The following is a 72,089-nucleotide window of genomic DNA, read 5'->3' as shown; positions in this document are numbered from 1 at the left end:
GACCAATCCCTAGGAGTCTTCATGTAACAATTCTCATGTATCTAATTGTAGGGACAACCCAGATATATCACCTGACTACCCTTCGACCACTAACATTGTTCTCTATACGTGTGCTATACTAACCCTACCACTCGAGCAACCAATTAAGAGTGGCGATAGGTTTTTTGTTAACTTTCTAAAGTGACGCAGGTAGCGCGTCATAATACAGTAAAAAGGGCCTGCGAGCCCTACGATTGTGTGTGTCAGGACGGACGCGTACGCTCCTTGACCCATCCCTGCCGTTTTTGTCTAATAAACAGCAGAGTCACCTTGCTTCTTGCGTGTGTCTCATACTCTATCTCATCTGGGATATACGGGAGGAGTTGGGGCCTCCCTGCCCGGAGGTCTGCGGACGGCCCGGCCGACCCCGGCAGAATTTCCCCCCGACAAGTTGGAGGCACTGCTGGGATCTGTTTAAGATCGACTTTTTATTTTTACTTTTTCCAGGCACTCCCGTTGCGAGGAGGCCCGGCGGCGCGGCCCCCTCTGCCGTTGCCCCCTTCTGAGGACTACAGGACCATCGCGGAGCTGCGAGAAGACCGGACAGCGCAATCCGGATATTGGCCCTCGGGAGCCGGTTGAGAAGTATCCCGCCCGCGGTTGGCGAGTGTCCAGACGTGGTCCAGACGAGGGGAGGTGGCGAGCCGCTTGGAGGGGTGCACGCAGTCGAGCGGCCCTGCATCGAGAGAACTTGGTGAGCATGACACGCACAACAAGCAATGCGAAATTGTGAGGGAGGGGGGCGGAAGTAAATAAGGGAGGAGGGAGGTGTTGTACAGGTGCGCGAAGGGTTAACAACTTAGTGTTGCCAATGGAATGAATGGTAGCGAAACGAGTGCGAGAGCAGTCGGCTACGTCACGCGAAAGAGGGGGGCGGAGCACGAAAACATCACGTGCGGCCGCTCGTAGACACTGATTGGCCTAAATCGCGGCTACGTGTAAGGGTGGGGGTGTGTTTCCTACGATTTGGCATTTATTGATCAATGAGTAGATGAGGATCCCTATTGTTCGAGCAAGAAACTCGATAGGTAGATGACGTTTCCCTGTAGGCGGTAGCTAGTTGCCTAGTTGCCTAAATACGGAAGATAATTGGCTGGTTAAGGCCTCCTGTTGAGGGGCGTATCACACGCGAGGCGACGCATCGTGCGCAGTCCGATTATATTATTGATTTGATTACCTTGTTCCAGGAGTGACAGGAAGACAGCTGTAGGGGTAACGGGGGTAGATTACAAGTGTATTTTGAACTTAAAAAAAACATATGAAGAACGTACCAGTAGCTCGAAGAGATCGGTGACGTCACCAGTAGGGCTTTAATAGGATATTGCGAGCACAAGGAACCTTGGTTTTGAGAGTAGTGGGGAAGAGAAATATGATAAGGGAGCGGACACGGAGATAAACGGTAAACGAGTGGATTGGGGGAAAGGAGACGGAGAAAGGGGCGTGGCTGAGCACGGAGAACGCCGGCCACGGCGAGTGTAAAAGGAGGAGGAGAACGTGGATACAGGACGACTGTATAAAAGCATCATAAGGGGTACGCAGCCGCAGGGGGCTGCGTGCGCTTCGGCCGCAGGGGGCCGTATGATCATTGTATAAAGAAAGAAAGACAGAAGGGAATATACAAATGTAAAACCCCATATATATATATATATATATTTTTTTTTTATATATTATTGCACAATTTGTCAAAGGAGTGTCGTAAGTCCCCAAACTTACGGGGCCAGGTAAACAATATAAGGTTGTATATTGTAAACGGCGAGTGAGATAAACTGCTACCAGATAGGGGAAGGGTAGCAAGGGGGGGCGCTAGTATGTCATACGGGACAGGGTTGGGAGGGTGGGGGAACACCCTCACTACCCCACTACAACACATATGTACCACACTGCCACCCCATAGGGAGAAACTAATTAAGTACAGCATAGAATGGACCCAGGGGACGGATAACAAAATGCTAACACCATGGCCGCCTAATGGTAGTTTCGATCCATATGCCCAACATTCACTGCTAAACCATCTGCACAATACATACAAGGGGAAGAAGTTGGCAAACCATGTGGAGGTGTTTAACTTATGGAGGATGTTCCAGGGGTCCCGACCAGGACCAAATGGAATGTTCACTATGGGGGAAACACCGGAAGAAAAAGAGACTAAGAAGGAAGGAGAGGATGGGAAAAAGGGGAGTGAAAGCACAAAGAATACGGGGTACGGAGGAGAGGGAGGAGAAAAGGTTGATAAGTCAGATGACATAAAAAAGGAACCAAGCAACGAGATACCCATAACACCGGGAGTGAAAACAGAGGGAGGAGGGTTGTACCCTTTAAGAGAACTAGGAGAAATAGAAGGAGGACAGTTAAGGGCGGCTGAAGGATACTCGAACCCGGCATACAGCCCTCCACCATATGTGGCTCATAGGAAGATGACAGTGGGGGAGGGGAGGATTGGAGAAGAGCAGACTGTAGAGATAGGAAATGATGAGTGGGTAGCTGCACAGATATTATTAAAATTACGAGGTTCACTAACTGGAGAAGAGAGGGAGGTAGTAAAGAGGACAGACGAGGATGATGCAAGAGAGAGTGAAATGAGGGGGGAGGAGCTAGTACGGCAAAAGGAAGAGATTTTGGAGGAAAGACTAGCAAAGCTAAGGGATGAGCAGAATGAATTGATCAAACAGCTTGAGAGGGAGGAAAGAGAGAGAGTGAGGAAAAAGAAAGAAGGTAAGAACGAATTGGAAAAATTAAGGGAACGAAATGAGGAGCAGAGGAGAGAAGCTGAAAGGGTAAAAGCAGCAGCAGAAAGGGTATCAAGAGTAGTGCTGAGAGAGAAGAAGAGGGAAGAAGAAGAAAAAGAAAAAGAAATGGCAATATGGAGGAGGAGGGTAATATCAGAGACAGCTAAGAAATATGAAGAGGGGAAGGTAATAGAGAGTATAGTAGAAAGAGAAAGGGTGAAATGGGAAAGGAAGAAAGAGGATGAAAGAATATTGGAACAAATGAGCAATGAAGTGATGGAGGAATTGAAAAGGAAAAGGGAGGAAAAAAGTAGGGAGATGGAGGAGAGAAGTGAAGGGGGAAGAGAAGAGAGGAGTAGGGAGAGTGAAAAATGGGGGGATGTATATAGAAGTAGAGAAGTAGCGACAACATCAGCACTAGGGGGAGCAGTTGGTAACGAAGAAAAAGGAGAAATAGACCTAATAGACTTACAAACAGTAACAATAAAAGGGAAAAAGACAGAGTGGGGGATGCCATTTATGAATGATTTTTGTAGTGAGGAGGAAGAAGGAGTGGAGAGGGGAGGAAGAAAAAGTGAAAGGGAAAGCTTAGATAAGCTATACCTCACTCGAACAAACATAGACTCGCCATGGATCAGTAGGAGAAAGGAGGAGCTGGAGAGAAGTGAGGAGGGAGAGCAAGGACTAGTGGAAAGACGAACCCATGAAACCACACCATCTCCATCTCCATCACGCCCTCCCCCATCGCACCCTACAAGCTCAACCACCTCACGCTCGCTGCGCAGAATAAAGCTTGCGCCCTTCATGGACGAACTGACACCCTATGCATGTCGGCTTAGAGACCTCCCTAGTCGCAGGCAGGACAGACGAATAAACATGCCCACATTAGATACAGGAAATGACGAAAGGAGGGGAAAGGATGGAGAAGAAGGAGTTAGGAGCAGGGGTAATAAGGACGAAATTGAAGAGGTAAAAGAAACGGAAGAAGAGGAGGGGTGTGAGGACTCGACACTATGGAACGTAAAGGGTGACACAAGACACAACTTAATGCCACTGTTGGAGAGAGGAGGGGTTAGACCACAGTACGTCCCTTGGAAGCATACGGATAAAGAAAATATAAAATGTAGGCTTCCATCACTAAGTGGAGGTGCGGGTAAGTGGATATATGAAATGGAAAAACACACCGCAGGACAGAAACTAGCAGTAGGAGATGTAAAGGGCCTGTTAATATCAATATTAGGGGATAGAGCGGATGACATTTGGAAGGGAGCGGGATTCCATGGGGTAACAATAACAAACACATCGCATGATGGGGCACCATTTGCAAACTGCAGACATGCGCTATGGCAGGCACTGAGAGTACAGTACCCAGACACATCAGACATAGGAGCAATTACTTCCCGTAAGATGCGTGAGAATGAGGATCCTGTTGATTATATCCAGGATATCCAAGAGAAGTGGTGCATGGAAACTAGAGAACAATGGGATAAAACACCAGCAATATTTTATCATATACTAGTACAAGGGCTCCCAGAATGAGTTCAGAAACAACTAAAGAAAGTAGTGGGAATGGAAGCAAAACCATGGCCAGAAATACAACTGACTATAGTACATCACTGCAGGACATGGCAAGGAAAAATGAAACAAAAGGAAGAGGACAGGAAAACAGAAGAGGCTAAACTAGTACAGAAAAAACTTACTAAATACACAATGGAAGGGGCACTAATAACTACGCCCACACCAATGGCCCAAAGCCCCACACAAGTAGTGGCTGCACAAGATCCCGCCCAAATAGCACCTTCACAGAATATAACACAACAAGTGCCGTCACTGCAATTACACGCACCAAACATGGGAGGAGGGTACCCAATGCAAGGAGCTGGGTATTATAGTTATAACAGGGGGAGAGGAGGATTTATGAGAGGGAGAGGATACGGATATAACACCCAACAGCAGGTGGGAGGACTGAGAAATTCCTACCCCACAGGACAACCAGTATATCAGGACAACACAGGGAGCTTCCCATGGCAAAGCAGGGAACCACCCGTGTGTTGGAGTTGTGGATTATTAGGACACATGTCACGCACGTGTAGGCTCAGGCCAGGAACACCAGCATGGAATGAACAGGTACAACCTAGGACCTCACAAGAACAGCAGGGCATGCAACAACAGCAGACGTTGCAACAAGGAAGTGAACCACAACAACAAATAACACCACAACAGCCACAAACATATTCACTGCCACAACAACAAGTAGCGATAACACAACAACCCCAAACGCAACAAACGCAATTGGGTAGGGTGACGGTCTTGGGACACAACCCTTACACAGGGAATGGCCAATCATTGTACCCCCAATAGGACAGCCCACAGATGGCCTTGGTGTGTCCCATCCTGTCAGTAACACCTAATAGTGCGGAGGAGCCACGCATAGAGGTAACGATAGGTGACAAAAAATTATCATTCCTTGTTGATACCGGGGCAACCCGGTCTTGCATAAGGGAAGGTAAATTTAAGATGTCAGGCGAAGCCATGAACACCCAAGGATTCTCTGGGGCTAAAGGGTTGGTTCCCTTTACTGATAACGTTCCCTTATCTATTGGAGATTATGATCTGTCAGTTCCACTTTTGTATTATAGTGCTTCACCAGTAAATATACTGGGGAGGGACATAATGAACAGGTTGAATATGACGATTTCCTTTACAGAGGATGGCATAATTTGCTCTACTCCAGGGATTAACATGCTCACAGCACGACAGATTATGCAAGCATACTGTGGACAGACAGCGATTAGGGCGGAGCCAGTAGATGGCGAGCTATTCCAGTATGGTACAGACATGGCATTTGCATGGATGCCAGGGATAGAAGGGAAAATATGGAGAAGGCCGGCAGCCTATCTGTTCCGACCAGAAACACCTGTTAATGAACCAGAAGGAAAGGTGATTGTAATGGACATTGAGAGCATTATTGCAACAGCTGATTATATTGCTGTGCACGCCCAAGATAAAGAAGGGAGAGCATGGAGGGCAGTGATAGCACTAGCAGAAGGATGTAGGCTGACCCAGGTGTCAGATGAGGAGCTGTTCTCAGAAGAAAAGGAGGAAGATGAAATGGTGTTCATGATGAGTGTAGAAATATGGCTAAGAGTGGCTCACAAACAAGTAGCACAGAAAATTGCAATGGCACTTGAGGCACCCGCATGCACCCCAGTCCCCTTCTTTAAGGAGGATATGTCAAAGGTGCCCAAATCATTGTGGACTATTAGCCCTTATGACGTGGGATGCATAAAAAGTATAGGGGGAGTAAGGATAAAATTGAAAAAAGGTGCCATACTACCAAGAGTAAAACAGTACCCACTATCAAAAGAGGCAGATGAGGGCATATATGAAACCATAACGGCCCTTATAAACAATGGCATATTGGTCCCCTCAGAATCACCATGTAACAGGGCTGTGTACCCAGTGCGCAAGGCTAAAGGGGGGTCTTGGCGCTTCATACAGGACCTCAGGCCCTTGAACAACATAGTAGAAGCAGAGTATCCAGTAACAGCAAACCCGGCCACAATATTGTGTGGCATTCCAGCGGAAGCATCACGATTTACAGTGATCGACCTTAAAAATGCGTTTTTCTCAATACCATTACACCCAGACTCACAAGATTTGACAAGCTTCACTTACCGAAATACAAAGTGGAAACATACCAGATTGCCACAGGGATATTGCGAATCACCCTCAATTTTCAATAGAGTAATACAGATGGATTTGGGTAACGTTGAAGTGGAAAGCACAGTGTTACAATATGTGGATGACATAATAATTTGCAGTACAAACGAATGTAAATGCAGAGAGGACTCCTTAAAGATGTTGACGATATTGGCTGAAAAAGGGTACAAGGTAGACATGGAAAAGATACAATACTGTCAGGAACAGGTACTTTACATTGGCCAACTGATATCCCAACATGGAAGAAAGATTGTACCACAAAGAGCACAGGCCATTTCAAGCACTCCAATGCCACAGACTGTGAGAGAACTGCAGCAATTCCTGGGGCTGTGCAACTACTGTAGAGCATGGGTATTTGATTACAGTTCATATATAGGACCCCTGCTTGAGGGTTTGAGGGAAGCTAATAAAGGGGAGAAAAGGTTGGGGTGGACTATGGAGATGAGGGAGGCCTTTGATGAATTGAAAGATGCGATATCAACTGCTCCAGTACTGGCATCCCCAGACTATGAGCGACGATTTTTTATATTTTCACATTGCGACTCAGCAGTGATGAAAGCAGTATTGGCCCAAAAAACGAGCATGGGCTATAAACCAGTAGCATTTTACAGCGGTCACTTAGACCCTGTAATGTTAGGTCACTTCCCTTGCGAACAAGGTCTCGCTGCAGCTGCTTTTGCAGTTGAAAAAGCATCAGCAATAACCATGGGGTGTCCAACTACACTGTTTGTGGAACATGCACTATTTGCAATATTGAATAAACCTAAGTCCACCCTAACCACGCAGAGGGCATCAGGTTATGAGATCATTTTGTCTAGAGCTGAACTAGCAATTGTTAGATGTAGCACGGTTAACCCTGCAAGGTTCCTAGCAGAAGTAATTGAGGAGGGAGATTATGCCCATGACTGTACCCAAATAACTGAAATATACTCATGTACTAGAAAAGTTGAAGAAAACGCACTAGAGGGAGGTGAGCTTTTGTTTATTGATGGGTCATCAACTATCGATCAAGGAGATGGGATACGGAGGACTGGGGCAGCAGTGGTAAAAATGATGGAGGCGCCGGTGTGTGTGGCTATGAAATGTGTACAATTACCACAGCATTACTCTGCTCAAGCCGCGGAACTGGTTGCACTAATATTGGCATTGAAGGAAAGTTTTGACAAACGAGTAACCATATACTCCGACAGTGCATATGTTACATCCACTGTCCACTCAGGGCTAGCAAAATGGAGAAGAAGAGGGTTTAGGAGAGCTGACGGCACTCCAGTGCAACATGCCCTCTTATTGGCTGAACTAATTGAAGTAAAAAAAGACCTCCAAGAACTAGCCCTAGTAAAATGCACCGCACACACCAATGGTGAAGACCACGTCTCAAAAGGGAATGCAGCAGCAGACGCACATGCGAAATATGCTGCATACTTTGGTGAGATATGGAACCCCACAGACTCACAGAGAGGGAGAGGGAGGGGAATGGCTAAGGAGATGTTGATAAGAGAAGGGTACACCCATCTCCCAGCCACGCAGATTATGGAGCTACAAGCGGCTGCACCAATGGCCGAAAAAGAAATATGGGTAAAAAGAGGATGTACAATGTCACCAACCGACGCACTATGGCGCCAGGGTGGCACTGGAAAAGTTGTGATACCATTGGCACTTTTAAACACCGCCCTGAGCCAATTACATCACCCAGCCCATACAGGCAAGGAAATAATTGCAGCACGAATTAGAGAAGATTGGTTCTGCCCCGAGTTAAATTCTCATGTGTCGAATTTTATCAGAAATTGTCTCACATGTCAACAGTTTACGGCCGGTCATACCCTAAAGGTGATAAGAGGTACTATACCCCGGCCAGAGGGACCTTTTCGGCACCTTCATATTGACTATGTTGATATGATCAACATATGTCAAGGTAATAGGTATATGATTGTAGTAGTATGCCCATTCTCTAGGTGGATTGAAGCAGGACCCTGTTCACACCCAGATGCATTTAGAGCAGCCAAATTCCTAGTAAGGGAGGTCTTCCCCAGGTGGGGAGTGTGCGAGGTGTTAAGGTCAGACAATGGCCCGCATTTCGCAAACGAAATGTTCCAGCATATCACATCCTTGCTGAGCATAAAACACAAATTCGCATGTGCATACCACCCACAGGCTAACGGTGTATGTGAATGCCTGAACGGCCTATTAAAGGAGGCAATTGCAAAAATACAACAAACAACAAAGAAAAGTTGGTTGTATTGCCTTCCATTAGCCCTATTTGAATTAAGAAATAGGCCAGGGTCCGACCACCACCTCACCCCCCACGAGGTGGTTACCGGACGTCAGATGCGTCTTCCCCTAACGCCAACATCAAGGGCATTCACTGATCACGAAAGTGCAGCGAGTGTATTAGGTGATGAAATGTATCAATATGTGTCTTCTTTGATTACTAGTGTTGTGTTTGTGTCTCAACAGCTCGAGCGCACACGGGGCGGGTCCACCAGCAATAAAGAAGAAGGCGCCAATACAGAATTGGAAAAGGAGAACTTGTGCAAACTTGCCAAAGGTGACCACGTGCTACTTCGCAATTTCAATAGGAGGTGGAACGATAAGAGATTTACTGGCCCCCATCTGGTAGAGGACGTATCAACAAGAGCAGTAAAACTAAAGGACAAGCGTGCCTGGAACCACCTACATGATGTAAAGATCTACAAACTGCAGACCCGCCCCAGCGCCAACGACAGGTCCATTGGAAGAACAGCAATAACATCCCCAACAGCGGAAGGAAGTTCTACCACAGACAACAACCCAATTGTTCCCTTACCGTGTCACTACCCAGCTTCCCCGGAGACAATAACTGACGAAGAAAGGGGTGATCCCCATACTGCCCACCCCATGGTCACACGCTCAAAGAGTAAAAATACTCCCGCCAACTGAGCCCAAACCTCCCGCCCATTGACCCCCAAGTATAGTAATAACTGAACTGAAGAAAATTGCCTGCACAAATACACATGTAAACATGTGAATGTTCTCTTTTTCTCTTCTCTCGCACATACAGGAACTGCGTATTATTGTATTGTTAAGAAAATAGCTAACTAACAAGTTCACTGCCCAGGCGTAGATGGTACTCCCAGACGATAACTACCCAGAAGAATTGTCACACCAATTTGTATACGAAATAAAAAGGCCAACGTACCTAAAAAGGAGAAGGGTACGTGTCTACTACACAGCATTCCTCTTGGCCATAGAATATTCCATGCCCCACCTCCGCCCATACTTGCCGGTCCTAAGAGATAGATCACTTAGAGTAGCGTGGGAACAGCTCTTCGCCTGGGCACTGAATGACTATTTGATAGGGAGAGCTTAACGGAAACCAACAACTAACATTTAATAACAAGCATTTTGAGAATTTTTAGGCGGGCAACTTTAACGTCGCAAGAATACGCTGCCAGGACTGCAGCAAGGTAAGAGCAAAATGCCGGTGAGATTAGCATATGTAATAAAAATAATAGGGATTTTGATGATCACCGGGTTCTTGGCTGCCTCTGTATGGCAGTACAGCTATGCTATTAATTTTATTGCTGCACCCAAACCTAATACACCCCCGTCCCCTGCTGCAACAGGTGTTACGTCAGGTGATAATAGTAACATTGCACCCAAGCAAAATAGAGGTAAACGCAGCACATACTCAGACAATAAAGGTATTGATAATTATATAAAAGATTCAGCACACGTCTCGAACAACATATGGTACCAACACATGACCCGCATTGGTAAGCAGACAACTGAGGACAGTTGCTACATTTGCTCATTAATACCATACGCCATGAGTGCGTCACGAACATTTGTTGCCACAGAAATAGATGAAAAGACAGCACAGTGCATAATATACTTGGCCCTGTTCCAAACCAAAGGAAGATTTCAAGGAACAGTGGTACATATGACATGGAAGACACAAGACTCATACCCATATGAAAACAACTTCCTCAAGACCTATTTGAGTTACCACAAGAGCAGTTTACATGCTGAAGCATTCAGATACATAACAAGCGGTCCTGCAAAAGGAGAGACAAAGAAAGTAACACTGCAGTATCTACCATGTGATTGGTACGCCACTGAAGTTCCGGGTAAACAAGGATGTTGGGAGAGGCCGCTGATGACGATAACAGGGAAGGTGTACCTGGATAACAGCTGGGAGATAGGAGTGATTGGCAGCAACATGGTAACAAAAGAAACTATCTCAACTATCGAGGCACACAACCACCGATGTTGGACGACGTGGATCAAGTATGTACCAATGCTCACGTGGGTAGAAACGGATGAAGACCCAATACCAATACTACCACTGACTGCGCCCAAGGTATGCTACCAGCATAAAGGAGAGGTGGACGTAGGATATAACACCAACTGTGCTAATGTGATGGAGTTACCTGAGGGGGGAGCAGGAACAGCAGTAATAATGGACCATTATTGGGCCTGTGGAGAAAAGGCATACCATACACTGCCTCCCCTGTGGAATGGTGTGTGCACAATGGTGCACGTCAATGTACCATCACTAGTGGTACCCAAGAAGCATGTCAATGTGGCGAACTTTCCCAGAATGGATGAAGGGGACAAGAGGAAAAAGAGATCTGCACCACGTCAGGAGGAGCAAGGGAACAGGACCAACAGCAATGATACGGTCCTAAATAGAAGGAAAAGACAAGGAGAACCACTGACAGGAAATTACCTGTGGGGAAGGTCGGAAACGGCACTAACTTCAATACCGCCAGAAAACAGACTATTCAGCAGAGCAGCAATGTTCTTCTCCTCAATAATACACCCGGGACTGCAGGCTTACGCAAACGCAAAATGGCTCCAGATAACTAGATGGGAACTAATGATGACCATCAATTCTACAGTAAATGGATTTAACGCAATAAAAGAGGAGCTACGAGCTATAAGGATGGTAGCACTGCAGAACAGATATGTATTGGACCTTCTCACAGCAATGGAAGGAGGAGTTTGTGCAAAGATAGGACAATCATGCTGCACGTTCATACCTGCTAACGATGCTGACAATGGTACTCTGACAGAAGCAGTCTCACAATTGGCCCAGATGCACTCCAAAATGATGGATGAAAGTAACGGTGTAAACAAGGATAAGAGCTGGTTTTCACTATTATGGTCATGGATGCCATCTGGCTGTCAGATGGACTGAAAATAATAGTGGGTTGTACTATTTTGGCTGGAGCTACGCTGATCATAATTAGATTTTGGAAGGCCCGGAAGGCACGTACCACTGACGAGTTGCTAGAAATGGTGGGAATGCACCCCTTGATGCCAGCAGATGACGGCCAACATACAGGTGTAATAATACAGGAGAGGGAGAAGTTGCGCAACCAAATCATCACCAACCATCTAGACCCGCCATCAGTGAAGATCGAGAACCCAAGAAACCCCAGGAGCTACATAGGGAAATGGGTATACTGTACTCCTGGAGGGACTTGTGAATATATGTATTGGTCATTTGAAGATCATGTAAACCACTATGGACATCTAGGAGGAATAACCAAGATATGGCGAGTTAGAGGAGATAACGAGAAGGATATGTTTGTGGTCGACAAGTCGACCAGAGGGGGGACTGAAGTGGGAGAATGGAAGACCAGGCTCCCGTCCTTCACCTCTCGCGCTTGGCCTAAAGGGTCACGACCCAGACACCCGCCACGAGAAGAGTTTGTCCATTTACCAGACGACCAGATACCCTGGTACAGGAACATACGGATGTGTCCATCTGCCTGCCCAGCAGCCCGCACTGGCCATGCCGACACCTGCGGCACGGACCAACTAGACTAAAATCTACACATCGTTAGAGATGCCATGACGACCTAGACAACGGTAAGCACACCTGTGCAAATATACACACTGGACATTCCCGCACCAATCTACACGAAGAATATACTCAGTGCTATGACGTAGGCGACAGGCATACTCACGGACGTGCATCTTTATTATTTTTACATAGGCTTTCAGAATGCAGAAACGCAAGATGCGTCATGAACTCATCTACAAGGCTTGCTCACGCTTCTCTTAAAACCAGTTACCACCATGAGAAATATGATGAAGACACGATACTGGTCATGAAACTATATGGTACTGTAACCCAAAGCACCTGTGCACCAGACGGACCCACTTATACACCAGGCCTAAGTAGGCCTCAAACAAGAGCTCCCGTGGACATTAACAAAACAAGAGTCAGGTTGCTGATCCTGCAGAATGAGCCCGGCGAAGCAACCAGCCAAGGTCGCAATGTTGCAAACCCACATTCCAAGAACAAACCATCAAGGGCACGATGTTGCAACCTCGCACTCCGCGCACCAACGTTAAGGTCACACCTGCAAATTAAACCAGACACACAGTGGAAAAGCAATATTAATTGTGCAGAATTCTGCCTCAAACACGGTCCCACCTCACGTGACCAAGCCGAAGCCTGACGAGATGCCAAGCCCAGGAGAGAAGAGGCGTCTGGATCTCTCGTTACGAGACATAGGCAGATACACTTGAAAGGCTCAATGGACATCTGCGACAGTGGGAGCGGTCAGCCTTCCAGCTATGAATAAATCCTCACATTGTCTGCACGTACCCATAGTGAAACATTGTTGCAAATTGCAGGTACACCGAGAGCTGGGAACAGCGTTGGTCCAAGGCTGGGAAGCTCACGGGTGCACCAATCAGAACATGGGGCTCTTATCACTGACGCCAGTAATATTGACCAATCCCTAGGAGTCTTCATGTAACAATTCTCATGTATCTAATTGTAGGGACAACCCAGATATATCACCTGACTACCCTTCGACCACTAACATTGTTCTCTATACGTGTGCTATACTAACCCTACCACTAGAGCAACCAATTAAGAGTGGCGATAGGTTTTTTGTTAACTTTCTAAAGTGACGCAGGTAGCGCGTCATAATACAGTAAAAAGGGCCTGCGAGCCCTACGATTGTGTGTGTCAGGACGGACGCGTACGCTCCTTGACCCATCCCTGCCGTTTTTGTCTAATAAACAGCAGAGTCACCTTGCTTCTTGCGTGTGTCTCATACTCTATCTCATCTGGGATATACGGGAGGAGTTAGGGCCTCCCTGCCCGGAGGTCTTGCGGACGGCCCGGCCGACCCCGGCAGAATTTCCCCCCGACATAGGTGATGAAGAAGATATAACAGACATGCTGATGACAATGGTCCAAGTTAATACATGGGGTAGACATATGGAGGGGTGAAGATTGATTTAATTCACTGGTTCAAAATGACGCTGAATTTGAAAGGGAGACATGCTGAAGGACGGGTATATGTATTAAAGAAGGGTGCATCTTCTCTTTTAAATTGGACACATCAAAGTCTTGTGAAGGTATGTCTGGCTCCAAACACCGTTGAAGCAGTATTTGCAATTGAAGATGTGGAACAGCACAAGAGCGTAATTCAATATGAGGCATTCAAAGAAGGGATTGGATGCCTAAAGGGGTTCACGCATCACATTTTATTGAAGGATGGATGCAAACCTGTTGCACACAAAACTACGCACCATACTGCTATCCTTGAGAAGGTAAGTAAAAGATTAACTAAAAAAGATTGAGATTCAATGTATTAAAGAAAGCATTGATACCTCGGAATGGGTGTCACCCATGGTGGTAGTGCGGGAACGTTAAGGTAAAATCTGAGTATGTGTGGATCTCTGTCAACTAAACAAATGTATCATACCTGAAAGACATCCTCTTCCCAATATTCAAGAGTTAATTTCTACAGTGGGCCTGCTAAATATTTTTCAACGCTTGACCTCATCTCAGCATACCATCAAAGTGAATTGCACAAAGAGTCTCGTCATCTTAAAGCATTTATCACACCAGAGGGATTATTTCAATATCGCAGGACGCCATTTGGCCTCAGTTCAGCCTCCTCAGTGTTTCAGAAAGTTATGTACAAAATATTTGATGGAGAATAAGGTGTGATCTTTTTCCAGGTTGATGTCTTGATCTATGCCAATGACAAAGAAGAGCATGATAGAAGATTAGAGAAAGTAAAAAAAACTGTGTAAAGTGGGAATGACGCTCAGCAAGGAAAAGTCAAACATTAACAGGAAAGAAATTGAGTATTTGGGTCTCATGATCTCCAAGGATAGTATTTCACCAAAGAAGGAACTAGTTAACGCAATAGAGCAAATCGCCACGCCCAATTGTAAAGATCAAGTGAGAACATTGGAATGGCTGAATATTAATCTAAATTCATTAAGGGATTTGCCTATCACACAAACTACGTTAGGAGTTTATTAAGATCCATTGTGCAATTTTCATGGAATGTGAACTGTGAGGAAGAGTTTCAATATATTAAACAAGCTTTGACGATGGGACCAGCATTGCACAATTATAGGAGGAGACAACAGATTGTAATTTCCACAGATGCCAGAAATGTAGGATTAGGTGCTGTACTCTCGCAAATCAAGGACAAGAAGGAGTATGTGATAGCATTTGCATCAGGCCTATTGAAGGGGCCAGAGAAAGCCTACACAACCATTGAAAAAGAAGTTCTGGCAGTGAAAAGGGCTACTTACAAGTTCAGGAGTTTCATATGAGGCACCAAATTTGAGCTACACACTGACCACAAACCGTTGGTCAAGATTTTTTCAACTAAAGGATTAGACAAGGCATCGGGAAGAATAAGAAAGTGGGTGTCCAGATTGCAAGAGTTTGACTTCCAAATGCCATATATTCCAGGATTAAGGAATTACTGCCTGTCACGTATGACTAACAGTGTGGAAAAGGAAAATGATGATGAGGAGGTAGAGGCAATTTGTGAAGTGAGGGAATCTGCGATATCCAAACAGGAATGGCAAAATGTAATGGTCGAAGATGGCAAAATACAAATCATAATTAGAGGTTTGATGGAAGGACAATAAAGGCACAGCGATAGAAGCTGGTGTTGAAGGCTTGTGGAACTTAAGAGCCAAACTAAACTTCTGTGAGACATTCTCATGAGGGAGGACTAACTTGTACCTCCAGACAGGTTGAAGGAGAAAATAATACATCTTGGTCATGAGAGCCATCAAGGGATTGTGAAGAAAAAGCATATTATAAGGAACAGTTAGTGGTGTCTGGCGTGCGATGCACAGATAGAGAATAAAGTACAGGACTGTATCCTTTGCGCTAATAGTGATAAGGCGTGTGTGAATGAGAGGTGTCCCATGGCTTTAATCAATATACCAGAAAGACTGTGGGAGAAATTGGTGATTGATGTGCTTGGACCCGTGTGGAGTGATGGTGGTCATGCATACTGCATAGTGGTTGTGGATGTTTTGACATCATGGGCGGAGGTGAGATGATAACTCATATCACAGCAAAAAGTATTACTGAGTTTTTCAAAGAATTGTGTGAGTATGAGGGCTACCCGGGTGTAGTTATCACTGATAATGGTTCACAATTTAAATCAAAAGCAATGGAAATGTGTTTTGAGAAGCGAGCCATTGTACATAAGACAAGTGCCATATATCATCCACAAACTAATGGAATTGTGGAGAGATTTAATAGAATTATTAATAACGAAGCCAACAGGGGAATGAGGAGGAAGAGTAAGGCCCTTTTGTGTGGCTGGAGAGCGGGGCTTGCACTATCCCATGCAATTTATATAGTCATTAACTAACATAAGTATAAACACACTTACTGCCTCTGGGTCACATACTTCAGAAGCCTAGAATTGTTCATCATTCAAATCACTCTATACATCGTGGTTGTGAATGGGTGACATCTGTATCAGTGTCTAAGAATCCCACTACTGGCACCGCGTGTCACAGATGGCTCAAGAACCACTCCTAATTACAGAGGTGATTCAAGGGTTTTTATTGAAAATGTTGTATGGACAATGGCCACCCCTTTCCCTCTTATTTAGTGCCACACCTCTTCCTAACACAGGTGTCCCTGCCCGGGGCTAGTAGATACAGAAGATTGACCCCTATGAAAGACCAAAGAAATATCGAGGCTTAATACCACAAAATGAAATACGCCAATCACAGGTCGAAAGATACAAGTATCTTTATTTCTGTACAGAATTCAAAGCAAAACAGATAGCTATCTGGCTCCCAACACCTCACAGTGTGTACCAGCAGACACATTGAGGGGTGAGAGTGCTGGACATCTTAATGCAAGCTGTTTTATACATTTTCCAATCATTGTCCAACCCCTCTCCAAACTAATAATTTACATGCTAACAGAGTGAACAGAGTATCGTTGCTTCCTGAAGGAAGTGATGAAGCAGAAGCAAGATTGCTCAATGGTGAAGAAAGATCCAAAGAAGAATTTGAAGGCAAAGCAGCAGTCTCCCCAGGCCCCACAGGCTCAGGAAGGATTTCCGTAGGCAAAACAGGCTTGTGGTGAGCATCAAAGTGAACAATTTCCTTCTCTTCTCCTTTGTTGTGGGGCAGAAGAAAAGGTTTCTTCTTGATGTGCGTTGTGTGGATCCAGTGTCGTTTCCCTTCCACTCGTACAGTGGTCTGTGTGGCCAAGAGGACTTGGTACTGTTCTCCAGCGAGGTGCGAGACAGGAGGCTCTTTCAAATGATTTAACGAGCATCCAGTTGCCAGATCGGAGTCGATGACTTGGACCCTCGTATTTTACTGGGAGGGCTTCTCGCACCTGTTGATAAATCAAATACAAGTTTTGAGTTAACTGGTTACAGTACTCAGAAAGGAGCAAATGCTCTACATCTTTTAGCCGCTTGGGTTTAGGTACATTGCAAATATTGGCTGGTCTCCCCATGATTATCTCATAGGGAGAAAGCCCTGTCCTAGACTGTGCGGTCGTCCGCATGGACAATAGAGCTATCGGTAAGGCATCTGGCCATTTCAAATTGCTATTCACACAGATCTTCGCCATCTTATTCTTTAACATACCGTTATGACATTCCACAAGTCCGGCACTCTGAGCGTGTCTGGCTGAATGGAACCGTTTATCGATCTGCAATCCCACGCATACTTGCAGGATAACAGCAGCGATAAAATGTGGACCATTGTCCGACCAAATGACTCTCAGCAAACCAAACCTAGGAAAATATTCCTTCAGCATGATTTTCACCGTTGTCATTGCTGTGACATCTTTTAAAGGAAAAGGTTCGACCCATTTACTGAAAGCGCAAATAACTACTAGAACATACTTATAATTCTGACAACGCTCCATTTCAATAAAATCAAAGTGTATAACCTCAAAAGGCATAGAGAGGGGACCAAAAATACCCTTCGGTGTCGATGTATCCTTCCCAACATTATGCTGTAAGCATACCATGCAATTTTGAAGAAAACACTCAGCAGTTTTTGAGATATTTACAAAACCCAGAAAGGTTCTAAGAATTTACAAATCTTTTTAGCACATATGTGAGTTGGACATATGGAGCCATCGTAACCATTGCGGTGACATAAGCATCGTGCAGCATCAATTTTTGTTTTTCTTTATCTACCCAACAACCTTCATCGTCTAAATTTGCTGAACCCTCAGCCCACTGTTTAAGTTCGTCTGGAGTGGCATCAGCCTGAATGTCTTTTATACAACCAATTCCTACATCTATTACACAAGTGTTGGGGACTTCTTTTGTTATATACATTTTGGAACGCAAATCGGTGGCAGTCTGTTTGGCTATTCTGTCAGCAAAAGAGTTTCCTTTCCGCACAACATCTGTTACTTTCTGGTGTGCTGCGCACTTCATTATTGCTAACTGTGTAGGAAGCGCAAGTGCTGAAAGTAGCCAAACTATCAGGATACCACGTTGTATCTTAGTTCCATGCGACGTCAAGAAACCTCTCTCTGCCCATAATCGACTGAAGTTGTGAACCAACCCAAAGGCGTACTGAGTGTAAATATATTCACACTAAGCCCTACAGAAAGTTCACAAGCTCGAGTCAATGCAATCATCTCTTCGGCCTGCTCAGAGTTATGCAGAATTCTTTTGGTTTCCACAATAGTGCTTAATGTAGTGATTGTGTAAGCAGCAGTGTATGTACCACCTGGAAGTTTGAAGCAGGAGCCATTGCAAAACAGCTCCCCTTGTGGATCTTTTAATGGTGTATCATTTAGATCAGTTCTGCCCTTAGTCTCTTGTACTGTGGTATGGAGGCAGTCATGTGACATCTCGTCACTGCAAGCAATTTCCTGCAGAAGAGGCAATAGTTTGGCCGGATTTAATGAGCAACATCTCTTAATTTGGATATGCGGTGCAAATAGAATCAGCTCGTATCTTGTTAATCATGCTGATGTGAGATGTTATGTTTGCCTTCGGTTTAATAGAATGTCTACAGAGTGAGGTACCATCATGGTTAAGGAGTGACCCAGAAGCATACCCTCACTTTGTTTTACCGATGCAGCGGCAGCAGCAACAACTCTCAAACATCTTGGCAAAGTGCATGCAACAGGGTCAAGCGTGGAGGAAAAATAACCGCACAGTCTATTCTTTCCTCCATGCTCCTACATTAACACAGCCAAAATGCATCCATCACATTAATGCACTTACAAAATAAAGGCCTTGTCGTAATTTGGTGTGCCCAAAACTGGTGCTGAACACAATGCAGCCTTGAGCAAGCAGATCAAAAGCTTTCTGGCAATCCATGTTCCACGGTAAAGGCAAAGAAATATCCTTCTTTGTCAATGCCAACATTGGTTTTATCATTAATGAAAAGTTAGGGCTCCACTGTCTACAGTATGAAGCCATGCCTATCAAGGCTTTGACTTCTTTCTGTGTATTTGGGACAGACATGCTAGAGAAGCTTTGTATCCATTCAGGTGGTAGTCTTTTCCCCTCCATTGACAGGGGATAGCCTAAATAGGCGACCTCCTGTAGACAATATTGAAACTTTTTTAATGAAGCCTTATGTCCATGTTCTGCTAGATGGATAAGCAGCAACACGATGCCTTCTTTGCAAGCAACTTCAGAATCTGCAGCTAAAAGAAGATCATCAACATACTGCAACCACGTGCAAGTGGAAGGCAACTCAAGTGTATCAAGCTGTTCCTTCAAAGCTCTACTACAAATGCTTGAACTTTCAGTGTACCCTTATGGCACATGAGTAAATGTAAACAAGAGTGCCCCTAGAGTGAACGCAAACAAATATCTACTTTCAGCATGTACAGGAATACTAAAGAAAGCATTATTTAGATCCAACACACTGAAATAAGTAGCTGAAGCTGGAATAATTGTCAATATATTAGTCACATCAAGCACAATCAGAAATTGTGGAGCAACAATCTTATTGATGGTGCTTAAATCAATAATAAAACGGAAAGAAATTGCGCTATCCCCTTTCTTATACACAGGTAGAATCGGACTATTAGACAAACTTCCTGCAATTTCCTCGATCACTCCTCGATGTACAAAATCAGAAACTATACTCTTTAAAGCTTTTTCACCGTCAACTGAAATCTTATACTGCGGAATACGTGGTAGTTTAACACCTGGTTTCAACACATTTTTAACAGGCTCAATGTGTAAAACACCAACGTCATTATCATCAACCGCCCATAAACATGCCGGAACCTTATCCAATTCAGTCGGTAAAAGCCTAGTCAAAAATTGTGAAACAGAAGTTCGTTGAGGTGAAATCGTTAAATGCACTCCATCCGGAGAACAGTAAATTACAGCATTCATTTCTTTCAACAGATTCAAACCCAACACATGTTCACCACAATTTGTCATCAAAAGGAATGGGCATGAATCGGTGAATGGCCCCAGTGAAATCAGTACCAGCTGAGAAACCGGACTAACCACTGGCGTACCAGAGAACCCTACAGAAATGTTGTTCTGCCCTGACAGTGGAATATCTGGAACCCGTGAATGATCAACGGAACACTTCTGTGCTCGTGTATCTATCAAAAAATAGATGCTTCTTATTCCCACCTTCATCTCAATGTAGGGCCCTGTCTGATCGACGGGAATAGGTACTGGTTCCAGACTCTGCTTCGGGCTGTCCTAATGGAACAGTACATCATCAAATGCAAGATCCTCCGAAAAATAAACAGTTGAAGGATTATCAAAAATGTGCCCATTATTAACACTATGCTGCTGACTATCCTGTGAAAACGACTGTTGATTCTGAGCGGACTGACTTCTACCAGGACCCCCTATCCCGGGACGGCCTCTGGATCGTGTGCCCATGATACCATACGTGTTATTCGATCGCTGTTGAAGGATCGGGCATTGTGCTCACCAATGACCTTCTTGTCTGCAATAAGCACATTGGTTTATGTGTACAGGGCCCATTTGCGCATTACTTTGTGGGGCAAATTGACATATAAACTGTGTATTCCCACCTCTGGTTCCTCTTACTATTTGTTGCAACAATACTTTTGTCTTCAAGTCTCCCTCCTTCTTTTCTATCTTTTCTTTTTCAGTGTTAACCCTATTCTCATAATACTGAGCCATGTGAAATACTTCAGACTACCATTTAGCTTGCCAGGTACTTTCGGAAGTCATCATTTTTGATTGGATATCAGGCAACAATCCACACACAAATTTGTCTACAACCAGAATTTTCCCTGACTCATTACTTAAGTCCTGACCACTGAAATCTGAAAACACTTGTTCAAACTGATTAAAAAAATTGGTAGTGCCTTCAGATTTCCCCTGGATACAAGCTGAAAGCTTGTCCCAAACTATTCTCTCTGGAACCAAAGTTTTCAATTTAGTTACTATTCTGTCTGGCAGTGTCAATATCACCTGAGGCAGTTTCTCACCAGCATTCCTTTCTCCATCTATCCATACCAAGTTAACCCATGTGTCACCTAGTCCTGCCTAATCATCTACAGTTCTAATCTGTTTCCATCAATTAGCAGAAGTAGACAATTCTAAATGTTTATTAAGCAACAAAGCTAAATCAAGTGACACGTAGCCAAAGCAGTATCGGGCAAAAATGCTCTCTTATAAATGACCATCAAATCTGCAGGACAACAAACCTTTTTCTTCATAAACTCATCCTGTAGGTACTCTACCATTACCTGTAACACTTTCCTTTGCATTGCCGGAGCATAATGACTAAATGTGTCATATACTTCAATGGGAGAAATTGAAACATCCGAAATCCATCTAAGCGCGTCTCTTGTGCAAATACGCATCTCTTCACTCATTGGTTTACATGAAGGAAGAAATTGTTTCTGCACATATGATGCTTCCACTCCATTACCATCTGTTTCATCATTCTGTATCAGATGTAACTCCCTCTTAAACTCAAATACCCTCTCAACATGCTCATGTATGTTCTCCACAGTGCTCTTTTAGTGAGCTAGGACATTCAAATCCCTCAACCCCTGTGGGACATTCATGTCTGTCAAATCACTCTGAATATCAGCCAAATGCATTCCCATCCCTTCTATTAAAATATTTTGTTCGGGAATACTTTCTTGGTCAGATATCGCAGTTAAGACAGTTAATTTTTCAACTTCTTCTATATATTTCTTAGCCCATGCATACAATTCTCTTTTCCTAGCTTTAGATACTGTACCACCAGTCACTATTCTTGAATCAGCACTCGCCCGTTCAATCGCTACAAGTGGAACAGAACCACTTGGAAAACAAAGTTCAGACAAATCTTGTACAATAGGCAGTGAAGACACTACCGCTGGAGGTAAAGACAGAATTAAGGGAAAAGTAACTGTTGATAAGGGCGAGGATGCAGAAGGGGAAATAACAACAGGAAGAGGAGCAACAACAGGAGGAAAAAACAACGGGAGGAGGTGCAACGGCAGGAAGAGGTAACACAACAGGCAGAGTCACATAAGGAGGTGGTGCAGTGGCAACAGTCCTACGCTGATTCGCTGATTCAATAGCTTATTGATCAGTTCATCTCAGGTATGAAAATACTGAGATGGATATATTTGCTGTACTCCAAGTTGAAAAGCCCTATCCATACTTCTAATAGATTCCGACTGTTTCTGTTGACCCTACAATAATGCTTTTTCAGTGTTAGACATATGTCGATATGCATGTTTCTCTTTACTCTTAAGTTGCTGCATAGCTTCCTTTCTCCAATCCTTAATTACATCAAATGCTGCAGGCCTAGCCTTTTTCTTCAATAATATAGACTCTAAATATTCTATACAGGCAATTTCCAAACTACCATGAACTGACCACTGAAATTCGGAAGCATGTCTAGTTTGTCTGTGCCAAATATTGTTAAATACAATACTATTGATGCTGTACTTACAGTACATTAAACAAGCTGATGAGCCAACAGGTGGCTCCGGTTGACCTCATCCCAAAAATTGTCTGTCTCTGTGGAATAAACCCCTGAAATAGGCAGACAATTTCCCAGGCATGTCAGATTACTGGCGTTACCTGGCGTTGTTTGTTCTTGGGAGTGCAAAGCTGAAACCAATATCAGTATTCTTAGGAATCTGGGCACGACTCACCTGATTTCAAAGACTAAGGAGGTCCAATCGGATTACAAAGGATCCTTGTGGTTGGCGATTTTGACAAAGAGCCCGCCTCGATATGGGGACCCTCGTCAACATGCTCTCTTGAACCGTGTGCTCACTGTTCAGGGATCGGATCGTGCAGTACTGTTGAGGTGTCACGTCTCATACAAAGGGGCCCCCCTTTTCTCACTCTCCGATCCCGGTCCGATAGCTGCGTCGTCTTTTCAGTGAGGAGATATCAATCTTGAGGGTCCCTGTTTGGGCGCCATTTGAAAGACCAAAGAAATATTGAGGCTTAGTACCACAAAATGAAATATGCCAATCACGGGTCGAAAGATACAAGTATCTTTATTTCTGTACATAATTCAAAACAAAACAGATAGCTATCTGGCTCCCAACACCTTGCAGTGTGTACCAGCCAACACAGTGAGGGGTGAGAGTCCTGGACATCTTAATGCCAGCTGTTTTATAGATTTTCCAATGATTGTCCAGCCCCTTTCCATACCAATAATCTACATGCTAGCATTCGTGCCCAGTTCACATGACAAATATGACAATATTATTTAACTGATTAAACAAATTTGCCTGTCCATGAAGAAATAATTGCAGCATTGGGTCTCCGACTCATAGTAAGCCTAGTTTCAAGAAAGAACACAATATATCACAACCAAAGCACATGGTTTGAGTTTGCTGTACATTGTCTCGTTGTTTATATGAGGATGGGGCGTGTGAGTGCAGACAACACTTTGATTGCAGTTCATACGAGTCACAAAGTTTCTTTGCACAGAACAGACAGTCTGCTCTTGGTCAGCCGAAATGTTGACATAACTCAAAGGTCGTTCGGCTCGACTGTAGTTGAAAACACAGTCCACCATTTTAGGACACAAAGCAAGAATTAAAATCAAAATGGCAGATGGTTCTTAAAATGGCGGCGAAGTTAATCAGAAATCGGAGCATTTCAAACGCGGTTTTCTGTGCAACGCGAATTGGCTTAAGCCAATATTCATAACAAGGCGGTATTCTACGAATACAGTTTAACACCTAGCATCTAGTTCTACTTTAAGCTATGGTTGAGGATCAAAAGGCCAAATGCTTACCTTACTAAATTCTCATAGGAACTTCCTAAGTCTCCCTACACTATCCAGTCGTTGGTGCTCTAATGGGAATTGGGATGGTACCTTGGAAGTACCCTATTTGACTCAGGCCCCCTTTTCTACTCTTTCTTCTTCTTCAATCCACTTCACTCCTCCCACCAATCATTTGTCCCTTCAAGGTTTTCATTTCTCCTAGGTCTTGCCTCAACTCATTGATGTTACTCCTCATTCCACTACTCTAATACTCTTCTCTTCCACTCTATTACTCCATCTTTCACACTACTACACCCTCCTCCACAGTACTGCTCTTTCTTGTTCATAACTCCACCCTCCTCCACTCTACTACACACCTTTCCACACTACTACTCCCTCCCCCACACTACTACTTCTCAAACACCCTTCTTTCACCCAACAGCATCCACTTCGCAATCACTCCTTACACTAATCTTTCTATAAACTCACCACGCAAACACACACATCGGCACCACAGTACCACTTTCACTCTCTGGCCAAATACCTTTCCTACTCCACAAATCACCTCCACAGTCCACTAATCCTTCCTCCCTTCTGCTGCTCTTTTGGCCATCCTCCACCATTGACCTCACCTGAATTACCCACACTTCCTGCTTTCGGTTTCCTGATTATATTCCCATTTCTTTACCATGATTGGGTGTGTTTATCTGGCCAATCTAGGCCTATGTTCTCACCTGGGTTGTGTATGTAAAATGGCAAGTCGTAAGTCGTGGGCTAAGCCCCGCCCACATTTTCTTTGTGCGCTTGCTGTGTAACACAGATGGTGGCCAAGAAAGGCAATTTTGTATTCCGGGACTCTGTTCTGAGTCGTCCCAATGTCAGTTTGTTGGGCACTGGTGGGTATTGTTTATGATTTGGTTCCTGGTGGTGTAGAGCACCTCTGGGTTGATGTGTGGGCTTGTCAGTGTTGTTCTCACACTCCACAAGGTCCTCTGGCCCTCTGTGTACCAAAGCAGCTTCTTTGTGGGTCTTTCTCTCTCCCTGGCAAGGAGCACTATAGTCTCTGGTGGCAGATTCACTGGGTTTCTCTTTCTCTCTCTTCCACTGAGCAATGATGTTTATGTTGGTGGTTTTTGCTGTGCGGTTCTCTCTTTCTATGTTTCCGAGCATCCCAGTGTCTAGTGGTGGCTTTGTTGTGCCTCTCTGTCCCTCACTCTCTCTCTCTCTCTATAGGCAATCACTGCAGCGGTCTGGCGACCGTTCGGATCTCTTATATGTTCCTCCAGATCAATGGATTTCCGTGCCTTTTGCTTGTGATGCTGTAGCTTTGAAAGTAAGACACAAACTCTGGCAAGTATCTGGAATTGGAGGAAAGGCTGGAGATGACAGTGGTCTGCATAGAAGCATGCAGGCCCACGGGAGGGCAGAAATTGGAGCCCTGTTCACTGACACCACCACTTCAGGGATAGGACTAGCTCTGGATTTCTCCCACCCCCAGCTGAGACAAGGGCACATTACTGGCCTTTTCACAATACATATAGGGGAAATTTTATTTAACATTTAACAATATGTACATATATATATATTCACTACAAAAACATTGTTAAAGGGATGGTATGGTTAAGTTGCTACTACAAACCTATCACCTTTACTGAAAACACTACGCTAAAGCAACGTTCTGGTTACAGTGCCCTACTAAAAACCTATGAAATTCACTAAAAAAAAACGTTGTTAAAGGGATGTTATGGTTAAGTTGCTACTAAACACCTATCATCTTTACTGACAAAACTATGCTAAAGGAACATTCTTGTTACAGTGCCCTACTCAAACCTATGAAATTCACTGACAAAAAACATTGTTAAAGGGATATTATGGTTAAGTTGCGCTACTAAAAACCTATGCCTTTAAATGGAAAAACGTTGCTACATCCGACGTTATGGTTACAGGTAAAACCGAAAAACCCCACAAATTTGCAAGTTATGGTAAGCTAAGCAACCATTTCTCACGCACTCATTGTGCACTGTACGGACTAACACCCATGACACCAAAGATGACATCACAAATGTCATTGATGACATGACTAATGACATCACATGTCTGGCTCCCTCTTTTTTTGTTCACTGACATATGTAAAGCATTTGCTTTTCTTCACTGACAGTCAGGAACTAAAAATTCAAAAGGTCCTATATGTGTAGACCTTGCCCTTCTCATATGTTCTTACACTACTTCCCTTAGGGTTGAGTCACATCATAAGATACATATACATAGGGGAAGAAGGAAGCCTGAAACTAAGCAATCGTGTCTGTGCCTGAAGATAAGCAGTTAGGGTATGAACACTTTCTGGGGGTACTGCCACCTTTTTGCTTACTTTACTTTGTCTATGTATGCTCATATGTGTATACTTTGTGGTTTCTTTATGTTTGGTGTATAGTAGTACAAGTATGTAGCAAGAGAGGCATTCTAAGCTACTAATTACATGTCTCACAGTACACAAAACTCTGAAACGAAAGCATTAATTTTACTATCCAACATCAGAAGATTCTGATTATTGCACCTGCATGATGCATGCTGTAGACAATGGCTACATTTCTACATGAGTGGGGTCATGTACTAGAAAGAACTCTGTAATCAAAGTGACAAAAATAAACATTATTTCAGTGAAGAACTATCTGAAGCCAAGAAGTCGCTAAAAAAGGACATTCGGCGGTTGAAGAAACTAGCAGATGGAAATGCACATGAACAAATTGCGAAGAGACGATCACGTTATTGAAACTGGCTAAAATCATTTAACTGCATTCGTGACCAAGATCAATCAGAACAAATGCTGCGTGTAATAATACAAAAAGATAGCAAAAACATATGGGAACTAATTAACAACGTCCTTTTAAAACAGACGTTTGCATTATCCAATGGTGTGTCTGCATCCTGTTGGGTAAAACACTACACGTCTGTATTTACATCTTTGGACGCTGTGGAAACTGGACCAACGCTGTCGGAAAGCCGCATCTGGCATACAACTGAATCTGTAGAAGATATAGAAATTGCTATTAGAAAGCTCAAGAATTCAAGGGCGGCGGGCCCGGACGGCATATCAAACCTAATGCTAAAAGCTAATAGCAAACAATGGGCAACTTTCATCAAAGCACTATTTGATCGAATAGCAGCAACACAAACTCTTCCGGCCTCATGGACTTCAGCAGTAATTGTTCCAGTGTTCAAAAAAGGCAACCGCGAAGATCCGGCAAACTACCGCCCTATCGCGTTGCTCGATACTATGGGCAAAATATTTGCCACATTTTTACAAAAAAAACTTGCAAGTTGGGCTGACGAAGCAAATCTGATCGATGAAAGGCAAACTGGCTTCACAAAAGGAGTGGGAGTGGAATTAAACCTACTGCTTCTCAATCTGGTAAAGCTGGACGCCCTGATCCGCAAGAAAAGGTTGTTTCTTGCATTTGTTGACCTCAAACAGGCCTTCGACACCATTAACCGACAACTGTTATGGTCAAAACTCAAGGCCTGGGGTTGCCCACCACAACTACTGTCGCCCTTATTGGCACTTCATTCGAATACTACCATCCGTGTGTGCACGAATGCAGAGGGAGACTTAACAGACGAAATTGTAACAACAAAAGGTGTGAAACAGGGCTGCCCGTTAGCCGCATTACTATTCAAATTGTTCATCTCAGATCTTCCAGCAGCTTTGTCCGTCACAAGGTCGTTTCCACCAAAGGCGAATGGCAAACAGCTCAGCTGGTTATTCTATGCCGACGACATAGTCTTACTTGATTCCACCGAAATTGGCCTTCAAAGACTTCTGACATCCTTACAAGTTTACGTAACTCAAAATCATCTGGCAATAAATGCTATGAAATCAAAAGTTATTGTCTTCGGCCAAAATACGCAGGCCAAGAAGCCAGTCTTCACCTGGAAAGTTAATAATGAAGCGCTAGAAAAAACCGCTGCAATTCGTTACCTTGGAGTATTGTTCAACACCTCTATCAGAGAACAGAGTTGGACCCTTGATGTTCTATCCCCAATGAAGATTCTCGTTCAACAAGGATCAAAACTGCATGCTAAGTATGGAAAATTTACTCTGCATCCATTAATAATCTTTTACATGCAAAAGGTATCTCCGTCAGTAACATTTGGAAGCGAGGTAGGATGGAACATAAAAGCGGAATTTTGGACTCAAATCGAGGGGTTCTTTTGGCGAAAAGTTTTGAAATTACCCCGATATCTCTCAATGGTTGCAATTAGATATGAACTAGGCCTTGAGTCGCTATATAATCTAGTGGTCTGGAAGTCGCTTTCAGCGCTTCGAAAAATGCATCTATCAGCACCAGAAAAAGCATATGAGATCTTATCTGAACAGTCTAACGATCCATCAGCAGGCCTACTAAACAAATGGGAAGCAAAACTGAAGTCAATCCTACTCGACGCTAACATCAACATAGAATTGTTGTTGTCGACTCCGCAGATAGCGAAAAAAAAATGTCATCAATGGAATTGGATAACAAACATGAACAAACGAAATGCTCTTACTTCATCATTAGATCTGGGAGTCTCATCAAAGGGGCTCGGAGATCTGCCAAGATACCTTGAGAAATTTCCCTCTAGACACCACAGAAATCAATTTCTAAGCTTACGTCTAAATCTCTATAAAACTCGTGAGGTGCTGATGCAAAGGAAAGATCTGTCTACACCGAGTAATATCTGCCGGTTCTGTACGAAAGATGTGAAAACGAGCAAACATTTGATAATGGGGTGCCCAGCAATCGCTGCCCAACGCTCCTTGCATTTGGAACGTTTTGCACCCAAGAACAGAAATATGCAGGACTGGTGGAGTTACTTAATTTCAGGGACAAACACCCAACTAACCTGTGCTACCATTAATTTTATGGATTCGATTCTTCCTAACCTTGATGCGTTATAAGTCATTAAAAGCAGGGAATTAGTATATTCCCGTGTGTTTGTCTGTCTACACCCCTCCGCTCGTTTTTATCACCTTACTTTGAACCTGTCACTTCATTTGTAAGGATTGCATTATGTAAACATTGGAAAGAATGACAAAAAAGTTTTTTTTTTTTTTTACAAAACTAATGTCAATAAAATAAAAAAAATAAAAAAAGAAAGAACTCTGTAATACAATGGTGTTTATAGCAATGAATTTGTTAGTAAACTATTTATCTCATGATAGTTCTTCCAATGATATCTGATAGTTTTCTGCCAACATTACAATGACAATCCCTTGTGGCGGGTGTTTATGAAAACTATATACACATGTGATGTCATCAGTCATGTCATCAATGACATTTGTGATGTCATGGGTGTTAGTCCGTGCAGTGCACAGTGGGTGCGCAAGTAATGATTGCTTAGCTTACCATAACTTGCGAAGTTGTGGGGTTTTTCGGTTTAACCTCTAACCATAACGTCCCTGTAGCAACGTTTTTCCATCAAAATACATAGGTTTTTAGTAGCACAGCTTAACCATAACGTCCCTTTAAGAACGTTTTTTGTCAGTGAATTTCATAGATTTTTAGTAGGGCATTGTAACCAGAATGTTCCTTTAGCATAGTTTTGTCAGTAAAGGTGATAGGTGTTTAGTAGCAACTTAACCATAACGTCCCTTTAAAAACGTTTTTTGTTAGTGAATTTCATAGGTTTTTAGTAGGGCACTGTAACCAGAATGTTGCTTTTGCATGGTGTTTTCAGTAAGGTGATAGGTTTTTAGTAGCAACTTAACCATACCGACCCTTTAACAATGTTTTTTGTTAGTGATTTTCATAGGTTTTTAGTAGGGCACTATAGCCATAATGTTCCTTTAGCATACTTGTTTTAGTAAAGGGGATAGGTTGTTAGTAGTACAACTTACCCATAACGTCCCTGTACAAATGTGTTTTTCAGTGAATCCCATAGCTTTTTAACAGAATACTCTTAGTGTGTATATATGTACTGTACACCATATTGAAGCCGGTGGCTCTATACCAATAGGCACAATGGTTGCGAACAGTGCATCTGTTCTCGGACATCGGGTGGAGTCCAAGCTGCTGAGAAAGGGAGGAGTGGTTGTACAAAGTGGTACCATGCAGCAAACACAAGAAACATATCAAAACAGCAGCAAGTCTGTGAATAGGAAGGGAAAATGCAGTAGCTGCACAAAGTCTGTACTTGTGAAACAAACATCGCAAAGGCATAATGGAATGCACCAACAAGAGACGTAACGTTTGCCTTCATCAATCTTACCGCACACCTACTTCACATTGCAACAAAGGACGAAGAGGCAGAATTAGGGACGCCAACTACTGAGAGCAGAACGTCACTGCAACGTGGTAAGTACACTAAAGTTTATGTTATGATTGCACAGGTCCGGTAGTGTACAAAAGTAGGAAAGCATGATGTTTTCTGTTTGTGCGCAGCAATGGCCAGCACCCTAGAATGTCTGGAAGATAGTTGTCTGCATGAAGAAATGAGTGAGGACGATAGCCCCATTGGTACCCACCACAGTGTGAACAGGGAACTGCAACGGCAAGCACCCTAGAATGGCTGGAGGAGAATTTCCTACATAATGAAATGAGTGAGCATAGTAACCCCATAGGTAGGGGACACAGTGTAAAAAGTAACACAATTAGAATATAGTGCTTCATGTATACTAAAAACATTTGTTTTTCTTTAGCAGAACATACAGGAATACAAAGGAGTACACCAGAAGCAGCACCTTTTCCATAGCAACATACGGCCACAGAAAAAGATGGAACGCTGTAAATATAAAAGTAGACCGCCTGGATGCCAAAATGGATGACTTGTTGAATAATTTTGGTGCCTTGAAAGATGTTGTAGAAGAACATATTATGGAGAAAATATGATCCCACTGCCTCACCTGCACATGCCCCCTTCCCATTTCCCAGCCCCCATCCCGCAAAGTGCGTGTCATGAGAGACGCTTCAATGAGACCTGAATCCCTACATCCCCTCACCACCAACTTGTACAAATGTTGAAATCCCCAGTATATGTATCTGTTTCTGGTCCCCCTTCCCTTTCCGAAATAGTGGCTGTGAATCTGTGCTAATAAAGGTTGATATGTAAATTGTTACTGAATGTGTATGTGCCTTTTCCTTTGTTTTACGAAGCCCATTGTAACTGTGAAGGGCACAGCACTGGTGGGGATGATTGCGAACGAGGGAAATGGTGGAGTCGTATGACCGGTGCACCTGGCAGCCCTATGCGCTATCACAATTGAAGCATCCGTAGGATGCCACGACGGGCTGCATGTTTGCATGCACAGAACTGCCTGTAAGTAGTTGTAGGAACGTCCGTTTGTCGGTTGCACAACTTCGCACATGTGTATCTGTCGTCGTGTGATGCCTGGTAACACCGTCCCAGGCCAAGATATGCGAAGAAACATGTGATGTACTTTTAGTAGGTGGAAGCGCTCACCCACATCCTGCAAGTACCTTTGCACGTAAACATTCCACCTACTGTATCGTGCACACACCAAGCTTATGTAAAAATGCTCAGTGCACGTGTGCCATACATTTAAGTAATCTCGGGATGCCAAGGGTATTCATAGGAGACCTCTGCACGTGCCCACAAAGTATTACATCCAATATACGTCCCGCAGACAGGCATCCAAATGGAGAACCATGGCGACGTCACCATGGTAACGGAACCACGCTGCGTGTGGGCCCTTATTTGGCGGACACAATCCGGATCCGTGCACATCGAAAAGGACTATTTTCTGCAATGTATGGACTGTTACGGTGAGAGTGCACCCTTACTGAGGTCCTACACTCTTCCTACTGCATATAGGTAATGTAGGGAAAGATTTAGGGGCACTTTCCGGTTGCACATGCTATTGCACATGTTACACAACAGTCCTATAAAAGGGCACACCCCACAAATGCACCGCAATCCGTGTTTGGCTTTCCAGAGAAGAGCAGAGGTGCACATTGGTTTGTGCAGAAATTGCTTTGTGACCAATTCTGTGCCTGGAAAGTACCTCTCCAAGTAATGGACACCAGGGCTTCTGCTACGACCTCTGACTCAGGAGCACCCACACCCTCAGCAGCAACACCTCCTTCTGAAGGTCCTAACCAACCCAAAAAACAACATCAGATGTTTCTTTCAAAACCTAAATATGGTACCTCTGCATGCTTGAACTGACAGCATTGTTCCAATATTTTGAAAGGTGATCATATTCGACCAGTGGCAAGAAAATTCAATTTAAGGATTATGCAACATGCGAAAGCAAAAAATTACTATATGCTTTGAAATGCCCCTGTGGTAAATATAATGTTGGCAAGACTGAAAATTAAAGCAAAATCAAAGAAAGACTTACGGAACACAAATCAAATATCCAAACAAGTAATGCAAAATCCCCGGTCTTCAGACATTTCCATGAAAATAGACACAACATCTCGCAATTAAGGTGGGTTGTCCTAGAAGTTATTAATCAGCTACCCAGAGGTGGTGATCTTGCTAAACGGCTCTTGCAGAAATAACTATTCTGGATCCACAATTAGATTCATTGGCATCATTGGGGATCAATAAGGACTTCTATTTTGGTCCTTTTTTGTAAATATTCACATTGATTTATAACCAGACAAGATCATGATTACTACGATCCATATAGATCATAAACCAGCCAGGATGTCATACCACACAGATATTGTCTAAAGTTCAAACTATATAGATTAGGTTACATTTAAATAACTAGCATTAGAAAAACATAGAGAAATCATCGTAATTATATATTTTTCATAAAAATGCTATTATAATATCAGAATGTGAACTCTTTTTGAGACAGACCAGTATCTAATGCATTAATGTACCCGTCAGTGGCTCATAAGTGCCACAAGTTGTTAAATAGTTTTGTTTAATCGTGAAATGTGGGGGTACTTTAGCTTTGTTGACTTATGACAATCTGATGCATAGTTTGCCGACTTGTGGTCTATCGATCTATAATTGTTCCATTGACTACGGTTCTGAGGGTGCCAGAATCTTCCTCATTTTTAACTGGTTTATAGCTGATGAATAGTTCTTAACTGTCTTCCTGACTCTTTCTAATCATTTAGAAACAGGTTTGATTCTCTATTACCAGTTGTCTTTTCTTGAATTCTATATCTTAATTGCTTATTTTCTGCACTTTTGCACCTTATAAGTGCATAGTTTTTATACTACACACACATAATGATTTACCTTAGTTATCCATATTTTTTGCAAGCGCATAGTCATTACACGTCATTTTTCGCACATGCATGCAGTGACGTCACAGTGTTTGCACTGTGACGTCGCACACCCGTATGCGCAATGACATCACTTACACAGTATTTAAGGCAGCCATTTTGCCACATCATTACCCAGGAAGCAGTTCCTGGAAATGATGGCGCAGCTTTACGATGATTGACCCGTCTTTGATTATTCAAGTAAGTGGAACTGGGTTCTTGGTCCTGGTTTAAGGAGCTTTTCGCTAGAGCTTCTGCTTACTGTTTTTTTCCTCATCAAGAGGATTTATTTTTTATTTAGGACATCAACCTATTTTCATCAGTCATTGCGTGATTAACTACAAGCATCAAAAGCATTTAAAACCCAGTTGATGGATCTTTATCCCCCTATCATACCTTTTTTTCCAGCCTAGGTGAATGTTTTGGGTAAGTCCATTTCTTCCCTCAATTTACTCCTCTTTTTCTTATTTAGAACACAACTTGCAACATATCCTATATTTTCTACCTAGGGATTTACTACTCCTTTTCAACATATTTGATGACAGTCCATTTTTTGATTGACTATGGGCCTCTGAAGTTTTTGTATACTCAGTGTATGGATTCTAATCCCTCTACTTTATCTATTCCTAGCCTTGGTAGGCTATGACAGAATTGTTTTGGTACGTTTTTTTCTACTTTCCATCAACTCTTCTGGCTCTTATTAGATTTACATTCTCACCATATCCCATATCTTCTAGTTTTGGGATCTTCTACTTCATTTCGACAAAACCGCCCCCTCGGGTTCTATTCTTGTTCAGTTGAGAAAGACACTATGAATATGTAATAGCAAATATGAATCTGAGGACATACAGGTGTTAAATGTTGAAATCTTGAGGTAAACCTCAAATAGTAAAATGCTTGCTGTGGTGATGTTCAGACAAGGTTGTTTTAAGAGTATCTCCAATCTGGCGACCTATTTGAAACACATTAGGCTTTTTTGCAAATATGTTGACAGTGGTCTTTTGAAGAAAACTGCACATAGCACCAAATGAATTTGTACTAATTTTTATTTAAATATTCTTTTAAAGATATAATTGTTGAAATCTGTTAATTTGCCCCTGAAAAATTGATTACTCATGAAACGCGTTGGGCCACAAATAAATCAACCAAGTTTGACAAGGAAATTCGATTGTGTCTATTTTTCGGATATGTAATGAATCTCATATTTATAATTGTTTATCTGAAGCTTTAAATGAAATGTGATTTTAGAAAAGAAACCTGAATAGGATATACCTTTTTCAAATTACTAGTACTCATTCTGAGCTATTAATAGTGTGCAGGGGATGGGAGTTCCCATATTTGGGAACTTTATTATTTTGTCCTAACCAAGGGAACAGGCGTCATAATGTGGAGGGACATCAAAAAGGAAATGAGGATAAAGTAGAGGGATTCCCCATTACCTGCAGCCAGCGTGAGTCGTGGGTGTGGAAACTATTTACAACCATTGGAGATGTTCCAAAATCTCATGCAAACCAGGTACAATGCACTGAGTGCAACATAGTACTAAGTTGTGGAAAACCTGGCTTGTAGAGCTACGGCACCACCTCCATGCGGCAGCACCTGAAAACGAACCACAAGGCAGCTCTTCGGAGAGATGCCCCTTCCAAGAAGGCAGTAGGTTATTTTGTTCTACAGCATCCTCCGCATCTGCTCTTGCCACCACTGGGGACACTTCAGAGGACCAGCACGTCCGGCAACCAGCTTTGCAGGACCTACACACCGCAACATACCCTTACCTTTCAAAGGTCACTGTATTGTGCATGTACTGCAACACGTTACTCTGCAGGGGGAACAATTTCAAAGTGCTTTTGAGGCTTCGGTCCAGCAGCATGACAAAGATTGCCCCCTTCTCAAATGAGGTCCACTCCACATCTTCTGCTCTCCAGGTGCAATTTCTCATCCCTGTGGTTAGTACCCTTTGCCAAACCTGCCTTCCATTCCTGTCCTTTTGTGGTGTGTCTTATAACAACAGGAAAAATGCTGCACAACCAGAAGAAGGGGGCAGGGTGGACAACAAGGCTCTTTTCAGAGCCACCTTGCACTGGTCAAAAATAGAATTTGAATAAAAGCATGCATGCGGTGGTGCAGCCTATGAGTGCCGCATACAGGGTTTTGAACAATGAGCAGTGGAACTCCATCAAAAACATTGTACGCATTGACAAAATGAAGTGGTGGCTCTGAAAAGGGCCCTTTTGTGCTGTTTGTGTTTGCAACGTTCAAAATGGTGAACACCTACATGGAAAATGCGTACTAAACTTGCAAGAAGTGTTGCACTGCGTTTTGGATGTTACGCAGAAACAGCTCATTGCCAGCATCAGTCAGATGAACTCCATCGGAATGAAAAATGTTCCTACTACGAAACGTAATGTTTTCATTCTAGAAGGAGAACATGCCAACATCTCGCAAAAAAGCGCAAACAGCCTTGTTCACATTGCGCCGTGCTTTCTCCATTTGTCGGCCACACGAGGAAGAACGCAGCCACACCGGTCTCTGGGCAATGCGAGGAAAAATTATGTGTGACTTTGGAAACATTTCCATGAGTTGCTGAAATGTCTCCTTCATTGCAAACTGCAGTGAGATGCTGCTAACATGTCCTAAACTGTTCCCTCCACAATAAACAATAATAATGTCTGGATGAGTGTGCGTCACCAAACTGGCACAAAGAGGACCCACATGGAGCCACTTCATCCCACATATTCCGTACCAGTGAACATCGACATTACGGTACCCAAGGTGTACAGGAGTCGCCCAAAAGCCATATAGTTCGCCTATGGAACGACACAACCATACCCGTATCTATCTCTGCTCCTATTTGCAAACAGACGTTCTGGCACAATCTGTTCCTACCCACCACACCCAGAAAATTGTATTGACCAATCTCAACTCCTGCACAGTCCCATATCCATTCCAGCCACCCTGAAAAGACCCAGATGTAGCACATGCGCACCTCCAAATGGCGCGGCGTACGCTAACATATTTGCCTGTGTGGGGGGCTGCACAAACACACTTGAAGCATCATAGAGAATGGACGCTTTAGTGGTAGTTGTGAAAAGTGTTTTTTTTATTTTAGTAAAGCAATGTGTAAATAAGCACCTTTTTGAGTGGTATTTAGTGAGGATTGCTCTCTGCTTTCCTCCTTACATTGTTACACGAGTGCCTGCAACATAAATTTTACATTGTGGAACTGAACACTAATTTCAATATAGGGGAAAAAAATATCAGCCCCACTGACAAACGTCACACTAGAAACACTAAGGTTCATAAGAACCTTACTGTTTCTAGTGTTTCTAGTGTGACTTGCTCATAAAAGCAGACATACACCTGATTCGCTAATCCGTAGTCCCATTTCCATTGCAAGCACATTAAGAAGGACAGCATGTAGCATGTGCGCTTTCTGCAAATACCGCGAGAGCTGCACCCCAGTAAAGCAGGACAGTCCTTCTTCCCTTTCCAGAAGTCTTTTCCCAGCTCTCCCTCATTGGCTACTGTTAAACGGTCACATACGCATCCACCAATTACATCCAAGAATTGTGCATCTAACGCTGTCACCTCTATTGAACAGTCCATACCAACCGTTAAGCAATATGGTTTTTTACCGTTTCATATTGGACAATGAACGCCTGACAAGAAGAAGAACTTGAAGCACAGCTAAATGTAGACACTTCTGAAAGCAGTGAACCTCCTGTAGCAGGCAGCCAAGAATCCCTTGGATAGCCACTCATAGCAAATGAGGCAGAATTAGCAATGACGGAAGTAACCACCACCATGTTTCAGTACGAGCAGTCTGCAGAAGAGTTGGCTGTACTGAAATCCCAACTAAACAATGAGCAGCGTAACATTTTTCTAGACCTAAGTGAAAAGATTGAACATGGTATACAGCACGAAAGTAAAAGTTGCACCTGTGACAACTACAAACCTGTATGTAAGTGGTGAAACTGGGTCAGGGAATAAATTCTTAGTAAAAATTATCAGTAAATACCTCCAACAATTAACAAACAACAACCTTTCAGCTGTTGTAACTGCCCCAACAGGTTTGGATGCCTACAACATAGGTGGAGTCATTCTACACCAATTGCTACTCCTTCCAGTAGAACACCAAAACAAATTAGAGTACTATAAACTTTCTGCAGAATCTGCTATGGAGCTACGCAGAGTGTTGAAGCAAATGAAAATGATCCTAATAGATGAGATGAGCATGGTCTCTAACCTAATGTTGGCTTTGATTCACCTCAGATTGCAAGAGGTCCTCAACACAGACTACGAAGAACTCTTTGGAGGAAAACATGTAATTCTTTTCGTAGATCTCCTTCAAATAACACCAGACAAAGGTGAACCTATCTTCAAAACCTTGGGACACAAAGTGTGGCGTAAAAGCCTTGAAAACATTGGTAATTTAAATCTCTCGCAAAATTTCCAATACAGAGAACTAACTCAAAACATGCGTCAGTCTGCAGACCTCACATAGGCCAACATTTAAAAAAACATACGGATTGGTGTACTATCAAAGGAGGCACAGTCTACCCTCAATAGTAGATTCATCCATGTGCTGCTGATGTCATGGAACAATTAGCTCATAAAAATGTCACTTGTATGTCCTTAATGCCAACTCTAGTAAACTGTGCAAAATTCAATGCAACAATGCTAAAAAAAGAAAAACAACCACTAGTGAAAATTCATGCCACAGACAAACTGGATGTACACGGTATGATAATACCTATGTGTCAACACGCCATAGCATGACTAAATACCTTAGAAAACTCTATCTCCATCACAGCTGGTTTGGAGAAAAAGTTAACATTATGTGTGCACTGTAGAGTAATGGTAAAGTGTAACCTTAACGTAGAGCAAGGTTTAGTTAATGAGGCACTTGGTACAGTTGTTGGCTTCCGGACATACCCACTGGACAACAGCATTCAGTTTGTGAACATCCAGTTTGACAAACTTTCAGAAGTTAAAAAGATAGGATGCACAACGGCTCGATTCCTTCTTTTCAAAGACATGTATGTATGCAGAGAACAGTTTTCTCTGTCGCTAGCTTATACAGTAACTATTCATAAATCACAAGGTCTAACCTTAGATCAAGCATTGATTAATATTGGCAGCACAGTCTTTAAAGAAGGCATGAGTTACATAGCACCGTTATGGCTTTGTACACTGGAAGGACTGTATCTAGTGAATTTTGATGCAACTGCAGTCAGCGCAGACATTTCTTGCATCATAGAGTACAATAGACTACGTGCTCTACACACAGCCCATCTGAAAATTTACCCTGTTTCTCAGAAACCCGAAGGTTTGAAAAGAAGGCTCATTCATTCAGAAGTTGTAAATGATTTGGCAACAGTACCATCAATGAAATTGAAAGGAACTCATACTACATCAACTATCAAAAGCACAGACAAAAGGAGTAAAAAAAGACAAGACATACCAAACTCCACACACAAAATTAAGTGCCTCTTCAAAGAAACCATGTACCCTTCCATCAAAGTACTCAGGCACAGAAGTACCTGGTCCATTCAAATTTTCCAAAATAACAGGTGTTAATTGCTATGCAAATGTAGCAATGAATGTTCTATTCCAAATACCAGAAATTGTTGAAAACATTAATTTAAATGGCGCAGACCAGTTGTGTTTGCAAATGCTCATCCTTCACAGAAATGCATTGAGTAATCCTGACAACACTTACAGTGTGTCAGGAATAAGGCAAGAATCTGTGATGGAATGGTGAAATTCACTTTAAACCGACAAGAAGATCCACAGGAATTTCTATTGTACTTACTACAAATACTGGAAAGGAAAAACATACTCATAAATGCAATCTTTCACATTTCCTACTTGTGGAAACTTGCAGGCCGATTCATGTAATTCCTCACAAAAGTGTCGCACGCGGCTGGCGCACAGCGTGCCCGTGCGAATGTCTGCGCCAGCCGCGTGCGATAAAATCAATTTCCGCGCACAGCGTATTCATGGATTCTCGCCTCCAAAAGCAGACGTGGCGCAGAGTGGCGCAGCAAGCCTGCAGCAGCACCAGTTACGCCCCCAAGAATGCCTTCGCGCAAGGAAAAGCCATCAAGATCGCAAAACCATCGCCAAGGGCTGCGCCAACCCTGGACCAGTTCACCGGACTGGCAAACAGCAAACGCAAAGCGGGGAACATGTATTATGGGTCTCGGGAACACCTGTGCGCGAGAAGTTTCACACGCGATCGGGCCTGGGGGAGCGTGTGCGTGTATTTCAGGGGTGCGTGAGAAGTTTCACACGCGATTGGGCTGGGTACGTGTATTTCAGGGGTGCGTGAGAAGTCTCACACGCGATCGGGCCTGGGTGAGCGTGTGCGTGTATTTCAGGGGTGCGTGAGAAGTTTCACACGCGATTGGGCTAGGTACGTGTATTTCAGGGGTGCGCGAGAAGTTTCACACGCGATTGGGCTGGGTACGTGTATTTCAGGGGTGCGCAGGAAGTTTTACACACGATTGGGCTGGGTGCGGGTATTTCAGGGGTGCGCGAGAAGTTTTACACGCGATTGGGCTGGGTACGTGTATTTCAGGGGTGCGCGAGAAGTTTCACATGTGATCGGGCCTGGGCGAGCGTGTGCGTGTATTTCAGGGGTGCGCAGGAAGTTTTACACGCGATTGGGCTGGGTGCGGGTATTTCAGGGGTGCGCGAGAAGTTTAACAGGCGATTGGGCTGGGTGCGGGTATTTCAGGGGTGCGCGGGAAGTTTAACACGCGATTGGGCTGGGTGCGGGTATTTCAGGGGTGCGCGGGAAGTCTTACACGCGACTGGGCTGGGTGTGGGTATTTCAGGGGTGCGCGGGAAGTTTCACACGCGATTGGGCTGGGTACGTGTATTCCAGGGGTGCGCGGGAAGTTTCACACGCTCGCCTACAACACATATTCATGGAATCGAACGTGGCCAATCTGGAAACACGTACGCCAGCAGGAAGTAGGCGTACGTCGACCCGCACAGCATAAAAGTGCACGCAAACAACAAACAAGCTCAGACGCCAGGATGAATATACCGTTCCTAGCAGCAGTGGCCGTGGGATACCGCAGGAGGAGGAGGAGGATAGTCAGGGCCAGAATTTTTACACCCAGAACCAGCCTTTTTGGGATGCCTGATGACCATGTGAATTGGAGGTACAGGTTTCCACCTCACATAATACTCGACCTGGTCAGTGAGTGGGAGGATGACCTCACATCAACCACCCTGTGCTCCCAAGCACTCAGCCCCCTGGAGAAGGTCCTTAATGTACTGCACTTCTTGGCCACTGGATCATTTCAGCGGACAAGTGCCATAGTGGGGGGGGTTGTCACAGGCCACGCAGTCACGCTGCCTACACCAGGTCTTGGCCATCATCACTGCACGCTCATCAGTCCGCAGGCACATATACCTGCCCAGAACACCTGCAGAAAGGCAGGCTGTCGCCCAGGATTTCTACAGGGTGGCACAATTCCCCAAAGTGCTAGGTGCCATTGATTGCACCCATGTGGCTCTACGTCCCCCCAGGGCAACTGAGCACATCTATCGAAACCGCAAGCACTGGCATTCCATCAACGTCCAGGTAGTATGTAATGCCAAGGGAATCATCACCTCAGTATACGCCAACTATCCAGGCTCCACCCACGACAGTTTCATCTACAGAATGTCTACCCTAAACCGGGACATAGAAGCTGGGCGGCATGGCGATACATGGCTGCTCGGTGAGTATAAATGCCACTGCACATGCATGCATGTCAGATACTGAGTAATGTCACAACCCCACTAATGATACCCATCACCACCTCCCCAGGGGACAGTGCCTACCCTCTCAGCACCCACATGATGACGCCAATTCGGAACCCCACCACGCCACCCCAGGTAAGATACAACACAGCCCACATTGCAACCCGGGGCATTGTGGAGCGCACATTCGGAGTGCTCAAGTCACGCTTCCGCTCCCTTGACCGTTCTGGCAGGCAGCTGTTATACGCTCCCCCAGTAGTGTGCAGGATCATAGTGGCAGCATGTGTCCTGCACAACGTTGCAACACGCCGGGGCCTGGCCGTGGACATGGTGGTGCCCCCACATCCCCAACCACATGCATGCCTGCTGCACATGGGAGGGGAAAGGGCACAGGGTGAGGCATGTGGCTAATTACTTCACATAAAATCACACCCCTGAGGAGTGCACACAGCCCTGGCACATACCAGCTGACAATCAATGATGATTGTAACTGACAATTATGATGTGTCAATGGAGGTCAACTGTCACAACCATACCAGCCTGAGATTGTACATCTGGAACTGTTCCATTGTGTGCTTCCCTACCTACACAAACGCCACCAATGCTGTGTTCAAAAGACACACTTCTATGCTGCTAAAATCATGACCCCCTTGCAAGATACAACATGACAACAGTGCCATGTCACCCAACCCCTCCCCAGCACCGCCACCCAACACACCATGGCATGACATGCCATGTGAGAGCAAACAAAGTCATCCCCCAAACATGACACGTGTCACAAAGTACAGTGTCCCTAATGGAAACTGGCCACACACAATATGCCCACATAAATGTAGAAATAACAACACACATGACCAAATACTTACCACAATGCAATCGACATAGCATAAACATGACAGTACTAAGGTAAAGGATACGTAGTCTTACAACATGAGAATGCCAGCACATCCACCACCTCCAACTGTACAGTGTTGTTGCCACGCACATCTGGAAGTCCACTGCTCACAACATGAACTCCATCTCCAAAGTGGACGGCCTTGTGAAGAAATGAGGAATGAACCTGCAAATTAGGAGGGAGACATGGATGCACAAGCACACATCAATACACCATGCAGTGCACAATACAACAACAATATGCACTAGGAATGTATACACAGCATTGACTACAGACTGCCCACACATGTCGTGGGAGTCCAACGTCACTGTGTAAGTCGCTGTCACTTGGGCACACCCTTTGCAAGCCCATGGAAATGGGAAGCAGGAGGGGTGTGTGTCTCACGAACCCAAGCATCTAACCCAAACTCAGGACAAGCCTGTATGTGCCCAGCCGGAATACAGTGGATGCCCACGGGAGCCACACAAGGCAACACACTGCAACAAAAAATCAAAAATGGCCATGTGTGGGCCGGGGGCATGGGGGAGGCCACCGAGGAGGTCCGAGGACAGGGTGCCCACCAACAGCCACCTGTGTGAATGTTGGGGTAAAAAAAACACCTCCATGGGCTCATGGCCTGCACGGCTACTAAATCGTGGGAGATTCACTGCTGGATTCGCTCTCCTCAACCTCTGCTGCTGCTGCCACAGGAGGTGGTGGTGCTATGGGAGGCAGCCCACGCAAAGCCATAGTTTGGTCCTCCATGGCAGCAAGCATGCAGGTGTGGAAGGCCTCGTTCTGGAGGGATATGGTGCGGAGATCCCCATGCAACACCCGACGTGTTGCCCGGACCTCCCCCCTAGTTACCCGGGCCTCCGCCCGAGTTGCCTGCATCTCTGCTGAGAGCGTACGGGTGACGCGCTCCAGCAGCTGTTCCGTCCTGGTGACAGTGGAAGCCTCAAGGTCCACAAGAGTCTGCCTGAGGTGCCGGACCTCTCCCCTCATGGCTTCCCTCTGTCCCTGGGCATCTAGAGAAATTGATTCCCTCAGATTGTCCAAGGCCGCCTGTCTGTCCCTGTTGGACGCCAACATGTCCTCCCTGACTGTTTGGCAAATGGAGTCTGTTGCCTGCTGTAGTAGCTCCATCTGCCTTTCTGGGGGGACAATGGAAGTGGCCACCCTCTCCATGGCTTGAGCAATCATTTCTGATGATGCTGCCTGTTGGTTAGCCATAACGTATATGGATTGCTCCCATGCGGTATTGCCCGGTGGCGGACGGCCACCACGTTGGCGGGCACCACACCTGTCTGGGGCAAGGCGAACTGCGCCTTGCTGTGTCGGCACTGCCTGAGGCTGCAGGACTGCATTTCCCCTCTGATCTGCTGGCCCAGGAACAGGATCAGATGTTGCGGAGTGTGGCCCTGCATCCGTAACCACCACAGGCGCACCTACCAACACTGACATCCCCATAGTGGGCTCTACCCCTGGTGCAGGTGGGTCGGACAGAACAGTATCCCTTCCATGAACACATACCTGCGAATCCACATAGGTCTCATCCGAATCAACACCTGAAAAGAGTTCTGGGGAGGTGCAGCCAGGGACACCCCTGGACAGTATGGCCTGCAGCAAGAGAGGGTTCTCCCCCACCACCAAACCACGTCCCCCACTGGTGCCTGGTCGTGCTTCAGATCCCTCCTGGGCCTGCACCATCTCCTCACCCTCAACAGCATCAAGTGCGTCATCCTCTGCAAAAACATGAAAGACAAAAAATGGAAACAGGCATTAGCACCATGGCACGCAATTAGGCCAGACAAGCTACAGTACCAGTACTTGATTTACACATGTCCCACATGACTATAACCCTCCCATGCATGCACTGTCCATGAGTTGGAAGGGGAGGAAAATGTCAGACACTGATGACACCAAGATGGAAGAGCAACACATTAGCTGCATGATGGCTAGCAGTGCCATCACACATTGGCCTGGGAGTGGCATGTCCAATACACATACATGACACATGCCATCACACAGATGGCATGTACCATAGGCATGTCATATATGTGACAATAGGGCAGAGTGATGCGCAGTAGAACCGGGTGAATTTCAACAATCAGCCTGAATGAACACAGCTAAATATGGAACAATGTTGTTGCAAGATGCCACTTCAAGGGCAACTGGCGCGATGTAGTGCAAAATGCCTACTGTGGGCAGAAGGGATACTGTAATACCCAAATCCCGGGGCGCCGAATGCATTGGATGAAGCACATGGGTGGCCCAAAACACTCAGGCACTCACACCCTGACCTGGCACTCAACCAGAACCCCTCCCACAAACAACATACACATGGATCACACACACATGCACGTGCACTCACCGGACAATGCCTCGTAATCTGGCAGTTCTCCCACACCTTGGATCTGCTCCTCTGTGACGTAGGTCCCAGCAACATGCTCATGTAGAGTGAGTTCAATGTCCTCTTGTGGAGACCCACCTCCAGTCACCAGAGTTGCGGCATGACTTGAGGCCAGCTTTTTCTTTGCCCTGCGCTTAAGGTCGTTCCAGCGCTTGTAGCACTCAACAGCTGTGCGCCTCACAAACCCAAGGGCACTTATGCTGTCCGCGTTGGACTGCCAGTGTGCCTGACGTCGAGCAGGTGTGATCCTACACCCTGAAGTGACCAACATTTCGGCGTCATGTTCGGACACATACTGCACAAGTGCATCCAGTTCGGCATCATTGAAGCTAGGCTTCCTTGGCGTGCCGGACCGTGTAGCCGTGTCGGGGTCATCAGCCTGTACTGGACGAGCACTCTTCCTCTTTCTTTTTGTGGGTGGTGGGGATCCGGAGTGCCCTACGCCGCTCTGGACACTAGAGGCAGGAGCACCGGTGGACTGTGTAGTAGTAGTGTGCGATGGCACACTGACCACATGACTTTCTGCAGGCATTAGCTGAAGTGTGATGATGGCAGGGGGAACCTCAATCTGATGTACCGGGACCAACACTGTCCTGGCTGGGAGAGTCAGAGCTGGGGTGGACGGAGCTGCAGCTGCCCCTTCAGCCTCCCCACCCCGCCTACTCGGGGCAGCAGATGACATGGCTGCCCCTGTACCACGTGGCCTGGTGACACTGGCTTGCGCCGCCACCCGTGGCCTAGACTTGGCGACCTGGAAGTCAGCCTGGGAGTCACCCTGTGCTAGGTCAGGTGCCACAACCGGCCCGTCCAACAAGGGCTGAGCAGGGATGGTGTCAGCCATGTTTCCCTCAACCATGGGGGGTGGGATGTGTGTCCCTGACCGGTCCTCCACACGTGGGGGGCTAGGGGTAGTCTGCAAATCCTGGCCACGTCCCCTACCGCGCCCACCACGCCCACCTCTTGAGGCTCGGCCACCTTTGCCACCCTTACCGCTTGCTCGCCTCCCAGCCATGGCACTGATGGAGTTGTGCGTATGGGAGTTGCAGTAGACAATTGTCCTGGGCAATTGGGGGTCAAAGGGGTAGGGTACTAGATGGAATTCGTACCCAAGTGCTCTAGCAAGGCTGTATGGAACCCCTGGGGAAAGATGACGGGTCACGCAATGCACAGGCACCCCTGAAACAGAAAATGACATGCACGCGACCCCTCGTAGACCACGTGCGTGGGAAAAGGAACCCGCACTACGCTGTGGCACCCAGAAACACAAAAATGAACGTATGCATGTCACACGCAGCCTACAATGACCTCTGAAGGGGTACGCTACACACGGGGCTAGCACAGTTGGTAAATACGTGCGCGACTCACCGTCTGCCTGGGAAAAGAGCGTGAAAAATATGTGCGTGTGCGCGTTGGCAACACCCCCGCCAAAAGAAGATTTGTACACTGTCTGAGGAGACAGGACAAAAGGAGAAGTCAACGCTGTTTGAGGAAACAGGTCGAAGAGAAAATCAGAAAAATACTGACAGAAGTAACAGGGAGTACGAACTAGAAAAGCTGTGAAGTAAATCGCGTGTGAACCGACAAGAAGTACAGATTTCACCCACTCGCTCTCCACGAGAAGCACGTACAAGGAAATGACGTACTACACGTACCTTTTAAACCGCACCACACGTCCCTATCCTCCAATTACGCGGGCTGACACTCGGACGTGCAGTTTTTGGTCTTGTAACATTCCCCCGGGTACAGGGAAACGCCCGCACGTGTCACAACACAGACGCGCCTGCGCTGTCAGGGCCTTTGGTCCAATGGAATCATGTGCACAGGCCAATCGCGTGTGGAACTTCTTGCGCACCCCTGAAATACACGTGCACAGGCCAATCGCGTGTGGAACTTCTCGCACACCTCTGAAATACACACGCCCAGGCCAATTGCGTGTGGAACTTCTCGCGCACCTCTGAAATACACGCGCCCAGACCAATCGCGTGTGGAACTTCTCGCGCACCTCTGAAATACACGCACACGCTCCCCCAGGTCCGATCACGTGTGGAACTTCTCACGCACCCCTGAAATACACACGCACAGGCCAATCGCGTGTGGAACTTCTCGCGCACCTCTGAAATACACGCGCCCAGGCCAATCGCGTGTGGAACTTCTCGCGCACCTCTGAAATACACGCACACGCTCCCCCAGGCCCGATCGCGTGTGGAACTTCTCGCGCACCCCTGAAATACACGCGCACAGGCCAATCGCGTGTGAAACTTCTCGCGCACCGCTGAAATACACGCGCCCAGGCCAATCGTGTGTGAAACTTCTCGCGCACCTCTGAAATACACGCGCCCAGGCCAATCGCGTGTGGAACTTCTCACGCACCCCTGAAATACATGCACCCAGGCCATTCGCGTGTAAAACTTCACGCGCACCCCTGAAATACACGCACACACTCCCCCAGGCCCGATCGCGTGTGGAACTTCTCGCGCACCTCTGAAATACACGCACACGCTCCCCCAGGCCCAATCGCGTGTGGAACTTCTCGCGCACCCCTGAAATACACGCGCACAGGCCAATCGCGTGTGAAACTTCTCGCGCACCTCTGAAATAAATGCGCCCAGGCCAATCGCGTGTGAAACTTCTTGAGCACCTCTGAAATACACGCGCCCAGGCCAATCGCGTGTGGAACTTCTCGCGCACCCCTGAAATACACGCACACGCTCCCCAGGACCGATCGCATGTGGAACTTTTCGCGCACCCCTGAAATACACGCGCCCAGGCCATTCGCGTGTAAAACTTCGCGCGCACCCCTGAAATACACGCACACGCTCCCCCAGGCCCGATCGCGTGTGGAACTTCTCGCGCACCCCTGAAATACACGCGCACAGGCCAATCGCGTGTGAAACTTCTCACGCACCTCTGAAATACACGCGCCCAGGCCAATCGCTTGTGGAACTTCTCGTGCACCCCTGAAATACACGCGCACAGGCCAATCGCGTGTGAAACTTCTCGCGCACCTCTGAAATACACGCACACGCTTCCCCAGGCCCGATCGCGTGTGGAACTTCTCGCGCACCTCTGAAATACACGCACACGCTCCCCCAGGCCCGATCGCGTGTGGAACTTCTCGCGCACCCCTGAAATACACGCACCCAGCACAATCGCGTGTAGAACTTCTCGCGCACCCCTGAAATACACGCGCACAGGCCAATCGCGTGTGAAACTTCTCGTGCACCTCTGAAATACACGCACACGCTTCCCCAGGCCCGATCGCGTGTGGAACTTCTCGCGCACCTCTGAAATACACGCTCCCCCAAGCCCGATAGCGTGTGGAACTTCTCGCGCACCCCTGAAATACACGCACCCAGCAAAATCGCGTGTAGAACTTCTCGCGCACCCCCAAAATACACGCACACGCTATTATTCACACAGCGGGTGTCCGTGTTTGTCGCGTACCCCTTTGCACGTCATTTGTCCAAGAGGGCCCAGTATGGGACAGTCATCAGAGCTGCATATAGGTGCTTTATGTTAGCGCACAATTTGGCGCACATTTTTTTCCTGCGCAGGGACGCTACCGTCTGCTTTCGTGTGGCGGACATGTATGGGCCTGTGCGCGTCTTTGGCCGTGCGCTGTTTTTCCCTATTCGATTCCATGAATACGTGTTGTAGGCGAGCGTGTGGGCATTCCGCGCACTTGCCTCCTGTACTTCCCCCGTGATGCCCACATTTTCACGAGTTGTTCCCCATTCTGCGTGTAACGCCCCGTGTTACGCCTACTTTTGTTATGTGCGCCGCGCTATGTGCGAATTCGCTGTGGCCTTATCGCACAGCGTTCGATGACCTGTGCGCCAGCGTGCGCCAGCGTGCGCCAGCGTGCGCCGCGCACTTTTTCAGCGCACATCCCACATTTTGCGCGTGCACGGACTTCCATGAATAGATGTGCGCTGTTTTCTATGCGATAATCGCACTTGCACTGCGATTTTCGCTATTTCACTACGAATCGCACGTTTTCGCACGCGTGCGCCATTTTTTCAGCGCACATTCATTCCATGAATCGGCCTGATAGATGCAGTCTGTGTAACCATGTCATTCAGGAACAAGTCCCTAATGAATGCATTGTGTATGTAGCAATACCTAACTATGACTCCATTCCGTTTCAGCAACTGGTGCAAAATGCAAACCATAGCATATGGTGTACGTCATGCCATTCTGATAATCGTTTGATGCTACATATACACTCCCATAGTCAATATGTAATATTAATGCTCTTAAGATACAATGCTGATGGAACCAAAAACAACTGCAAAAGTACTGCCTTCTCACACAGACAGGTATCACTTGGGAAGAAAACCTTCACAACAGTAGCCATAATCTACCACACAGGTGACACAACCAGTGGAGGCCACTATACTGCATACATTAGAAAGCAATGGTCATGGTGGGAATGCAATGATACTTCCATCATTCCAAAGCAGAGATTATCTGCAAATCTTGCAAATGCCTATTTAATATTCTTGAAGCCAAAATGTAGTCACTATACCTTACTCCCCAGCACCAACCAGTACCTTATTAATTGCACAAAAAAAACGAATTCCCTTCCACACTGTCAACCTAAAGCAACTTAGCATAGAGCAGGCATAGAAGAAATGCATTAAAGCGTGTGCTGGACAATTTTATCCCCAATTAACCAAATGCGTACACTCACTCTAACAATACGTGTACACAAATAACAGTAGCAGTATATTCCACAAGATATGTAAAAGGGAAAGTACTAAGTATGAGGGTTAAAAACTATACTCAGTAACCTCTGAAACCACCCCAAGTACTCAAATGAGTCACCCGCTCTCTAAGAACACTCATACAACTGCAAGACATATGGAACTATCTCTATGTAACCCCATAATGGTAGACTACCACTACCACTTCAGAATGTACACAGATGTGAAAGTAGGAACAGCAATGCACAAGCTTATAAACATACCCTGTAGGAATGGGACGCTGTAAACAGTTAGACTATGCCACCTGGTATCTAACTGCAACCAGAATATTAAAATGTTATTTGAAGCATTAAACCAAGCCAACTCAACCTTCAACAACGAGTGTGCTACAAACATATCCTTAAACACTTCCAAATTATGAGCAGTTACAGTAGGCCAACAGGTACGTAACTAGCATCACAATTGTGCATTAGCACAGTACAATGGTACAATCCTACCAACATGTACAGGCCAGAAATCGTAAAGCAGTACATTTCCTCCTACTTCAGGACTACACCTTAAAAGGTGCTGTAACCAGTCCAAATGTTACTGTAATTCATTGTGCACCATAGTAGCAAAGACATTTTGAAGGTTTTTTTTTAATCCAGCATGGATTTCTTTTTCCACAGACCCAATGATCATGCAAAGAAACACAGGAACTGCGCTCATTGCACGGTACTCTGGTTGAAAGCATAGTACTTATGAAGTACTAGTTATGAGGGTCCACAAAGTAAATAAATGTATGCAATGTAGTGGACTGCAATGTAATGAAATACCTGCTCTAACATGTTCTATTCTCTTTTCCCGCAGATAATGCAGCAACGAGTACTACAACATTTCACATTTGATACCCAAAAAACAGCACAGACCCTCCCCAATCCAAACAGTAAGTATGCAATTATTGGTATCATACTTCTCTACAATGTCCACAGTGCAATGTGTGCACTTATAGCTGCAATATCGATAGCAATGCCACAATTTCCAATGCACACCTATATTACACTACACAGCTTTTGCCTACGCCCTACACGCTTCACTACACCCAGTACAGTGTAGGGGCTCCAGCCACGCACTCAATATTGTAGACCCTGCCCACAGCTGCCGCTGCACTGTACAACTATGCATACAAACATATAAACACGTACCAGAAACCCCACACATAACACAGCTACCTACCTCTTAGCCACTGCAGTTGACATTGCCTGCCATTTCTTACACACAATAGAGAACCTGTTTCCTACAGACACTGTTCATGTAAGCCTATAGTAAGTGGACACACTGAATGCACTACACTACAGTAACCTACTCGATAATCTGCACAACCAGAAAAATACAAATTGATCAATGCATCCATATATGTTACATAACTGTCCTAACTGCTGCAACATTTGGCTCCACGCAGTCAACTGGCACCGTTTATGCCATTATTTCATCTTCATTGTTATGTACACCATTTCGAAAGAAGGTATCCAACAGATACTTCACTGCAGCACATGGTACATAGCTCGGCAGCCATATTTCAAACACTGCATTACTCCTTACATTTCTAAACTTTTGTTTCGCTTTCTTATTGTATAATGTAAACACCATTTGAGCACCATAACCCCCTTACAGTGTTTGAAGGATGTATGCAGTAACTCCTTTTCTTTGATCAACGACAGCCCCAAACATGTTCATGCTGCAAGACACCAAACTGCGTACGATGGGCCAGCCACCCACGTATGCTGAGGCAGCGAACGCACAGTCTGCCATCATCCACCGTTGCCTCATAACACACTACACTTACAAATGTTCCTTAGACACTGTAAAACCACATTTTATGTATGTTGCCATCTGTGCATTCAGGGCAGCATGTGTACGGCACCATCATCTCTACTTATACGTCGTACTATCTTCAACTTAATGACACTACCAATATTCGGAAATGCATGCTACAATCAAAACACGTTGCCGGCTAATTCCTTTTATTTTTTCCAGCATCATCTCCAGAAAGCAAAACCTAACATACCTCTCCTTCAACAGGACAAATGCTCATTGTAAAACAGCCTTCAGTGGGAAGCATGTTTAGCTCCCAGGTCAGACATTGTATGGAATTGTAGAAAAAAAGGATACATAACTTACAGTGCAGTTGCTCTGCCCATGTCCCCAAATGTAGTCTGCAACGATTCCATATGCTGTACACTGGAATTTGTTGCCCACCCAATACAAACATGGAATTTGCCGAAGTTATGCAAGTACAACTTTACATCACATGTGTACTATGATTAAAACATGTTAAGCTGCTGTTCTGTATGCATATTTATACATTTACTTTACTGCACACTTTCTCTGTGTGCATTGTACGGACGTTTGTAACGGTAGTAAGCACATGCTGTTACAGTGGCATGTCTCCACCATTCCCCGTAAACTACAATTGTGATTGTACTTCGTTTTGTTGCCATTCTTCCCCAACCCTTGCAAATCCAGACATAAAAGACAAGACGAAAAGGGAACGCAATTCGTGCACTGAAACAGCACACCTTCTGCTCACTCGTGCATTCCCCGTTTTGCCCTTACCATACCCTTTCACACAAGTACCAGTTCTACCCACCCTCATTGTATTGAAAGTGGTAACGGCCAGAGGTGCACGTAGCAGTCACCCGGCACACAAACATCGACAGTTCCCATTTCAATAATGCATTTTTTACCAAACCAACTCCTGCATTATCCAGCAATCCGAGGAGACCCCCATGAAGGTTCTTTTTTCTTTTTTCCTTGGACACACACAGAGACATTGTACAATTGGTCTAACAACAATCGCTTTGACTGTCATTTTTAAAAAAAAGGAAACACATGAAAAGAGCGGCTGATGGCAATGTTTCAAAGACATTTTGCTTGTGTGGAGCTGTACAATGACAGTATGACCTACAAAACAGAGAGCAAGGCAGTGGGTTAACATATGACGTTACTCAATAACACACAGTACATGGTCCATGAGGCAGCCACCTATTATAACATCCTTCCCGCAAACGTTTGTCCTGTACGTTGCCACTAATAGCAGCTACTTAGATCTATTCTTATTCCTCTTTCTTCTCAGATACCTAGTAGCTTACTACGCATGCCACCCCTTCCACTTTCCAAAAGATGGGTGGTGGACCAAACATTGCAAGATTTCCATAACCGATGTGTTTTCCGTCGTTATTATCTGGGTTGACCGATATGGGCCTTTATGTCCATTTGCGGTTCCGGCAATACGAACCAACCTGCACACGTTTATGCTGTAAGGCATCCCAGAGGCAACAGCTGCTACCTTCTCTACCTTGCAAAGAAAATGTGTTCTTCCACACAGCCCACCAAAGACCACAAAGTACTCCTTTTCCCACTTTTCTAGAGGACAACAGAACTACAGAAGTCCACGGACGGCATCGCTCACTGCATTTTGTTTGCAAAATAAAAGAGCCATGATTGCAGTCACCTTACATGTTCTCGTTAACATTCTATAGCAAAATAAAGCACTTGCAACAATTCACAGTATTATTGGTAAACTATGGGAATTTTCTGGAACCGTATGCTCTGTGTAAGCATGTCTGCTTTTGCTTTTGTTTATGTTGTTCCTTTCCAGAGCCAGGTACTCAAATGACAGAGTGCGCTACACTTGGCACGCACGTAACAAAAATACCTGGAGTCTACGCAATGAGGAACAGCTCTCCACAAGTAAAGTCAGTGATGCCAGTGACTGTTGCGATGGTGTATGCCGCCCACATGTATAGGTAATGGAAGCAATGCACACATTACAGTTGCACACAATAGGAACGGCAATCGCGTTAGTTGGCCATCTCAACAAGTACTCAAAAGAGAGCTAACAGTCAGATGGCCTGTCGTCCTGTATATGGCAGGACTTAACAGCATTGATGATTTTGTCCGGTGCAAATGTATGTGGGTCGGTCTGTACATTATCCATACTTTAAATGTATAATGCTTAGTAACTCGTGTCATATCCCAATATCTTCCTTCACTGTCAGATCACAGGGCATTATCAGGGGCACACCATACCAAACAGAAATTGTGGCATGTCAGTCCGTGAACAGCAATAAGTCCAATGATGTACACCATATGCAAGTGCAGGCACTTCACGCCACCTCTGGTGGTGTACCAACTGCAAAATGTGTTCCACAACCATTCTGTAATGGTGAGCACCCACAGGAGACATGCATATTTCCAAGAGTGTATGCAGGAGTTACATATAGTATAGGAACGGACCCAAAGAAGGCAACATTCTGAAACCTACTTTTAACCAGTGTCCAGACTGTTATTTCACCGGGCCCTAGCCATGCACACAAGGCAGTAGGGGCTTAACACTCCTAACACAGCATAGTACACCGAATAGAAATATCCCGCTATCATCTGCAATACTCTCCCCATCCCCAATGGGCTCTGAAAGTATTCGCCTGTGCAGCGACCCGACAATGAATTATATGTCAGTAGCTGCATATATGGGTCATGTCGCAAAAGTTAGATGGTAAAAAAATCCTTTCATGTCCCAAAATCTGAGGACACTCCCGGAAGCAAGGCTCTGTTCATGGCCACACCATTCCAAACAGAAATGGTGCCATATCTCACCAATGCTGCAGTAGCAAGTGTAACATGTTCTCCACACTGATTCTACAAAGGTGAGTACCTTAGAACATTCACATATTGAAAAGTGTGTGGGATGGAACAAGGTATGGTTATAATAACTTACCGAAGTTAGCAAACGCAAATGAAATGCACTCTGTATACATATGTGTGCCATTGAGATAGCATTATCACAGTGCTCCCATGCATCTTCCAGTGTTTTACTGCACTCCATGAAGCAAACCTCTGTTCACGGCCACACCATTCCAAAGGCAAATAGTGGCATATAGCAGCACTGGTGTTGTAAGAAGTCTAACAAGGCCTCCACAATGAACCTGCCATTTTGAGTACCTTAGGGCACTTCGATATTTTAAAGTCTGTGGGATATCAGAAGGTATGGTTATAATAACTTATCCAAACGAGCTAAGGCAAAGGGAATGCACTCTTTATAAATATGTGTGCAATCCGCATACCAATATCACAGTACTCCCATACATGGCTGCATTGCATTGCGGGGGTAGTGGCCCAGAGCCTAGTCCTTGGACACACCCACTCGAAGGCAATAGAGCCATGCATGGGAGCATGTGGCCACACCTACCCTGACTACAGGTACATATGGGTACAGTAACAAACCCAACCAAGGCAACATTCTGAAACCTACTTCCAACCAGTGGCCAGACAGTTATGTCCAGGGGCCCTAGCCATGCACACAAGGCAGTAGGACCTTTGCAGACACAACACAACATAGTACACCGACTGGAAATATCCTCATTTTGCCTCCAATGCACTCCCCATCCCCAATGGAGTCTGCCTGCACTCACCAAAAAATGATAGTCTCCTGTGCAGCTACCCGCCAATAAATTATATGTGAGTAGCTGCATAAAAGGTCCATATGGCTGAAATACACGCGCACAGGCCAATCGCGTGTGAAACTTCTCGCGCACCGCTGAAATACACGCGCCCAGGCCAATCGTGTGTGAAACTTCTCGCGCACCTCTGAAATACACGCGCCCAGGCCAATCGCGTGTGGAACTTCTCACGCACCCCTGAAATACATGCACCCAGGCCATTCGCGTGTAAAACTTCACGCGCACCCCTGAAATACACGCACACACTCCCCCAGGCCCGATCGCGTGTGGAACTTCTCGCGCACCTCTGAAATACACGCACACGCTCCCCCAGGGCCGATCGCGTGTGGAACTTCTCGCGCACCCCTGAAATACACGCGACCAGGCCATTCGTGTGTAAAACTTCGCGTGCACCCCTGAAATAAACGCACACGCTGCCCCAGGACTGATCGCGTGTGGAACTTCTCGCGCACCCCTGAAATACATGCGCACAGGCCAATCGCGTGTGAAACTTCTCGCGCACCTCTGAAATACACGCACCCAGGCCAATCGCATGTGGAACTTCTCGCGCACCTCTGAAATACACGCACACGCTCCCCCAGGCCCGATCGCGTGTGAAACTTCTCGCGCACCCCTGAAATACACACGCACAGGCCAATCGCGTGTGGAACTTCTCCCGCACCTCTGAAGTACACGCGCCCAGGCCAATCGCGTGTGGAACTTCCCGGGCACCTCTGAAATACACGCACACGCTCCCCCAGGCCCAATCGCGTGTGGAACTTCTCGCGCACCCCTGAAATACACGTGCACAGGCCAATCGCGTGTGAAACTTCTCGCGCACCTCTGAAATAAATGCGCCCAGGCCAATCGCGTGTGAAACTTCTTGCGCACCTCTGAAATACACGCGCCCAGGCCAATCGCGTGTGGAACGTCTCGCGCACCCCTGAAATACACGCACACGCTCCCCAGGACCGATCGCATGTGGAACTTTTCGCGCACCCCTGAAATACACGCGCCCAGGCCATTCGCGTGTAAAACTTCGGGCGCACCCCTGAAATACACGCACACGCTCCCCCAGGCCCGATCGCGTGTGGAACTTCTCGCGCACCCCTGAAATACACGCGCACAGGCCAATCGCGTGTGAAACTTCTCACGCACCTCTGAAATACACGCGCCCAGGCCAATCGCTTGTGGAACTTCTCGTGCACCCCTGAAATACACGCGCACAGGCCAATCGCGTGTGAAACTTCTCGCGCACCTCTGAAATACACGCACACGCTTCCCCAGGCCTGATCGCGTGTGGAACTTCTCGCGCACCTCTGAAATACACGCACACGCTCCCCCAGGCCCGATCGCGTGTGGAACTTCTCGCGCACCCCTGAAATACACGCACCCAGCACAATCGCGTGTAGAACTTCTCGCGCACCCCTGAAATACACGCGCACAGGCCAATCGCGTGTGAAACTTCTCGCGCATCTCTGAAATACACGCACACGCTTCCCCAGGCCCGATCGCGTGTGGAACATCTCACGCACCTCTGAAATACACGCACACGCTCCCCCAGGCCCGATAGCGTGTGGAACTTCTCGCGCACCCCTGAAATACACGCACCCAGCACAATCGCGTGTAGAACTTCTCGCGCACCCCCAAAATACACGCACACGCTATTATTCACACAGCGGGTGTCCGTGTTTGTCGCGTACCCCTTTGCACGTCATTTGTCCAAGAGGGCCCAGTATGGGACAGTCATCAGAGCTGTATATAGGTGCTTTATGTTAGCGCACAATTTGGCGCACATTTTTTTCCTGCGCAGGGACGCTACCGCCTGCTTTCGTGTGGCGGACATGTATGGGCCTGTGCGCGTCTTTGGCCGTGCGCTGTTTTTCCCTATTCGATTCCATGAATACGTGTTGTAGGCGAGCGTGTGGGCATTCCGCGCACTTGCCTCCTGTACTTCCCCCGTGATGCCCACATTTTCACGAGTTGTTCCCCATTCTGCGTGTAACGCCCCGTGTTACGCCTACTTTTGTTATGTGCGCCGCGCTATGTGCGAATTCGCTGTGGCCTTGTCGCACAGCGTTCGATGACCTGTGCGCCAGCGTGCGCCAGCGTGCGCCAGCGTGCGCCGCGCACTTTTTCAGCGCACATCCCACATTTTGCGCGTGCACAGACTTCCATGAATAGATGTGCGCTGTTTTCTATGCGATAATCGCACTTGCACTGCGATTTTCGCTATTTCACTGCGAATCGCACGTTTTCGCACGCGTGCGCCATTTTTTCAGCGCACATTCATTCCATGAATCGGCCTGATAGATGCAGTCTGTGTAACCATGTCATTCAGGAACAAGTCCCTAATGAATGCATTGTGTATGTAGCAATACCTAACTATGACTCCATTCCGTTTCAGCAACTGGTGCAAAATGCAAACCATAGCATATGGTGTACGTCATGCCATTCTGATAATCGTTTGACGCTACATATACACTCCCATAGTCAATATGTAATATTAATGCTCTTAAGATACAATGCTGATGGAACCAAAAACAACTGCAAAAGTACTGCCTTCTCACACAGACAGGTATCACTTGGGAAGAAAACCTTCACAACAGTAGCCATAATCTACCACACAGGTGACACAACCAGTGGAGGCCACTATACTGCATACATTAGAAAGCAATGGTCATGGTGGGAATGCAATGATACTTCCATCATTCCAAAGCAGAGATTATCTGCAAATCTTGCAAATGCCTATTTAATATTCTTGAAGCCAAAATGTAGTCACTATACCTTACTCCCCAGCACCAACCAGTACCTTATTAATTGCAAAAAAAAAACGAATTCCCTTCCACACTGTCGACCTAAAGCAACTTAGCATAGAGCAGGCATAGAAGAAATGCATTAAAGCGTGTGCTGGACAATTTTATCCCCAATTAACCAAATGCGTACACTCACTCTAACAATACGTGTACACAAATAACAGTAGCAGTATATTCCACAAGATATGTAAAAGGTAAAGTACTAAGTATGAGGGTTAAAAACTATACTCAGTAACCTCTGAAACCACCCCAAGTACTCAAATGAGTCACCCGCTCTCTAAGAACACTCATACAACTGCAAGACATATGGAACTATCGCTATGTAACCCCATAATGGTAGACTACCACTACCACTTCAGAATGTACACAGATGTGAAAGTAGGAACAGCAATGCACAAGCTTATAAACATACCCTGTAGGAATGGGACGCTGTAAACAGTTAGACTATGCCACCTGGTATCTAACTGCAACCAGAATATTAAAATGTTATTTGAAGCATTAAACCAAGCCAACTCAACCTTCAACAACGAGTGTGCTACAAACATATCCTTAAACACTTCCAAATTATGAGCAGTTACAGTAGGCCAACAGGTACGTAACTAGCATCACAATTGTGCATTAGCACAGTACAATGGTACAATCCTACCAACATGTACAGGCCAGAAATCGTAAAGCAGTACATTTCCTCCTACTTCAAGACTACACCTTAAAAGGTGCTGTAACCAGTCCAAATGTTACTGTAATTCATTGTGCACCATAGTAGCAAAGACATTTTGAAGGTTTTTTTTTAATCCAGCATGGATTTCTTTTTCCACAGACCCAATGATCATGCAAAGAAACACAGGAACTGCGCTCATTGCACAGTACTCTGGTTGAAAGCATAGTACTTATGAAGTACTAGTTATGAGGGTCCACAAAGTAAATAAATGTATGCAATGTAGTGGACTGCAATGTAATGAAATACCTGCTCTAACATGTTCTATTCTCTTTTCCCGCAGATAATGCAGCAACGAGTACTACAACATTTCACATTTGATACCCAAAAAACAGCACAGACCCTCCCCAATCCAAACAGTAAGTATGCAATTATTGGTATCATACTTCTCTACAATGTCCACAGTGCAATGTGTGCACTTATAGCTGCAATATCGATAGCAATGCCACAATTTCCAATGCACACCTATATTACACTACACAGCTTTTGCCTACGCCCTACACGCTTCACTACACCCAGTACAGTGTAGGGGCTCCAGCCACGCACTCAATATTGTAGACCCTGCCCACAGCTGCCGCTGCACTGTACAACTATGCATACAAACATATAAACACGTACCAGAAACCCCACACATAACACAGCTACCTACCTCTTAGCCACTGCAGTTGACATTGCCTGCCATTTCTTACACACAATAGAGAACCTGTTTCCTACAGACACTGTTCATGTAAGCCTATAGTAAGTGGACACACTGAATGCACTACACTACAGTAACCTACTCGATAATCTGCACAACCAGAAAAATACAAATTGATCAATGCATCCATATATGTTACATAACTGTCCTAACTGCTGCAACATTTGGCTCCACGCAGTCAACAGGCACCGTTTATGCCATTATTTCATCTTCATTGTTATGTACACCATTTCGAAAGAAGGTATCCAACAGATACTTCACTGCAGCACATGGTACATAGCTCGGCAGCCATATTTCAAACACTGCATTACTCCTTACATTTCTAAACTTTTGTTTCGCTTTCTTATTGTATAATGTAAACACCATTTGAGCACCATAACCCCCTTACAGTGTTTGAAGGATGTATGCAGTAACTCCTTTTCTTTGATCAACGACAGCCCCAAACATGTTCATGCTGCAAGACACCAAACTGCGTACGATGGGCCAGCCACCCACGTATGCTGAGGCAGCGAACGCACAGTCTGCCATCATCCACCGTTGCCTCATAACACACTACACTTACAAATGTTCCTTAGACACTGTAAAACCACATTTTATGTATGTTGCCATCTGTGCATTCAGGGCAGCATGTGTACGGCACCATCATCTCTACTTATACGTCGTACTATCTTCAATTTAATGACACTACCAATATTCGGAAATGCATGCTACAATCAAAACACGTTGCCGGCTAATTCCTTTTATTTTTTCCAGCATCATCTCCAGAAAGCAAAACCTAACATACCTCTCCTTCAACAGGACAAATGCTCATTGTAAAACAGCCTTCAGTGGGAAGCATGTTTAGCTCCCAGGTCAGACATTGTATGGAATTGTAGAAAAAAAGGATACATAACTTACAGTGCAGTTGCTCTGCCCATGTCCCCAAATGTAGTCTGCAACGATTCCATATGCTGTACACTGGAATTTGTTGCCCACCCAATACAAACATGGAATTTGCCGAAGTTATGCAAGTACAACTTTACATCACATGTGTACTATGATTAAAACATGTTAAGCTGCTGTTCTGTATGCATATTTATACATTTACTTTACAGCACACTTTCTCTGTGTGCATTGTACGGACGTTTGTAACGGTAGTAAGCACATGCTGTTACAGTGGCATGTCTCCACCATTCCCCGTAAACTACAATTGTGATTGTACTTCGTTTTGTTGCCATTCTTCCCCAACCCTTGCAAATCCAGACATAAAAGACAAGACGAAAAGGGAACGCAATTCGTGCACTGAAACAGCACACCTTCTGCTCACTCGTGCATTCCCCGTTTTGCCCTTACCATACCCTTTCACACAAGTACCAGTTCTACCCACCCTCATTGTATTGAAAGTGGTAACGGCCAGAGGTGCACGTAGCAGTCAACCGGCACACAAACATCGACAGTTCCCATTTCAATAATGCATTTTTTACCAAACCAACTCCTGCATTATCCAGCAATCCGAGGAGACCCCCATGAAGGTTCTTTTTTCTTTTTTCCTTGGACACACACAGAGACATTGTACAATTGGTCTAACAACAATCGCTTTGACTGTCATTTTTAAAAAAAAGGAAACACATGAAAAGAGCGGCTGATGGCAATGTTTCAAACACAATTTGCTTGTGTGGAGCTGTACAATGACAGTATGACCTACAAAACAGAGAGCAAGGCAGTGGGTTAACATATGACGTTACTCAATAACACACAGTACATGGTCCATGAGGCAGCCACCTACTATAACATCCTTCCCGCAAACGTTTGTCCTGTACGTTGCCACTAATAGCAGCTACTTAGATCTATTCTTATTCCTCTTTCTTCTCAGATACCTAGTAGCTTACTGCGCATGCCACCCCTTCCAGTTTCCAAAAGATAGGTGGTGGACCAAACATTGCAAGATTTCCATAACCGATGTGTTTTCCGTCGTTATTATCTGGGTTGACCGATATGGGCCTTTATGTCCATTTGCGGTTCCGGCAATACGAACCAACCTGCACACGTTTATGCTGTAAGGCATCCCAGAGGCAACAGCTGCTACCTTCTCTACCTTGCAAAGAAAATGTGTTCTTCCACACAGCCCACCAAAGACCACAAAGTACTCCTTTTCCCACTTTTCTAGAGGACAACAGAACTACAGAAGTCCACGGACGGCATCGCTCACTGCATTTTGTTTGCAAAATAAAAGAGCCATGATTGCAGTCACCTTACATGTTCTCGTTAACATTCTATAGCAAAATAAAGCACTTGCAACAATTCACAGTATTATTGGTAAACTATGGGAATTTTCTGGAACCGTATGCTCTGTGTAAGCATGTCTGCTTTTGCTTTTGTTTATGTTGTTCCTTTCCAGAGCCAGGTACTCAAATGACAGAGTGCGCTACACTTGGCACGCACGTAACAAAAATACCTGGAGTCTACGCAATGAGGAACAGCTCTCCACAAGTAAAGTCAGTGATGCCAGTGACTGTTGCGATGGTGTATGCCGCCCACATGTATAGGTAATGGAAGCGATGCACACATTACAGTTGCACACAATAGGAACGCCAATCGCGTTAGTTGGCCATCTCAACAAGTACTCAAAAGAGAGCTAACAGTCAGATGGCCTGCCGTCCTGTATATGGCAGGACTTAACAGCATTGATGATTTTGTCCGGTGCAAATGTATGTGGGTCGGTCTGTACATTATCCATACTTTAAATGTATAATGCTTAGTAACTCGTGTCATATCCCAATATCTTCTTTCACTGTCAAATCACAGGGCATTATCAGGGGCACACCATACCAAACAGAAATTGTGGCATGTCAGTCCGTGAACAGCAATAAGTCCAATGATGTACACCATATGCAAGTGCAGGCACTTCACGCCACCTCTGGTGGTGTACCAACTGCAAAATGTGTTCCACAACCATTCTGTAATGGTGAGCACCCACAGGAGACATGCATATTTCCAAGAGTGTATGCAGGAGTTACATATAGTATAGGAACGGACCCAAAGAAGGCAACATTCTGAAACCTACTTTTAACCAGTGTCCAGACTGTTATTTCACCGGGCCCTAGCCATGCACACAAGGCAGTAGGGGCTTAACACTCCTAACACAGCATAGTACACCGAATAGAAATATCCCGCTATCATCTGCAATACTCTCCCCATCCCCAATGGGCTCTGAAAGTATTCGCCTGTGCAGCGACCCGACAATGAATTATATGTCAGTAGCTGCGTATATGGGTCATGTCGCAAAAGTTAGATGGTAAAAAAATCCTTTCATGTCCCAAAATCTGAGTACACTCCCTGAAGCAAGGCTCTGTTCATGGCCACACCATTCCAAACGGAAATGGTGCCATATCTCACCAATGCTGCAGTAGCAAGTGTAACATGTTCTCCACACTGATTCTACAAAGGTGAGTACCTTAGAACATTCACATATTGAAAAGTGTGTGGGATGGAACAAGGTATGGTTATAATAACTTACCGAAGTTAGCAAACGCAAATGAAATGCACTCTGTATACATATGTGTGCCATTGAGATAGCATTATCACAGTGCTCCCATGCATCTTCCAGTGTCTTACTGCACTCCATGAAGCAAACCTCTGTTCACGGCCACACCATTCCAAAGGCAAATAGTGGCATGTAGCAGCACTGGTGTTGTAAGAAGTCTAACAAGGCCTCCACAATGAACCTGCCATTTTGAGTACCTTAGGGCACTTCGATATTTTAAAGTCTGTGGGATATCAGAAGGTATGGTTATAATAACTTATCCAAACGAGCTAAGGCAAAGGGAATGCACTCTTTATAAATATTTGTGCAATCCGCATACCAATATCACAGTACTCCCATACATGGCTGCATTGCATTGCGGGGGTAGTGGCCCAGAGCCTAGTCCTTGGACACACCCACTCGAAGGCAATAGAGCCATGCATGGGAGCATGTGGCCACACCTACCCTGACTACAGGTACATATGGGTACAGTAACAAACCCAACCAAGGCAACATTCTGAAACCTACTTCCAACCAGTGGCCAGACAGTTATGTCCAGGGGCCCTAGCCATGCACACAAGGCAGTAGGACCTTTGCAGACACAACACAACATAGTACACCGACTGGAAATATCCTCATTTTGTCTCCAGTGCACTCCCCATCCCCAATGGAGTCTGCCTGGAGTCTGCCTGCACTCACCAAAAAATGATAGTCTCCTGTGCAGCTACCCGCCAATAAATTATATGTGAGTAGCTGCATAAAAGGTCCATATGGCTGAAATACACGCGCACAGGCCAATCGCGTGTGAAACTTCTCGCGCACCGCTGAAATACACGCGCCCAGGCCAATCGTGTGTGAAACTTCTCACGCACCTCTGAAATACACGCGCCCAGGCCAATCGCATGTGGAACTTCTCACGCACCCCTGAAATACATGCACCCAGGCCATTCGCGTGTAAAACTTCACGTGCACCCCTGAAATACACGCACACACTCCCCCAGGCCCGATCGCGTGTGGAACTTCTCGCGCACCTCTGAAATACACGCACACGCTCCCCCAGGGCCGATCGCGTGTGGAACTTCTCGCGCACCCCTGAAATACACGCGACCAGGCCATTCGTGTGTAAAACTTTGCGTGCACCCCTGAAATAAACGCACACGCTGCCCCAGGACTGATCGCGTGTGGAACTTCTCGCGCACCCCTGAAATACATGCGCACAGGCCAATCGCGTGTGAAACTTCTCGCGCACCTCTGAAATACACGCACCCAGGCCAATCGCATGTGGAACTTCTCGCGCACCTCTGAAATACACGCACACACTCCCCCAGGCCCGATCGCGTGTGGAACTTCTCGCACACCCCTGAAATACACACGCACAGGCCAATCGCGTGTGGAACTTCTCGCGCACCTCTGAAGTACACGCGCCCAGGCCAATCGCGTGTGGAACTTCCCGGGCACCTCTGAAATACACGCACACGCTCCCCCAGGCCCAATCGCGTGTGGAACTTCTCGCGCACCCCTGAAATACACGCGCACAGGCCAATCGCGTGTGAAACTTCTCGCGCACCTCTGAAATAAATGCGCCCAGGCCAATCGCGTGTGAAACTTCTTGCGCACCTCTGAAATACACGCGCCCAGGCCAATCGCGTGTGGAACTTCTCGCGCACCCCTGAAATACACGCACACGCTCCCCAGGACCGATCGCATGTGGAACTTTTCGCGCACCCCTGAAATACACGCGCCCAGGCCATTCGCGTGTAAAACTTCGCGCGCACCCCTGAAATACACGCACACGCTCCCCCAGGCCCGATCGCGTGTGGAACTTCTCGCGCACCCCTGAAATACACGCGCCCAGGCCAATCGGTTGTGGAACTTCTCGTGCACCCCTGAAATACACGCGCACAGGCCAATCGCGTGTGAAACTTCTCGCGCACCTCTGAAATACACGCACACGCTTCCCCAGGCCCGATCGCGTGTGGAACTTCTCGCGCACCTCTGAAATACACGCACACGCTCCCCCAGGCCCGATCGCGTGTGGAACTTCTCGCGCACCCCTGAAATACACGCACCCAGCACAATCGCGTGTAGAACTTCTCGCGCACCCCTGAAATACACGCGCACATTCCAATCGCGTGTGAAACTTCTCGCGCATCTCTGAAATACACGCACACGCTTCCCCAGGCCCGATCGCGTGTGGAACTTCTCGCGCACCTTGAAATACACGCACACGCTCCCCCAGGCCCGATAGCGTGTGGAACTTCTCGCGCACCCCTGAAATACACGCACCCAGCACAATCGCGTGTAGAACTTCTCGCGCACCCCCAAAATACACGCACACGCTATTATTCACACAGCGGGTGTCCGTGTTTGTCGCGTACCCCTTTGCACGTCATTTGTCCAAGAGGGCCCAGTATGGGACAGTCATCAGAGCTGTATATAGGTGCTTTATGTTAGCGCACAATTTGGCGCACATTTTTTTCCTGCGCAGGGACGCTACCGCCTGCTTTCGTGTGGCGGACATGTATGGGCCTGTGCGCGTCTTTGGCCGTGCGCTGTTTTTCCCCTATTCGATTCCATGAATACGTGTTGTAGGCGAGCGTGTGGGCATTCCGCGCACTTGCCTCCTGTACTTCCCCCGTGATGCCCACATTTTCACGAGTTGTTCCCCATTCTGCGTGTAACGCCCCGTGTTACGCCTACTTTTGTTACGTGCGCCGCGCTATGTGCGAATTCGCTGTGGCCTTATCGCACAGCGTTCGATGACCTGTGCGCCAGCGTGCGCCAGCGTGCGCCAGCGTGCGCCGCGCACTTTTTCAGCGCACATCCCACATTTTGCGCGTGCACGGACTTCCATGAATAGATGTGCGCTGTTTTCTATGCGATAATCGCACTTGCACTGCGATTTTCGCTATTTCACTGCGAATCGCACGTTTTCGCACGCGTGCGCCATTTTTTCAGCGCACATTCATTCCATGAATCGGCCTGATAGATGCAGTCTGTTTAACCATGTCATTCAGGAACAAGTCCCTAATGAATGCATTGTGTATGTAGCAATACCTAACTATGACTCCATTCCGTTTCAGCAACTGGTGCAAAATGCAAACCATAGCATATGGTGTACGTCATGCCATTCTGATAATCGTTTGACGCTACATATACACTCCCATAGTCAATATGTAATATTAATGCTCTTAAGATACAATGCTGATGGAACCAAAAACAACTGCAAAAGTACTGCCTTCTCACACAGACAGGTATCACTTGGGAAGAAAACCTTCACAACAGTAGCCATAATCTACCACACAGGTGACACAACCAGTGGAGGCCACTATACTGCATACATTAGAAAGCAATGGTCATGGTGGGAATGCAATGATACTTCCATCATTCCAAAGCAGAGATTATCTGCAAATCTTGCAAATGCCTATTTAATATTCTTGAAGCCAAAATGTAGTCACTATACTTTACTCCCCAGCACCAACCAGTACCTTATTAATTGCACAAAAAAAACGAATTCCCTTCCACACTGTCGACCTAAAGCAACTTAGCATAGAGCAGGCATAGAAGAAATGCATTAAAGCGTGTGCTGGACAATTTTATCCCCAATTAACCAAATGCGTACACTCACTCTAACAATATGTGTACACAAATAACAGTAGCAGTATATTCCACAAGATATGTAAAAGGGAAAGTACTAAGTATGAGGGTTAAAAACTATACTCAGTAACCTCTGAAACCACCCCAAGTACTCAAATGAGTCACCTGCTCTCTAAGAACACTCATACAACTGCAAGACATATGGAACTATCTCTATGTAACCCCATAATGGTAGACTACCACTACCACTTCAGAATGTACACAGATGTGAAAGTAGGAACAGCAATGCACAAGCTTATAAACATACCCTGTAGGAATGGGACGCTGTAAACAGTTAGACTATGCCACCTGGTATCTAACTGCAACCAGAATATTAAAATGTTATTTGAAGCATTAAACCAAGCCAACTCAACCTTCAACAACGAGTGTGCTACAAACATATCCTTAAACACTTCCAAATTATGAGCAGTTACAGTAGGCCAACAGGTACGTAACTAGCATCACAATTGTGCATTAGCACAGTACAATGGTACAATCCTACCAACATGTACAGGCCAGAAATCGTAAAGCAGTACATTTCCTCCTACTTCAAGACTACACCTTAAAAGGTGCTGTAACCAGTCCAAATGTTACTGTAATTCATTGTGCACCATAGTAGCAAAGACATTTTGAAGGTTTTTTTTTAATCCAGCATGGATTTCTTTTTCCACAGACCCAATGATCATGCAAAGAAACACAGGAACTGCGCTCATTGCACAGTACTCTGGTTGAAAGCATAGTACTTATGAAGTACTAGTTATGAGGGTCCACAAAGTAAATAAATGTATGCAATGTAGTGGACTGCAATGTAATGAAATACCTGCTCTAACATGTTCTATTCTCTTTTCCCGCAGATAATGCAGCAACGAGTACTACAACATTTCACATTTGATACCCAAAAAACAGCACAGACCCTCCCCAATCCAAACAGTAAGTATGCAATTATTGGTATCATACTTCTCTACAATGTCCACAGTGCAATGTGTGCACTTATAGCTGCAATATCGATAGCAATGCCACAATTTCCAATGCACACCTATATTACACTACACAGCTTTTGCCTACGCCCTACACGCTTCACTACACCCAGTACAGTGTAGGGGCTCCAGCCACGCACTCAATATTGTAGACCCTGCCCACAGCTGCCGCTGCACTGTACAACTATGCATACAAACATATAAACACGTACCAGAAACCCCACACATAACACAGCTACCTACCTCTTAGCCACTGCAGTTGACATTGCCTGCCATTTCTTACACACAATAGAGAACCTGTTTCCTACAGACACTGTTCATGTAAGCCTATAGTAAGTGGACACACTGAATGCACTACACTACAGTAACCTACTCGATAATCTGCACAACCAGAAAAATACAAATTGATCAATGCATCCATATATGTTACATAACTGTCCTAACTGCTGCAACATTTGGCTCCACGCAGTCAACTGGCACCGTTTATGCCATTATTTCATCTTCATTGTTATGTACACCATTTCGAAAGAAGGTATCCAACAGATACTTCACTGCAGCACATGGTACATAGCTCGGCAGCCATATTTCAAACACTGCATTACTCCTTACATTTCTAAACTTTTGTTTCGCTTTCTAATTGTATAATGTAAACACCATTTGAGCACCATAACCCCCTTACAGTGTTTGAAGGATGTATGCAGTAACTCCTTTTCTTTGATCAACGACAGCCCCAAACATGTTCATGCTGCAAGACACCAAACTGCGTACGATGGGCCAGCCACCCACGTATGCTGAGGCAGCGAACGCACAGTCTGCCATCATCCACCGTTGCCTCATAACACACTACACTTACAAATGTTCCTTAGACACTGTAAAACCACATTTTATGTATGTTGCCATCTGTGCATTCAGGGCAGCATGTGTACGGCACCATCATCTCTACTTATACGTCGTACTATCTTCAACTTAATGACACTACCAATATTCGGAAATGCATGCTACAATCAAAACACGTTGCCGGCTAATTCCTTTTATTTTTTCCAGCATCATCTCCAGAAAGCAAAACCTAACATACCTCTCCTTCAACAGGACAAATGCTCATTGTAAAACAGCCTTCAGTGGGAAGCATGTTTAGCTCCCAGGTCAGACATTGGCCCTCATTACGACCCTGGCGGAAAGTGACTGACCGGACCGCCACAGCGTAAATAGCGTTTCCGCCATTGCACGAAGGAGCAAAGTGCGGCCCATTCCGACCCATCGGGCACAAACACCACGGCATGGCGGAAGTGCAAAGTCCGCGATGGCGGAAATGAACCCAAAACGGCCCACACCGCCGCCGTACGGCGCCCTAGGTGCAATACCGCCACCCATCTTAGCGGACACCGCAGTGAGCGCCTACCGGAAAGTACGGTGACCGGAAATATACGGAAACGGAAGTTAAAACATGGGCCCGGAACGGGAAACATCCCGCCGTACACCTATAAAACCACTAAAACCACACAACCACTAAAATCACTACCCTGAGACACACCCCAACCCGTCATCCACCCTAGCGAAACCAAGAAAAATGGGAAAAGTAGCGAAGAAAGCGTGCGACCGCAAGCGGCAGGTCCACTTCTCCCGTGAGGAACTCACCGTGCTAACAGAGACCCTCCAGGAGAATGCTGCCGTCGTCTTCTGCACGCAAATGACCAGGACGGCACTTGCAAACAAGAAGGCCATATGGGCTCTGGTGGCACAGCGGGTAAGTGCGGTGGGGACCGCACCCCGCACCCCACAGCAATGCCGTAAGCGATGGGACGACCTGCGGATACGCGTCCGCAGCATACTCTCTGCCAACCGCAACATTGCCACAGCCACCGGGGGAGGTCCTGAATCACCCATCAAGTTGACCCCCTGGGAAGAAATCTGTGCCTCCACCATCGGAATGGAGAGCATAGAGGGAGTCGGAGGGATGGAGAAAGGAGTGCAGACATCCGAAGATTCAGGTAGGTGGGCCAAATAAAACAATGCCAAATCCACAAAGTCCATCCATGTGAAGTACCATGCGTCCACATAGTGCAACAGAAACACATGTCCAGGAGAACGGCCACACACATCGGCCTGATAGCGCACGTTAAAACCCACAATAAATACATAAATAATTAAAAACCCCTAAAACACGCACTACACGTGCAGCAGGCACACCCTAACTGCAGGCTGCCAAACAACTGCACCCTCACTCCACACACAAATGAAAGCACCTCCAAGGCCCCGACCCAAATCACCCTCAGGTACCACCCCAATGCATGTGATACAATGCCATTCCAATTCCCACAGACCCATCAATAACCCTCGCCCTCCTTTACTCCACCACAGGGTCCGATCCAAACGACGAGCTTCAGGACACCCCTACCAGCACACCTGCAAAGAGGGCCAAGACCAACGGCCAAAGACCCTCCACCTCAGCTGCACGCATCAAGACACGGCAGCAGCACAAATCAGGTGGCAGCACAGAGGAGGGAACATCAACAGGCACCCCAGCAGCCAGCATGCCCACAACACCACCACCACAGGTCCCCCCAACGGATGCCACAGAAGGCACTGCCTCCGGTGGCAGCAGCACCATAGGTGACACCCCATTGATGGCAGCATGCTCCGACACAGAAGACAGGGATGTCGAAGTCAGATCCATCCATGACCTGTCCCAATCCCCCTGTCTGTCCCATCCCGTACAACATGAGGATACCACGCAGGGGCACCCACAAGACGACGACTGGCCATCCCCCACAAGCCCTGTGGCAGGGCAACATGAGGACAACAGCCCCTCTGTGACACCCCCGCAAATGGCCATGGCCCAGCAGAGGCAACAGTCCCTCGACCAGTTAATCGTGCAACAGCAGCAACTGGCCACGCTCCTCAAGGACCATGCCGATGAATGTGGGGGCACTAAGGCAGACATAGAAACATCAACTGAGACACTTAGGGCAGAAATGGAGAGAGGTACAGAGACACTAAGGGCACAAATGGAGAGAAGCACCGAGAGCCTGAGGGGGGAACTGCATGCGACGTCCAAGGACGTATGTGCCGAACTTGCCGCAGTGCGCCGTGTGCTCACTGAGCTCTCGCAAACCCTTAGGGACATGCATGGACGTGAGCAGGCAGAGACATCATCCGTTGCAAGTTCCGTCCAGGGCAGCCCCCAACGTAGATCTGGGAGGAACCTGCGCTCCACAGGCAGGGGTGCCCCTGATACCCGCAGAGGGGGCTTGCAATAGCGACTGCCCACTGACAATGAGCATCTTTGGACACTGGTGTTCGGGGGGGAGGTAGGAGGGTGGAGGGGGTGTGTTGGGCTCACTTGGGTGGCGGGTCGATAGGGTGTACAACATGATATCACATATGCCATAAAAAGTGCACGATCAACCAATGAGATGTGTGGACATTGATCTTTGTGTACTAGGCCATCATAGGCGTACAGTCCATATTGTGCATGTCCCAGACACACACAGTGCCACGAGTCCCGTGTCCATGTATCAGCCACCAGGCTTGAGTGCTAGAAGCATACATCAATGAGATGCTGACGAATGTCACGGGCCTCCGGTGCCTCGCAGACTCCTTGAGGTGCTGCCACATCCCCACCCTCATCATGACCTTCATCAGGTGCTTGCAGTTCTGCGTCAGGGGGCATGGGCACATTTCTACGTACGCACATGTTGTGGAGCATGACACATGCCATCACCATCTTTGCAACCTTCTCATGGCGGTACAGGAGTGCCCCGCCAGACCTGCTGAGGCAGCGGAAACGACCCTTCAGTAGGCCGAATGCCTGTTCAATGACTACACGGGTACGTGAGTGGGCATGGTTGTAGTCCTCCTCATGCTGGTCCCGTGGGTTCCGGACTGGTGTGAGGAGCCATCTCTTCAGTGGATATCCAGCATCACCTGTATGTGGACGAGAAACGTATGATGTGGAATGCCATTGCTACGTACGCACACCCCCCCCCCTTCCTGCCAGGTCATTGCCGAATCACATACCCCACATTATCATGCATGTAATGTGACTCACCGAGTAGCCAGGATCTGTTCCCTGCGTGTCGCTCCATGTAGCGTGGTATTGTAGAGTTCCTCAAGACCATAGAATCATGGGTTGATCCAGGGAATCGGGCACAACAATGTGTAATGATCCTGTTGGAGTCACACACCATTTGTACATTCAGAGAATGAAATTGTTTTCGGTTGCGGTACTGGGCCTCCATGGCATGTGGGACGACCAATTCCACATGGGTGCAGTCGATGGCACCAATGCAACCCGGTATGCCGGCAAGTGCATGGAATCCCACTTTTGTGTTGGTCATTTCCTGCTCCGAGCGTGGTAGAGAGATGTAGTCGTCTGCGTGCTGCAGGAGGGCATCGAGCACTTGCAATAGTGTCCGTGAGAACAGTGGCTGAGAAATGCCATGCAACTGTCCGACTGTGTGCTGGTAGGTGCCTGTGGCCAGGAAGTGTAGTACAGACACCACCTTCAGTAGGGGTGGGATGGCGGTTGGGCTATCTATCATGCTGACAAGGTCAGCCTGTGTCATGTCCACAATGGCGGCTATGGTGTCCCGGTCCAGACGGTAGAGGGTGTGGATCTGCTCATCAGTGAGGTTGAACGGATGTGCTCGGAGGCGTGGGATTGCGGGCTGCCTGCGTGGTGGTAGTGGCTGTGCTGGCGGCCCTTGCTGGCCCTGCCTTGGCCTCCTCCTCCTCCTGCGTCTCCTCCGTGCGGCCGGTTGTAGTTGGTGTTCGTCTTCTTCTTGGAGTTGGAGTACTTGCAGTGCTATCAGGTCCCCCAGGGCCAACATCGCGAGTCCTGCCGGTAGCATTTCGGTGTGGTTGTGGGAGGAGACTGGCTGTGCAATTTATGTGTTTTCAGGCTGAATGGCCTCCACCTGTGGTGATTCATTCCACCTGTGCAAACTGCTCTCCCCTTTGGCTGAGCACGTCCCGCGCACAATGCTGCAATTCGTGGAATGGCATCTTGCTATTGCAATCATGTATTTGTACCCGATGGCCGTGTAACATTGGTTGATATGTTCATTCTGCTGTGGTCCCATTGTTTCACATACTATCTGTGCAGTCGCGAACAGAGTTGTGAAGGGTCAGTGGAACGTAGTACTCGAGTGACGGTGGGCCCTCATTCATCACTGTACCGAGTTGCAACGACGGGCGGGGCGTCCCATTCGTGGGTGAAGGCAGTTGCCATTTTCACACACAGCCGCACTCGATGGATTAATTAGTGTTTTCAAACGGCCACAGATGCCTCTTCGACGTGATGTTGCAAATGAGGAATTCGAAGGGCGGCGCTTTCGGTTT

Source organism: Ambystoma mexicanum, chromosome 2q (assembly GCF_040938575.1).
Source record: "Ambystoma mexicanum isolate Mex_15411 chromosome 2q, UKY_AmexF1_1, whole genome shotgun sequence".
In the NCBI taxonomy this organism is placed as follows: Eukaryota; Metazoa; Chordata; class Amphibia; order Caudata; family Ambystomatidae; genus Ambystoma; species Ambystoma mexicanum.
This window is presented reverse-complemented; position numbering follows the sequence as displayed.